The sequence below is a fragment of the Mirounga angustirostris genome, unplaced genomic scaffold (genome assembly GCF_029215605.1).
Source record: "Mirounga angustirostris isolate CCGP_5_RB_7025 unplaced genomic scaffold, mMirAng1.0.hap1 SCAF_11, whole genome shotgun sequence".
Taxonomy (NCBI): domain Eukaryota; kingdom Metazoa; phylum Chordata; class Mammalia; order Carnivora; family Phocidae; genus Mirounga; species Mirounga angustirostris.
Window position 1 is genome coordinate 21,847,926 of NW_026991719.1, and position 72,089 is coordinate 21,920,014.

General features: G+C 43.7%; 3 protein-coding genes, 1 non-coding gene and 1 pseudogene across 4 annotated transcripts; all 5 read left to right on the plus strand.

Moving 5' to 3' along the window:
- The first annotated feature begins 5,470 nt into the window (after window positions 1-5,470).
- On the plus strand, window positions 5,471-6,508 carry LOC123842460 (melanoma-associated antigen B4-like). Its single transcript, XM_045871777.2, has one exon. It carries the CDS (start codon window positions 5,471-5,473, stop codon window positions 6,506-6,508), a length of 1,038 nt encoding a protein of 345 aa, XP_045727733.2.
- A 30,557-nt stretch (window positions 6,509-37,065) lies between these two features.
- LOC135361990 (melanoma-associated antigen B4-like) lies at window positions 37,066-38,079 on the plus strand. Its single transcript, XM_064574805.1, has one exon. The coding sequence runs from the start codon at window positions 37,066-37,068 to the stop codon at window positions 38,077-38,079; it is 1,014 nt and encodes a 337-aa protein (XP_064430875.1).
- Window positions 38,080-61,425: 23,346 nt separating this feature from the next.
- On the plus strand, window positions 61,426-61,508 carry LOC123851243 (U4 spliceosomal RNA; annotated as a pseudogene).
- Window positions 61,509-65,823: 4,315 nt separating this feature from the next.
- On the plus strand, window positions 65,824-65,930 carry LOC123851464 (U6 spliceosomal RNA). Its single transcript, XR_006792610.1, has one exon. It is a non-coding gene; the product is annotated as a U6 spliceosomal RNA (small nuclear RNA).
- A 4,345-nt stretch (window positions 65,931-70,275) lies between these two features.
- LOC135361991 (melanoma-associated antigen B4-like) lies at window positions 70,276-71,289 on the plus strand. Its single transcript, XM_064574806.1, has one exon. It carries the CDS (start codon window positions 70,276-70,278, stop codon window positions 71,287-71,289), a length of 1,014 nt encoding a protein of 337 aa, XP_064430876.1.
- Window positions 71,290-72,089: the final 800 nt, after the last annotated feature.

The window sequence follows — 72,089 nt, forward strand, 5'->3', positions numbered from 1 at the left end:
GCTTGTCAAATTTCAGTATATGTGCTGCCGAAGCGAGCACAGCTTGTCAAATTTCATATACAAAAGCTATGTAGTTTCTTTTGGGGAGACTGGGTATTTATCTACACTGTAGATTACATTTGGGCAGAATTAACATGTTTACAATATTGAGTACTCCTTTCCATGAATAGGATAATCCTCTAGTTACTCAGTAGCTATATATGTTTCATTTTTATTGTCTTTTATATCTAAATACATATATTAAATGCCCGGTATTCATTATGGTACTTTAGAAGTTATAGTTTCTTAATATCATGGTCAAACTGCTTGTTGCTGCAGAAATAAAGTGTATGTTTTTATACTGATCTCTTAAGAACTCTTACAAATACTCCTATTGATTTAATAGTTTATCTATTATGTGATTTTTGTAGGTATCCTTTACTTGTAACATATGTGCTTTTATCATGAATGAGTGATAAATTTCCTAAAACACTATGATTGATTTTTTCCTGTGCAATCCTCCTTTCATTCCTAGGAAAAACTTAGATCTATCACATATGTGTGTATATACACACACACACTACAAAATTCCAGGAGTATAATGGAGAGACTTATTCGACTTTAAAAAATTTTCAAGCACTACACAGAAAGGTCTACAGTATTACCTGTGGGAAATAGTCCAAGTGCTACTCGGATATGATAGCACTAAACAGATTTATCAGAAAAATATTTAAAGCATCCCAATGATTCAAGAGTTACCGAAACAGCAGCATATTACACCCAGATAATTAGAAGGTAGAAATAATGAAGACAAATGCAGAAATGATGAATTAGATGACAGCAGAGCCAACTAATGAAAGTCAGTTCTTTACAAATATTTCTGTAACACCTTCTGTAGGTCTTACCAGTTACAAAAGAAAGAAGCAGAAACAAGTGATATTAAATAAAATTCTACAAAGTGTACATGTAGAAGAGATTTACAGGCTGTAATTAACACTATAAATACTTTCACCATTCTGTCGGTAACAAATGGTAGATAAAGAAAAGGGTCTACCTAGAGAATTATTTTAGCTAATAGAAACAAAGGAATGAAAGAATTACCATTCGGCAGCCCCTAATGGATTAATGGATGAGGGTGATGATCCTTAGTGATTGCTAACATCACCACAAAGGGGATCCCAAACATTATGTATCTGCTAATGTAAGTGCACAGTGGCCCCTCTGGAGTAGTGTTACCAATAAACAAACAAAGTGTGATCCGATTAAGCTTCTTCCTGTTACTGCTGAGTATTGTTGATGCTGAGTGCCAGGGACACGGGGTTCAATATTCTGTTCTCTGTACAGTGTTGTACATGTTCGAGAATTTCAAAGATAATGTGATTTTATTTTAAATAGCATGCCTTTAAATTTAAAAATCCAAGAGAAATGGACTATTTTTCAGCAAAATAGAAATGATTAAATAGGTTCATACAGAAATAGAAAACTTATTTTAACCATAAAAACTAAAATTGTAGGTAAAACACAAGGTGCCCTCAAAATGTTCCCAAACCAGCCAAATTTGGTCTCCTTACACCAAATGGTGAAGGAGAAACGAATAAAACTTCTACATAAACTCTTTCGAACCATACAAAAAGAAGGGAAATGACTCACCCACTCTGATGCCTTAGCTCTCCTTGATACAAAGACCAAATAAAGATACCCTGAAAAAAAGAGCACTTCACCTGGGCTCACTCCTACTCAGACAAATAACATAAACAACTTCACAGCATATACAATACAGGGGCCAATAAAGACATAAGTTGCATCAGAGGAATGCAAAGATGGTATCATGTTAGAAAATATGAATCAGAATTCACTACACTAAGGGGAGGAAAAGCATCTGACAACATGTAGGGGTAAAGAAAAAGCTTTTGATAGACATTCCACACCATTTCATGGTAATAACTTTCAGTAAACTTCTAAGAATGGAATTTCCATATCGTAAACTCATCAGCAAATACACATAAATGTGAAATATTAGAAGCATTCCCAATAAAGTTTGGGAAAACACAGAATTATGGTCCCACAAACTTGGATGTGAATGTACAGCAGGGCACAGCCCTGCTCATACAAGAATAAGAAGAGAAGAGGTATGGATAATACAGAGAAACATAGTAACAGGACTAATCTCATAACTAAAATATCTAAAGTAATAAGCAAACACAACATTCAAATATATAAGGAACGTCAAATTGCTAGTATATAGAAAGTCCCCGTAGTAAAATCAGATGCCTGGTCACACAAAATCAATACCGAATTAGAACACGTATGGACGATGTACCATTTACAACAGCAACAGTATCTAAAATGTACCTAAAATGAAACCTCACACAACTGCAGATCTTTATTGAGGCAACTAAAAAAATTTACTGACAGAGAAAGAAAATGTCCCAGATGGAGCTGTAAAATATGTTTATTCAGGGGAAGAGAATATTGTAAAGATATAAACTGTTAAATTATTAAAAGTTTCAGAGCCTTACTTGTAGCTTCCAAGATGAACACTGATCGCAGGCTGCTGTTTCCTGTGCCCAGAATCAACGCTCGGAAAAACTAAAGCTAAAACAGTATCAACAACAACGATACTGCGAAACACCTGAGGGGCACTAAGTGTGCACTGAACTAGGACTTGTGTGCGGGCAGGCCCTGAAGTTGAGACAGGTCTGTAGAAGACAGCATTGGTGGTTGGAAAGGTTTTAGGTTTAGCCTTGATTTTTCCAGCATGCCGTGGAGTAGTCTATTTCTGCTACTTCACTGAAGGCAGCTCCTCAGGGCCCATGTGCCAGGACTACAGGGTAATATCAGGGCGGGACCAAAGTCTGGGTTGCTTGAGGTGGGTCTGAGTCAATGAGTCCAGATAATGGTCCTAATAACTAGCTGAAATTTTTTTCGTTGGTGAGGACTGGGCTGTTATTTTTTATAGTAATCTTAATAGATTGTAAGGCATGAATGAAAACAGAATAGAAAGAACACATGAGATCTAGTGTCTTAGCAAATTTCAGGTAAATAATATATTATTATTAACTATAGTCAATGTGCTGTACAGGTTTCCAGAACTTACTCATACCTGAAAGACTGTACCCTTTCATCAGTATCTCCCCCCTCTTCTGTCACCCCCCAGCCTCTGGTAACCACCATTTATATGTCAAAAACATAAATATTGAAATAGAATAGCAAGTATCATAGTAGTTATGCATAGGACAGAAAACTTATCCCAGAAACTTTCAGAAATGACAGTGATGTCAGCCAGGAGAGGCTATAGGGTAAGCAATTAGAATAAGAAGTACCCCGTTTCTCCATAGGGTTCTTGAGGACCATGGTGGGGCGGGGGGGGGGGGGGGTTGGAGAGGCTGCATTTACAAAAGGGAGGAACTCTAGGACTGTAAAGAACTCAGTGCAAGATCCCTACCCCAGAACACCGGACCCCAGAGGATTCTCATTTTCCTGCAGCCATCTCTGGAAGACCTTAGGCAGCAGTAGCCCAAAAAAGTATACCTTCAGGTCACATCGGGAGTCACAAGGAGCTGATGGCATTTATCTGAGGCGTTGACCTCAAATCAGCAGAGTGACGTTGCCCAGCACCCACACGGGATCAAAGAAAGACCCTAAGAGATGATTGAGGGAGTTGAGTCCCCGCCAAAGTGCACAGGTCCCCCCAAAAGCTACCACCGGGTGACTGTCAGATTGGGGAAGCCCCAGCGATGGCAGCTAAGCTCACACCCCCAAATACTTCCTACTGGAGGCTGGAACGAAATGAGACCCTTGGTCTGCGGCCAGCACACTCAGCACGGCAGAGGGAGAATTCACACCACCTGCTAAGAGTCAGTGACAACACCCTTGCTAACCCTGCGGGACTCACCCTACAACCCAGCACACCACACACTATCCCCCCACTCCCCGCCCCGCCCACAGAGCCCGCCCCCACCCTCCACGGTCCTCCTGGGGGCCCAGACCCACATGACCGGAAGTGGCCCTCGTGGCCCTCGAGAACTTCCTCCTAACCACGCCGTGGCCGGCGAGGCCTTGTCGGACAGCTCCTGCCTAGGGTGAGCGCGGACAGGGGTCCCACGGGCTGTTAGGGGTCGACGTCCCAGGAGTCCCGGGTTACAACCGTGGGGGCACGTCCCCGACAGCCCCCCCGCCCCATCTCCCCTGGAAAGAGGGGTCCAACAGACCCTGTCCCGCTCCGCCCCTGCACTCGGGGCTCGGAGGCCCCAATATGGCTGTTAAGCCCCAAGTCCCTTGGCTTACCCCGCGGGGTCTCGGGGATTGCAGGCCTTGGCCCGGGGCGGCTGGACTCTGGCTCGGCTCAGCACAGGCAGAGATCCCAGGCCGACTGGCGGGAAGGAGAGGTCCTTCGTGAGGACTGGGGGGACTCCCTCCCCCAGGACAGGGGCCACGCAGAGTCCCCGCTCCTGGCCTTGGCCTGCGAGGGTCCGGGCCGGTCTAAGGACGAAGGTGCTCCATCCCTTTGTGCTGCAGAGACTCGGAGAGGTAGGGGCCTTGGTCTAAGGGGCTGGCAGCAGGTCAGCTGAGGGAGGATTTCCAGGTCCTGCCGGGACTCAGGGTGAGGGCTGTCCGCCTCCTAATGAGTCTCCAGCCCCTGCTGCCATTAGCGGGAGTGGCCAGCCGCAGGGCGAGAGGGAGCAGCTCTGGGCTCTACCAGCAGTCAGGGGAGGACCCTGAGTGAGGACTGGGGGAACCACCCCCTTGAAGGGAGGGGACCAGAGAGAATATGGCCCGTCCCCTCCTGTCGACCCTTAAGAGCCCAAGAAAGGAATGTCAGGCTGAGACTTCCCACCATTTCTCCTCTCAGGTCTCAGGCCGGTTAGAGCTCTGATCTGCAGGTGCAGCCCCAGTCAGAGGGAGGGGGGGTCCCAGGTCCTACACGGAGTCCAAGTGGGGATTCTGCGTCATTCCGAGGACCCCACGAACTGCGGGCAGGGAAGCCCTCCCATAAGTGCTCGGCACTAGGTGCCCCCTGACTCGAGTGGTGGGCTGAAGTGCTCCCTGCTTTCCTCCTCCAGGGTACCCTGGAAGATCACAGGGTCTCTCCTTCAGAGCAGGGGAGGGGGGTGGGGGCCCGGGTCTTGCCAACAATTACTAACAGGACGATCTTGAATGTGAACTGCGAGGACCCCCCGTCCTCCCCCCCAACCCGGACACCGCGGTCTTCCCTGTCAAGAACACTGCCGTCACCCCAGTAAACCCCGGGCAGGGCTGCGTGCCTGGGGACCCAGGGCTCACACCCCCTTCCTCCACAGGGTGCTCAGGGCCCAGGCTGACCAGGGTCAAGGGAGGCCTGTGGGGTCCTACAGCAGTGCCCTGGGGGACCCTGCAGGGGCGGCCGTGGTCAAAGCCAAGGTGGGATCTCTCCGCTGAAGGGGCTCACCCCACCCCACCGTCCCCCCTCTCCAGGTGCCCTCACCACCTACCAGCCTTGCGCAGCGTCGCCATGCCTCGGGGCCAGAAGAGCAAGGTCCGTGCCCGGGAGAAACGCCACCAGGGCCGCGGTGAGGCTCAGAGTCTCGGGGGTGCTCCTGCTGCGGCGGCGGTAGCAGCCGCCGCCGCCGCCGCAGCAGAGGAGCCCCCCCGCTCCCCCCCGCCCGGCGTGGGGGCGATGCCCCCGGGCTCCCCCGAGGCGGGTCCGCCCCCGCAGCCCCAGGGCGCCCCGGCCCCTGGGTCTCCTGGCGCCCGGGCCCCTGGGTCTCCTGGCGCCCCGGCCCCTGGGTCTCCTGGCGCCCCGGCCCCTGGGTCTCCTGGCGCGGACCCTCCAGGCCCGCCACGTGACCAGGGCGCCCAGAACGCGGCGGCCGCCGCCGCCCCGGCCCCCCGGGCCGCCCGCAAGGACCCCCTCACCCGCAAGGCCAGCGTGCTGGTGCAGTTCCTGCTGGAGAAGCACGGCACCGGGGAGCCCGTCACGCGGGCCGCGCTGCTGAAGATGGTCAGCAGGAAGTACCGCGAGCACTTCCCCGAGATCTTCAGGCTCACCTCGGAGCGCATGGAGCTGGTCTTCGGGCTCGAGCTCAGGGAGGTCGATTCCCGCAGCCAGTCCTACACCCTGGTCAGCAAGCTGTCCCTCCCGGGCGACGGCAACAAGGGGCTGCCCAAGACCGGCCTCCTGATGGCGCTCCTGGGCGTGATCTTCATGAAGGGCAACCGCGCCACCGAGGAGGAGGTCTGGGAGTTCCTCAACGTGCTGGGCGTCCAGGACGGCAGGAGCCACCTGATCTTCGGCGAGCCCCGGAAGCTCATCACCCAAGACCTGGTGCACCAGGGCTACCTGGAGTACCGCGCGGTGCCCGCCAGCGACCCTCCGCGCCACGAGTTCCTGTGGGGCCCGCGCGCCCGCGCGGAGACCAGCAAGATGCAGGTGCTGCAGGTCCTGGCCAAGATCAACGACACCGTGCCCAGCTGCTTCCCCGAGCTGTACGAGGAGGCGCTGCAAGAGCAGAAGGAGCGCGCGGCGGCCCGTGGCTGGCGCCGCGTCTAGTCAGTCAGCGGGGGCGGCTGCTTTTCCTTGCGGTGGGTGGGAGAGGGCAGTCGACCTTCCAGGTAGTGCAGAGTCCTAGGGGTTGGAGGGAACAAAGCACAGATCTTCTTCCTATTTGTTCGAAACGGTTAGCTTCTATAAACGCATACGCAGTTATATTTATTTAGGTGTTTTCAAACGTTTTTTCTCCTAATAGCGCATTTAGTTCTAGAATATAAACTTAAGAATGACGGGGCTCTCATTTATCGCTGTTTCACAAAGGAGAGTTACAGTTTTGGTACATGAAGAAGAAAGTCACAGACCATCTATATTGTATTCGTGATCCAACAGCAGGTAACATGGCACTGCAATAGGGATTTTCATGGAAATGTGGAAGAACCACACAGTAAAATAGGAACACAAAATGGAGAAAAAAAAGTTAAAAAAATAAATAAAAGGTGTTTAATTCATGGTTTGCCTTTTCCTTTTAGTCTTAGTAAAAAGATAAGATACTTTAATTTTTTTTAGCTTAAGAACGTTTGTTTTTGTCCCTGTGCACGTATATTCTCTGCTATCTACTGGATTAAAAATAAACTTAAATGGGAGGGTGGTATTTTGGGGGGTTCATAATAATAACTGCCATTCATTCAGACCCAATATATCTTAATGAGTATGCCAAGTGCTTTACACAGTACATAAATGCCAACATTCCTATAGGATAGAGCTTAGCGAACTTCGCTTACAGATAAACGACTTGTGAATATCTCAAGTTCACAGGAGTGGTAAGTGACCTCACTGGGACTGGATCCCTGGTCTGGATTGGTCCGGATCAGTCTAGAGACCCATGCTCTTCCTTTCCTCCCAGCCTGAGCCAGACCTTGTATCTTTTATTTCGTTTTTCTTCTCATTACTCCAAAATACATCTCATGGGATAAACAAAACCCTGACCCAAAGCAGTGTTTTGGAATACATAGCCACAGTAATAGGAATGCTGAGTAAATGTGTGAAGAAAGAAAAGAAAAAAATTATATTCAGCGACAATATGATCATCTATATAGGCAGTATCAGATAACCTGAAAAGATCGGGGGCTCTCCAAATTATCCTGCTCTGCCCTTTCCGTGTAGGAAGCAAATCTGTCAGGAGTGAAACTGCATAAGATGCTGTCTAGCTGGCGCAGAGAAGGAAGAGATCAGGGTGATTCTTCTCTGACAGCTTAACACCTGGGCAGCCCCCTGCCTTGTGCCACAGCTTCCCCATCTCACATCTTCCTAGGGACGGTGTCCCAGTGTCTGCAAGGTTGGCAGTCAGGAACCTGCTCAAGTGTTTGCAGGGATGAGGATTTGCCAGCAGCCTTTAATCAAAGAGACAGAAGACAAAATGAGAACCCTGTATGAATGGGGGGCTAGACACCAACAGCACAGAATATAGGGAGTGCTGAGAACCATGCCTTAGCTACTCTCAGACCTAGAGGGCCTCAGGTAGAGCTACAGCCTGAGCATCCCCTAACTCATTCTTCAAGGTTCTCAGGGATGTAAGAGCCATGGTTTAAGGGTTGTGTCCTCAGGTCAGTGGGGGGTGGGGGGGGTGGGGGGGTGGGGGTGGGAGGGTCCCAGCCTAACAGGTATCATGGTGAGGACCCTGAATGAGGAATGAGGAACTCCCCATCCCAGAACGGTCGGGGCTCCACAACACATACCCTACTTTCTGCCTTGTGTGGCTACGGTCACCCCCTCATTTCCTCTGGTGGGGAGCAGAGGAAGTGAATTCACAGGGAGGTGAGGTCCTTGGGCCTGTGCAGCAGCTCTGATTCTGCCCAAGTAGGAGATCCTCAGGGGCCTTAATTGTATTTAAGGTGAGGACAATGAGTGCTGGTGAGTGGACCCCCATGACAGAGCGGGACCAGCAGAGGCCTCAGGCAGGGGTAAGCCAGGGAATAGCAGCCTGACTTCTCCCTCTAGTGTCTCCGGAAGGTGACAACCTTGGTGTAAGGCTGGCTGACTTAGTAGAGGAAGCAGCCCCATATGCTACCCAGAGTCAAGGTCAAAAACCTGAGCAAGGACTGAGGGGCTACTAACTGCATTAGAGTGGGATGTCATAAAATTCTGCCCCCACTACCATCTTTCAGAAGATCGCAACAGCCCTGGACAGATAGGACTCATCGGACTTCCAATTTGGAGCTTCCAGGCAAGTAATGGCCTTAGTCTGACGAGTATAGGTTTTTTAGGTGACTGGAGGGTAGATTCCCAGGTCTGGTCATGAGTCAAGATGAGGACCGTGAATGAGGAGCAAGGGGACCACTCACCCCAGAATCGAGGAGAATGCCCAGAGTCCCACCCTTGCTGTCAGCCCTAGGAGGCCCAGGGCAAAGCTCTCCAGCTGAGGTGTCCCTCTTTCCACAGGAAGTGGTCTCCCGGAGGAGAGGGCCTTTGTCTAATTGGAGCAGCCTCCCTCAGTAGAGGGAGGAAACCTACTTCCTAACTGGTGTCAAGCTGATCACTCTAAAGGAGGATAAGGGGACCCCAACCAGAACAGAAGGGGCCACACACAGCCCTGCCACTGATGTCTTCCCTCAGTAAACCCAGGAATGAGGGCATGATGAGTCCCACTCATTTCCTTCTAGGGCCATCTCAGGGAGGTGAGGCACTTGGTCTAAAGAGTAAGCGTCAGGTTAGCAGAGGGGGAAATTCCAGGTCATGCCAAGAATCAAGCACAGGGCCCTAAGTACGGAGGGAACCACCCAGATCATAAAAGTGGAGACACCACAGAATACCTCTCCTACTGTCAGCCATGTGACCACAGGAAGTTTTGCCACGTAAGGCAATCCTAGGTGGTCAGAGGGAATTAAAGGAGTTCGTGGGAGAGAACAGGCCTCCAGGTCATAGAAAGGACCAGAGTGAAAACTCTGAGTGAGGACTAAGGGAAACACCCAACGAAAAAGTGAGAGGAAGGCTCACCATCCTCTCAGAACTGAGGAGCTCTAGGAAGGAGTATTCAAATGTGTCACCCACTGGCTTCCAGCCCCGGGGGACTTAGGTCAGTAGAAGGCGGCATCGTAGATCCTTAACAGAGAGGACTATAGGTGTCACCAACCTCAGAATAGTAGGGTCCCATAGAGTTTTGTCCCCTGCCATTAGCTCTCAAAATCTCCAAACAGCTGTGACTAGATGCAACTTACCTGGCTTCCACTTCTGGGGACTCAGGGCGGTGAGGCCCTTGGTCTGAAGCTAGCACAGAGACAATTTCTAGGTTGTGCCAGAGTGAAGGGTAAGGACCCTGAAAATGGAGCAGCACATGAAAACCGTAACAATGGGGGCAGTGCATAATATCTCCCCTGCTGCCAGTCCTGGGAGACATTTGGATAGCTGTCAGGCAGAGCAAAGGCAACCCTCAATTCCTGTCGGGATGACAGAGAAATGAGAACAGTAATAGGTCAAGAGACGAAGGAATGAGGCCATCTCAGAGTCAAACTGAGGAACCTGAGTGAGGACCAGTGAGGTGAACCATCACAAGGTCCAGATTTGCCTACCACAGGCTGGTGTGGCCAAATATGGCTAGCCTCACTCTTTCTAGTGGGTCTCAGAGGGTTGTGGCCTCATTATGAGGAGATGTCTTCAGGTAAAGGTAGAGAGGAGCCACCAGCCTTCCCAAGATTCAATTTGAGAACCCTGACTGAAGACTGAGGGGGCGACATCCCACCCCCTGAATAAAGGAGACAACAAAGAGTCCAGCTTTGGCCCTGCTTTCAGCACTTCAAGACTCAGGGCAGGGGTGACAGGCAGAGGATCCCCTATTCCTCCTTTATATCACGTCTAAGGGAGGTAAAATCCTTAGTCTGAAGGTGAAGCCACTAGAGGACAGAAGGGTGGGCCCCAGACCCTAGGTGGCACACTGAGTAGACTCCCCACGGCTAGAACACAGGAGGCCCCACTGCCGGCCCCTGCCGTCACCCCAGTAACCCCCGGGCAGGGCTGTCTGGCTGGGGCCCAAGGCTCACACCCCCTTGCTCCACAGGGTGCTCAGGGCCCAGGCTAACCAGCGTAAGAGAAGCCCTGGGGGGGTCCTACAGCAGTGCCCTGGGGGACCCTGCAGGGGCGGCCGTGGTCAATGCCAAGGTGGGATCTCTCCGCTGAAGGGGCTCACCCCACCTCACCGTCCCCCTTCTCCAGGTGACCTCGCCACCTGCCAGCCCTGCCCAGTGTCGCCATGCCTTGGGGCCAGAAGAGCAAGCTTTGCCTCCATGAGAAATGCCCCTAGTGTCTTGAGGGTGCTCGGTCTACTGCAGCAGCAGCAAAAGAGTCCCCCATCCTCCTCCTCTCTTGTTTTGGGGGTACTCCCCAGAGGTCCCCTGTTGCTGGCACTCCCCAGGAGCCACAGAGAGCCCCATCCACCAGTATGGCTACTGTGGCGGTTTCATGCCCAAGACCAGGTGAGAGTGCCAAGAACCAAGTTGAGGATAGGAAGAGCATGTCACTGAGAACACCGCCCCCACCCCCGGGAGCTAACACACAACTCCTCTAACCAGGTAGGTGAACATATTGGTACAATTTCTGCTGCACATCTATAAAATGAAGACCCATTACAAAAACAGTCATGCTCAAAGCGCAAGAATCACTTCCCTGAGATCCTGAGGAGAACCTCTGAGTGGCTGGAACTGGTTTTCAGCCTTGAATTAAAGGACGTGAATCCCCACCATCACTTTGATGCTTGTTGTGTACTAGACCTCCTAACAGTGGAAGTTTGAGTGATAAGGGCCTGTCCAAGACCCATCTCCTGGTGACACTCCTGAGCATGACCTTCATGAAGGGCGACTGTGCCACAGAAGAGAAGACCTGAGAAGTTCTGAGTAAGATTTGGGTTTATGTTGGGAGAACAACTTCATTTATGAAGAGTCCAGGAAGCTCACCACCAAAGATTTGGTGAGGGTCAAGGACCTGGAGTACTGGCAGGAGCCGAACAGTGATCCTCCACACTATGAATTCATGTAGGATCCTCCAACGCTATGAATTCCTGTGGGGTCCAAGAGGCCACGCTGAAACCAGCAAGAGAAAACTGGTATTTTTTGGCCAAAGTCAATGTCACCATCCTCAGTGCCTTCCCATCCAATTATGAAAAGGCTTTGAGAGATGAGGAAGAGGGACTATGGAATAGATGCAGCCAGGCTGAACACCAAGACCAGCACGCAGTCCTGGGCCATTACCAATAACTACTCCTGCATCAGGTAAAGTCTGAGGGAGATTCTTTATCTTTTCCCTGAAGAATGTAGTTAGTGTTTTGTTTGTTTGTTTGTTTGTTTTTTAAGATTTTATTTATTTATTTGACAGAGAGAGACACAGCGAGAGAGGGAACACAAGCAGGGGGAGTGGGAGAGGGAGAAGCAGGCTTCCCACTGAGCAGGGAGCCCGATGTGGGGCTCGATCCCAGGACCCTGGGATCCTGACCTGAGCCGAAGGCAGACGCTTAACGACTGAGCCACCCAGGCGCCCCTGTAGTTAGTGTTTTAAGCAGTGGAAGACCCAGGTGGGACTGGAAGAAACACAGTGCATGTTTTCTTTGTGTTCCTATTCTACCAAATGTTTGGTTTGTTTTACTCTGTTAGTACTTTCTGTAAAACTAAAAGATATGTATCTAGAATTTCTTGGATTGTTCAAGATTGTGGGAGGAATGAAAACAATAATAAAGTAGACATTCTGCTCACTCTCTCTCTTTCTCCCCAACCATTAACTGAGCATCTCTTCTTCGGGAGGCCTCATGCTAGTACTGGGGATGGTAAGAAAAAGAAGACCAGGCCACTGTCCAGAGAATTCTAGTCTAGGGGCTGCTGCCATGTAAGGAAGACCGTGAACTCCACTCTATGACCCCCATAAAAGACAAATTAAAAGAAGGGGTAAGGGAGACAGGAGGTTCCTGATGAGAGGAGCCACGAGCAAATGCTCTGAAGCAAGGCACTTGGGAGCTTTGCGACACTGCACTTGCCTTAGCGGAGGTCATTTTACGTTAAGCAGGATAGAGGACTAGATGAAGTTGTGAGAATTGTGAGCAAGGAACTGACCCTCAGATGGTGGGTCTCAGAGTTGAGAGACTAAAGACTAGAATGAAAAACTGCCCTTAATAGTTACTTTGGGACAGTGGGTAAACCAGAGAGCATCTCCACCTGGGGCAGGAATAGAAGGGGTCCTCGTGCTCTGGTCCCAGTACATTTTATGGACCTGATCACTAGGAAAATTCTAAGAAACAAAGGTGACACTCCTCTGAAGTGAGATGTCACTTCGCTGTCTTTACACTGGGCTGGGAGGGCCAGAGGCTGCTCCATTAAAGAGGCATTCTATTAATTAAATTATTTTGGGGTGCCTGGGTGGCTCAGTTGGTTAAGCGACTGCCTTCGGCTCAGGTCATGATCCTGGAGTCCCTGGATCGAGTCCCGCATCGGGCTCCCTGCTCGGCAGGGAGCCTGCTTCTCCCTCTGACCCTCCCCCCTCTCATGTGCTCTCTGTGTCTCTCATTCTCTCTGTCTCAAATAAATAAATAAAATCTTTAAAAAAAAATTATTTTGAGTGTAATCTGGCAACCTCTAAATGAAGGCATGATTTCTAGTGGTGGTGAAATGAATAAAATTAGGGGTAGTTTGGATGTAAAGGCATGTGGGAGGGAAACTGTTGGTCCCTGACACAAATGCTAGGACCTCTGAATTACATCTAGTGGGGGGAGACTCTTTCACACTCAAATTAAATAACATATTTTCAAATGGGGAAAATTTACATAGTTTTACTGGCTAAGCAGTATTTCATTCCCTCCAAAGGGGGTGCATATTTTCTGACCTCTCATAAAATAAAATTAAAAAAAATCCCAAAGGAGTTGGTATTATTGCCTGGGGTCATAATCATCATAGCAATAAATGCCATTCTTTCAAGATCATTGTATCGGGTGCTTTGCAAACATCACATCTATTCCAACAGTCCTACCAGATAAGACACATCAGACTCACTTTGCAGATGATCAACTTGCAATTTTCTCAAGTTCACCTGGCTTGTAAGTGACAGAGCTGGGACTAGAGCCTTGGTCTGAACGTGTCCAGAGGCCACACTGTGCCACTCCTCCCAGCTGAAGACACATGTAGTGTCCCTTAATTCACTTTTCTTCCCACTACTCCAAAACAGAGCTCAGGCAGTAAGAAAGGAACTTGTAGCCAAAATGTTAAAAGCAGGCTTAGTAAAGGAGCATGGTTAATACGAGAAGAAACCACAATTTGGGGATCCTCTATGGGCTGCATTTACCAAAGAGCCAGCTACCACTAGCCCTGTGGATCCCGCAGAGCAGACTCTGCCCTGGCTCCCAACACATGTGTCCAGTTCCAACGATTTCCTGCATTACAGCATCTTTGCCCTAGGCCTTCCCTACTGTGCCCTCATGTCCAACTCTGGAATCTGTTAACGGTGTGGTATTTGAGACTAGCCTCTGAACAAATACACTGATGAGTGAGCTTAACTAAGTGGTCAGTAACCAAAGCCTTCCTTGCAATTTGGGGATGAGCAACGACCAGGGATTTCACTATGTAGCAAACACCTAGCGAGGCTGAATTCCTCAGAACCCCAGCGTACTTCTATGAGAGGAAAATGGTTCCTTGGTAGACATGCTATCTTTGAACGGCAAAGATTAAAATAGTTCACCATCCTTGCCCCAGGGGAATACCTTGTTTTTTTTTTCGTTGGGCCTAGTGGCACTTGTAAAGTGTCCTGCACATTCAGTCATGCTGAGGGTTGCCCGGACTCACGAGCAAAGCTTTTGACCATGCTTCAGGAGGAGAACTTTCTCATCATCCTATTGAGACTCTAGACTCTATTTAAGAGGTGAGTGCAGAAAGGGTGAGAATGTTCTTTTATAGATTCCATGTCTATATTTAACATGTTTCATCTTTCCTCTTGTGTTTTGAACAAATGGAATAGAGTAATCATAAATCTTGTGATGCCTCATCACTCTAGCATGTTTCACTTCTAGATCAGTTTTGATCAATTAATTTTTGTCCACACTGCTGGACATATTTTCTGCTTCTTTGCATGCCTACTGACTTTCAATTGGATGCTGAAGCCTGTGACTTTTGCCTTGTTCACACTTATCCAGCATAAAAGACCTCAACAGTTTTTTTCAATACATCCATCTTCTTGAGCTTTGTTCTGGTACTCAACTAAGTTACCCGGAAACACTATGATCTTTTTGGTTCTTAGTCTTAAGCTCTGTTAGGTGAGACCAGGAAGCAAAAATCTAGGGCTAATTTTTTATCACTAGAGACACAAAACCCTTCTATGGGCTCTCTGTGAAGCTCTGAGCATGATATGGGTTGACACTTTGACTAAAGGGAAGAAGAAGTATTCTGAGCTGTGTATGGACTCCAAAATTTTCTATAGAATTCTCTCCTCTCTGCTACTTTGTCCTGTGGACGCTTGCCCCATGGTCCTCCTCGGACCCTTAGCCTCTTGTCCTCAACTCCAGAAGAGCACCAGGTTTCACCTGAACTACTCAAGGTGACAAGCCGGGCCAATTCTAGACTCGCTTCATTTCTTTTCAATCTCTTAGGAGTCACTGTCTTTCCTTGCCTGGTGCCCAATATATTGAAAATGGCTTTCATATGTATTTTATCATCTGGTCCTTTTTTTTTTTTTTTTGGTAGATGTTTCAGGCAAGTGGTTAGATCTGCTCCCTGTTATTCAATCTTTGCCAGAAGTAGTAAGACTACAAATATAAAACCCAAGTTACTACGGCATGCAAATATCCCAAGGTGAAAGCTAACGTTTCAAACACATTCAAATTAAAACGAGGATCAAAAGACTGTGGGACACCCACACACTAATATATATATGTCCATATGGGCATATTCACACATAAGTAGGAGAGTATAAACCTGTAAAACAAAATATAAGCAGGGTTCCTATCTTGATGGTAAAGATTATAGGATTTTAAAAATCTCATTTATATTCAATATTTCCGAACACTGCTGAAACACCTAGGAATTACACTTAAATTATAAAATAATATAAATATCAAAATGTGATTCAGAGACCAAAAATAAACATATGTCCTCTAGATTTTTTTTGGTCAATACTGATTAACCTCTTGCCTGATTCTATTCAGCATCTAATTTACTTACCCCTTTCTTAACTAGGGAAAAAAATGAATCACCAGTAGTAGAATATGTATACTCAACCAACTGAAGAGCCTCCCTCCAGAGAAAGTATTTTCAAAGCAGAAATTATATTTATATCTAAAACACAGTCTCCGTGAGATGACTGTATCCTTCAGTTACATGAAGGACCGTACGCAGGCGAAGTAGGCAGCAATAAGTAACACTAATTACTTTCAGTGTTGTAAATTTTAAGTTTATATATTTGTTGGAAAAGCTTAGCATTCATAAATGGTGTTATCTAAAAATATGCTGTTTCCTCATAGCTGCCATTGATTCTACATAGGGAGACTGCAAATGCACCTTTATTTTAACATTCCTTAATTTTCCTAACAACAATGCAAAGGAAATCAGCATTTTCTTTCATAGGCTATTATTCCACAAAGTGTTTCTTAAGGTAACATGTGACAGTATTTCACAATGTATCGTGTAAACAGAACTGGAATTCATGACTTTCTTAATTTGTTCTTCTCTCCCATAAATGTTGTTACCTTCCAAGTTAGCCACATCCCACATACTTTTTTTCTGCACTCAAAATTCCTCTTTATAAAAGTTTTCTATCACAAACTGCTAACAAAGTCATCAATGATTTCCCTCTTACTAATATAAATCTCTAGTTCTTTGTGCCTCAGACATTTTATCCTCACAGTATTATCTACTGCATGTTCTTTTCTTTTCCTTTTGAAAAGCAGTATATTCTCTCTGCTCCAGTGAGCATTTTTCTCTCTTTAGTTTTTAGAAACCATGCCCTCCTTCCAAGATTCATTAATCCCTGAGCTTTCCTCAGATGTTTTTGATCCAAAGGTGATGCTGCACACTTTCCATTATAGAAGGTATGTACAGTTACTTGTTTACAGTGCAATGTCTTCTAACAGCTTTATCTTTCCTTTTCAAAATAGAGGTTGACGTACTCCAAAAAGGGTAAAAAGAAAGGAATAAACACCAGTATTTATCCCAATACTGTTTTATACCTCAACCCGTACTTCAGCCTTACAAATAAAACACGTTTCTTATTTTGACACTTTATCATCTTGCTTCTTGAATATGCCCTTGCTGAAGGTCTAAATGATTGGCTGGAGCTTATATATGTTTAAACAGTTATACAATACTACTGGATCACCAGGCAGTTATCGTTATTTTGCTCTATCATGTATTCTGTCATGTTTGCCCTCTCTGCAAATCCTGTATTATATATTCCTTGCTGAACAGTTTCCTATACATAGAGCTTGCGTGCAAAGCGACTGCTGCTCAACATTCCTTTTTTTTTTTTTTTTAATTTCTCAGACTGACATCATATATTCAGCTTCTGTGTCCCTGAACATCCGTCTCTCAACAGGAAAATTCCTTAACTCTTCTGCATTTTATTGTGATTTGAACTTCAAGGTTTGGCACCACTCGCACCACCTAGAATTACATCTTCCTCCAAGTCCTCTGTATCCTATATTTTTGAAAAATGTTTCTGTACTTTTTCACATCCCCCTTTACCTATTTCTTCCCTTTGTAGTACTGCTGGAGTTATTCATTGATGTGGCTGGGCCCCATTAGTCCCAGAAACACTTCAAGGGGATTTACATAACAACATACTGTATAGTGATACACCTTTTTCAAAATACGATTCATTAAAAACAGGATAAAAAAACGAGAGGAGAAATAGCAAGTAACTCAAGGAGGTAGCATGAAAAATGATTTAAGTGTAGTCCCCTTCGTTTGGGCCTATCCCTTCTAACACCCAAGCCAAAAAGGAAATACAAATAAGTAATTTATAATGTCCATAGGATAGAAACTGAGGGCACCGTCTTTTACCTACTACAAGGAGAGAGAGCACCAGAGAAAGAGACAGCTATATATAGAAATAAATAATATATAGAAATAATTATATACCTAAATTACTAAATATATATCTATTTCCCTTCTGTCCGTCAACGTGTGAGGAGGAAACAGGGTAGGCGGCATGCATTGCCCTTACCTCCTCCTTCCCGTGAAGGCGGTGCGTGTCACAGCCCTCCCAGATGCTCAGCTTGTGGCCACACTGGCGGCTTTGGTGGCTCAGAGGGACGCATGCACTGTGCACCTTTCCAGCCAGTCTCTCTCCCAAGTTACAGTTCTCCCGTGCTGCCGAGCTTCTGAGGAGACTCTCCTCATCTCCGAGGCTCCCCTTGGCTTCACTTTTCTTCTTCCTGTCCCCTCCTGCGTCGGCCCCATTCTTCCTCCTCGTGGGAGAGCTCCTCCTGACGTGTCGCCTGACGGGACAGAAGCCTTCCCGCCCTGCATTTTCAGCAATGTTCTCAGAATCTAACGGGACCTAGGCTAGCTTCCTCTTCCTTCTTATTGTCCAGATGGGCGAAATGCATCCCCAAGAAACATTACATGGCTGTGGAAAAAGTAGACATAAACCCCATCTTCATTACTGAAACGACGCTGACTTTATGCATTTGATAATTAGGAAAACCTATTATGAAGCAGGCATCCCCACAGCGTTCAGAGGATCTACTGTAAGACGTAAATCATCTTTCCCTGTTTGACATGTTACTGCTGAATGAAGAGTTCTCTTGAGGGACTAACAATGTGGCATCCGTGGCTGGCGCATGCCAACAGAGTAAGACCGCTGAACCACAAAAGGCACAAGTGATAGGCTTCTCTCTGTTGTTGTTTTAAGTTGGTATATTCTCCCTTTAGCAGATACTCTATCCTTTTTTTTTTAACCTTTCCCACCACTTGTAACTCAGAGGTTATTCCTTACCTCTCTTTCTACATTTACACACACAATTTTCTCATAACCCACTGTCTGTGTGGCTCTGCATTTCGTTGTAGATCACTGCCTCTGCCAGAAGCATATTCTTATCAGGTGGCCAGGTAACTGCAATGGGCCCCAGAAATGCTGTCCTATGAGGGCAGAACTGAACCCTGGTGGACACTGGTCATTAGACCATGAGTGGTAGCCTCCTTATTCATTTTATTTTATTTATTTATTTTTAAAGATTTTATTTATTTATTTGACAGAGAGAGAGAGATAGCGAGAGCAGGAACACAAGCAGGGGGAGTGGGAGAGGGAGAAGCAGGCTCCAGGCCGAGCAGAGAGCCCGATGCGGGGCTTGATCCCAGGACCCTGGGATCATGACCCGAGCTGAAGGCAGACGCTCAATGACTGAGCCACCCAGGCGCCCCGTCCTTATTCATTTTAAACTCTTGTGTATAAAATAGGTGTCCTGCCAGTCCCATCCCTGCCGGAGGATCTGTGCTGGCTGCTGGGGCTCGTGCACAGACCCATTTTCATTGCCTTCAAGGGACCCATGTGCAATCCCACACACCCTGCACTCCACCTGCTATACCAGCACTGCCACCCGGCGACCCTGCTGCTCTGGAGGCCCGGCCCCATAGAGCCTTTTTTGGATTTTCGAAAAGAGCTCCAGCTGGCATTGCCATGGAAGGTGTGGTACAGAGTGATGGAGGGCAACCCCCAGGCTTGGCTGCAGGGTGACAAGGACCCCATGCCGATTATGCCGAGGCCAGATCCCAGAGGGTCAGACCCTACAAGGTGAGCTGGACCCCGACCCTGACAGAGACCTGGGTGTTCATGGTCCTATCTTACCTAGATAACGGCCACGTTGGTGCACCTAACCCAGAAAACAACCTGAAGACTGGCAGAACAGACTTTCCACAGTCAATCACAGAAAGGGGGCCACATCGGAAAGGGTACGAGGGGCAGAGGCACAGTTGGGGACCAAACTCCCTGCAAGATTAACCACAAATGGGAAGGACGCCACAGGTATGGAGAAGGGAGAGGAACAGACCCCATACCAGGCATCCCAAACATGGGGCCCCTGCAGTGGGAAGATGAGTCCCCATAACATTTGGCTTTGAAAACACTGGGGCTTAATTTGGGGTTTTACAACCAGTGGGGCTTCACCCGGGCACTTTAAAAATCAATGGGTTTAGCTCTGGGAAACCCAAAGGGCCAGAGAAAACTGAGTCCCTGCCCTTGAAGCGAGAGCTTAACAAACACCACCACTGAGATAAAAGCACAGAGGCAGCAGTTTGAAAAACACCTAGGATATCCGTGAAGAAGAGTTATTTACAAATCCCAGAGCTGCACGGGAGGGGTAGGGGTCTGTAGAAGACTTCTCCAAGAAAGAAAGAGTTGGTGGGTGTCACTTCTCTCCTTGCCCCCTGCCTGGCCGGCTGGACATTTGTAAGAACCAGCATGAACACTCTTCACCTACCTTGCTAACAATGCCAGCCCCCACGTTCTTCTGTGGATTAGCTCCACCAAAAAAGCTCTCGCCACAACACATCCTGCAAGCAGCCCCAGCAGGGACAAGCGCTCCAAAGTTCTCAGGTCCAAAGGAGAGAAGGTAACGACACACAACAGTGTGACTGCAGCCCCAGCAGATGGACAGGGGGCAGGCGTCTGGTTTGACTGCAGGCTCACCCACCAACAAAAGCCTCTCAGGGGACAATGCAGGGAGAGTGCCCTGCAGTTTGGTGCAACCAGAACCCCAGTGGACAGGCTGGTCTGACTCTGACCACCCAACTACAAGGCTACGGCAGCCACAGACTGGCTCCTGAACAACAAAGGGACCAAATCCTGCCCAGTGCATGCACAATAGGCAAAGTGGGCCACCGCAGCAGACTGTGCTGAAGGCAAATGTGGCTCACCCCCAACAGCAGGGTGCTTGCAACCTACACAGGAGACAACCCTGAGGCACCTCATTCTGGTTAACAGGGGACACTGTGTTATAGGCAATCACAGGACCACTTATCCATAATGCCACTACTTTCAAAATCAGGACATGTAGCTGACTTTCCTAATATTTAGAAACACAGAGAGTTAGACAAAACGAGGAGTCAGAGGAATACATCTCAAATCAAAGAACAGGATAAAATCACAACAAAACAGCTAATGAAACAGAAATATGCAATATACCTGATAAAGAATTCAAAGTAATGCTCCAAAAGATACTCACTGGACTTGAGAAAAGAGTGGAGGATCTCAGTGAGACCTTCAGCAGAAAGAAAGAAAATGTAAAAAAGAACCAGTCAGAGATGAATAATTTGTTAACTGAAATTTAAAATACACTAGAGGTAGTAAACAGCAGATTAAACCAAAGAACAAATCAGCAACATGGAAAAAAGAGTAATGGAAAAGAACCAAGCTGAACAGCTTAAATAAATAAATAAATAAATAAATAAATAAATAAATAAATAAAATAAATAAAATAAAAGAATTAAAAGTGAGAATAGGTTAAGGGAATTCAGTGACATCATTGAGCATAACAACATTTGCATTACAGGGATCCCAGAAGAAGAAGACAGAGGACAGGGGGCAGAAAATTTATTTCAAGAAATAATAGCTGAAACTTCCCGAATCTATGGAAGGAAATAGACGTCCACAACCAATAAGCACAGAGAGCCCCCAGCAAAGTCAACCCAAGGAGGTATAAATCAAGACACATAATAATTAAAATGGCAAAATCAGCAAGAGGTAACAGTTATATGCAAGGGAAACCCAATATGGCTATCAGCTGATTTTTCAGCAGAGACCTTACAAGCCATAAGAGAGTGGCATGGTATATTCAAAGCACTGAAAGGAGAAAACCTGCAACCAAGAACACTCTTCCTAGCAAGATTATCATTCAGAATAGAAGGAAAGATGGAGTTTCCAGGGCAAACAAAAGTTAAAGGAGTTCATCACCGCTAAGCCAGCTTTACAAGAAACATTAAAGGAAATTCTTTGAGTGGAAAGAAAAGGCCATAATCAAGAGTAAGAAAATTAAAGAAGGCCAAGAAACAGACTCTTAAGAACTGACGGTTACCAGAGGGGCGTGGGGTGGGGGTGGATGGGTGAAACAGGTGATGGGGATTAAGAAGTGCCCTTGCGATGAGCACCAGGTGTTGTGTGGAAGTGTTGAATCACTATACAGTACACCTGAAACTAATATAACTCTGTGTTAACTAACTGGAATTCAAATGAAAACTTAAAAAAGAAAATTACTGAAGGAAAAAATTTCACAGGTAAATGTAAAATAAAAGTAGTAGATTAATCACTTATAAAACCAGTATGGAGAATAAAGCACAAAAGCAGAAAAATAAAAAAAAAAATGTATAAAAATCAGTCAAGGGATTCACAAATAAAAGGATATAAAGTATTGCATCATATGCACAAAATATGAAAGGGAGTAAAAATTCAGTGGTTTAGGATGGGTTCAAACTTAACCTAATATAGACAGCTATGTGCATAAGATCTCCAAATGGACCTACTGGCAACCACAAATCAAAAGGAATCCAAGTATATCACTAACGGAAGCCATCAAACCACAAGGGAAGAGAGCAAGAGAAGAAAACAGGACAGAAAAGAACTAAAAAAACAACTGTAAAACAACAAAATGGCAAGAAGTACATATCTATCAGTAATTGCTTTCAATGTAAATGGACTAAATGCTCCAATTACAAGACCTAGGGTGACAGAATGGGTAAAAAAGCAAGATGCCTCTCTGTGCTGCCTACAAGAGGCTCACTGCAGACCTAAAGGCACATCAGACTGAAAGTGAAGGGATGAAAAAACATTTATCATGCAAATGGAAGTGAAAAGAATGCTGGGGTAGCAATTCTTACATCATACAAAATAGATTTTAAAACGGACTATAACAAACAAAGAAGGACACTACATAATGATAAAGGGAACAATTCAATAAGAGTATCTAACAACTGTATATATTCATGCAACCAACACCGGGGCACCTAAATACATAAAGCAACTATTAACAAACATAAAGGAAGAAACTGACAGTAATACAATAAAAGTAGGGAACTTTAGCACCCCCTTACATCAATGGATAGATAATCCAGACAGAAAATCAATAAGGAAACAGTGGCTTTAAATGACATACTGAACCAGATGGCTCTAACAGCTATATTTAGAACATTTCTTCTGGAAACTGCAGAACATTCTTTTCAAGAGCACATGGAACATTCTCTAGAATAGATCACATGTTAGGCCATAAAACAAGTCTCCACAAATTCAAAAAGATTATCATATCATGTATATTTTCTGACCACAACTTTATCAAACTAGAAATCAATCACAAGAAAAACCTGGAAAGAACACGATACATGGAAAGCTAAATAACATACTACTAAACAATGAATGGGTCAACCAAGAACTCAAAGAGGAAATTTAAAAAAATACACAAAGACAAATGAAAAATGAAACCACAAATCTTTGGGATGCAGCAAAAAACTGTTCTAAGAGGGAAGATTATAGCAATGCAGGCCTACCTGAAGAAACAAACAAAAATCTCCAATGAACAAACTAACCTCACACCTAAAGGAGCTAGAAAAAGAAGAACAAACAAAGCCCCAAACTAACAGAAAGAAGGAAATAATGAAGGTTAGAGCAGAAATAAATGAAAAAAGGACTTAAAAAACAATAGAACAGATCCATGAAACCTGGAACTGGTTCTTTGAAAAGATCAGTAAAAATGACATGCCTTTAGCCACACTCATCATCAAAAAGAGAGAGAGGGGACTCAAATAAAATTAGAAATGGAGGAGGAGAAATAACAACCATCACCGAAGAAATACAAAGGATTATAAAACAATATTATGAAAAATTACATGCTACCAGATTGGACAAACTAGAAAAAAATACATTCCCAGACACATATAACCTTCTAAAAATGAATCAGGAAGAAATAGAGAATTTGAACAGACTGATCAGTAGCATTGCAACTCAATCAGTAATCAAACAATTAACAAACAAAAATCCCAGAACAGATTGCATCACAGGTGAGTTCTACCAAACATTTAAAGAAGAGTTAATACCTATTCTTCTGAAACTATTCCAAAAAAATAGAAGAGGAAGGAAAGCTTTCAAAATCATTCTATGAGGCCAGCATTATCCTGATACTAAAACCAGATAAAGACACTGCAACAAAAAACTTACAAGCTGGTATCTCTGATGAATATACAGGCAAAAATTCTCAACAAAATGCTAGTAAACCAAGTTCAACAATACATTAAAAATATCATTCATCAGGATCAAGTGGGATTTATTCCTGGGATGCCAGGGTGGTTCAATATTGGCAAATGAATTAAAGTGATACATCATATCAACAAGAGTAAAGGATAAAAACCATACGATCATTTCAAGAGATGAAAAAGCATTTGACAAAGTACAACATGCATTTGTGATAAAAGGTCTCAACAAAGTAGTCTTAACGGGAACATACCTCAACTTAAAAAACCTATCTATGAAAAACCCACAGCTATCATTGTACTCAATGGTGAAAAACTTGAGAGCTATTCATTTAAGATCGGGAACAAGACAAGGATGTCCACTCTCACCACTTTTATTCAACATAATACTGGAAGTCCTAGCCATAGCGATTGGACAACAAAAAGAAATCAAAGGCATTCAAATTGGTAAGGAAAAAGTAAAACTTACATTATTTGCAGATGACATGACATTATATACAGAAAACCCAAAAGACTCCACCAAAAACCTGCTAACTGATGAATTCAGTAAAGTCGCAGGATACAAAATAAATTTATAGAAATCTGTTGATTTCTATAAACCAATAATGAATTAGTAGAAAGAGAAATTAAGAAAACAATCCTATTTAAAATTGCACCAAGAGGAATGAAATACCTAGGAATAAACTTAACCAAGGAGATGAAAGACCTGTACTCTGAAAACTAAAAGACAATGATGAAAGAAATGGAAGACAACACAAACAAATGGAAAGATACTCCATGTGCATGGATTGGAGGAACCAATGTTGTTAAAATATCCATACTACATAAAGCAATATGTAGATTCAATGCAATCCCTATCAAGGTATCAATGGCATTTTTCACAGAACTACAAAAAAGAATACCAAAATTTTTATGGAATCACAGAAAACCCCAAACAGGCAGAGCAATCTTGAGAAAGAATAACAAAACTAGAGGTATCACAATCCCAGATTTCAAGATATACTACAAAGCTGTAGCAGTCCAAACAGTATGGTATGGGCACAAAAGCAGACAGATCAATAGAACAGAAAAGAGAGCCCAGAAATAAACCCACACTTATATGGCCAATCAATCTATGACAAAGAAGGCAAGAATATACCATGGGGAAAAGACAACCTCTTCAACAAATGGTGCTGGGAAAACTGGACAGCTACGTGCAAAAGAATGAAACTGGACCACTTTCTTACATCATATACAAAAATAAACTCAAAATGTGAGACCTGAAACCATAAAATTCCCAGAAGAAAACATCAGCAGTAATTTCTTTGATGTTCGCCATGAAAACATCTTTCTAGACTTGCCTCCTTGGGCAAGGGAAACAAAAGCAAAATTAAACTGTTGGGACTACATCAAAATAAGCTTTTGCATAGTACAGGAAACCATCAACAAAACAAAAAGGCAACCAACTGAAAGGGAGAAGATATCTGCAAATAATATATCCGATAAGGGGTTAATACTGAAAATATGCAAGGAATTTAACAACACACACAAAAAACAAATAATCTGGTTAAAAAATGGGCAGAGGATCTGAATACACATTTTCTCAAAAATGACATACAGATGGCCAACACATGAAAAGATGCTCAACATCACTCATCAGCAGAGAAATGCAAATTAAAATCACAATGAGCTATCACTTTACACCTGTCAGAATGGCGGAAATAAAAAACACAAGAAAAAAGTGTTGACGAGGATGTAGAGGAAAAGGAACCCTCGTGCACTATTGGTGGGAATGCAAATTCCCACATCCAATGTGGAAAAAGGGTCCTCCAAAAATTAAAAATATAGGGGGCACCTGGATGGCTCAATCGGCTGAGCGTCAGACTCTTGATTTTGGCTCAGGTCATGATTTCAGGGTCACGGGATCGAGCCCCATGTCAGGCTCCAGGCTCAGTGGGGAGTCTGCTTGAGGATTCTCTCTCTCCTCTGTCCCCCTCTCCCCTACCTCTCTCTCTCAAATAAATAAATAAATCTTTAAAAAAAAACCAAAAACAGAAATACCATAGGATCCAGTAATCCCACTACTGCATATTTACCCAAAGAAAATGAAAACACTAATTTGAAAAGATATATTCACCCCTATGTTTACTGCAGCATTATTTACAATAGCCAAGCTATGGAAGCAACTCAAGTGTCTACTGAAAGATGAATGGATAAAGATGTGGCACGCATATATATATGCATACACACACACACACATAAAATAAATTACTCAGCCACAAAAAAGAATGATATCTTGCCTCTGCGACAACATGGATGGACCTAGAGGGTGTAATGCTAAGTGAAATAACTCAAAGAAAAACACCATATGATTTCACTCATATGTAGAATTTAAGAAACAAAACAAAGAAAGAGACAAAAAATAGACTCATCTAAAGAGAACTGGTGGTTGCCAGAGGGTAGATGGGTGGGGGGATGGGTGAAATAGATAAAAGGGATTAAGAGGACACTTTTCTTAATGAACACTGAGAAATGTACAGAATTGTTGAATCATTATATTGTCTATCTGAAAATAGAACAGTGTATTAATTATATATCAATAAAAATTTTTTAAATGTTAAAAAAAGAATAGAAGCTATGCTGTTTTGTAAATCAACCTAAGAATTCTTACATCTTATTTTATGATTAGTAATGTGATAATGTGGAGTGCCTGGGTGGCTCAGTCGTTAAGCGTCTGCCTTCGGCTCAGGTCGTGATCCCAGGGTCCTGGGATTGAGCCCCAAGTGGAATCGGGCTCCCTGCTTCTCCCTCTCCAGCTCGCCCTGCTTGTGTTCCCTCTCTCGCTGTCTCTCTCTCTGTCAAATAAATAAATAAAATCTTTAAAAAAAAAAAAAAAAAAGGAATGTGATAATGTGGCCTCCTAATAGGCCTTTCTTTGGAAATACTAAACTCAGCAGTAAAACTGTTGCACTCATAAAATAGAGAAAAATAAAATCAAAGATTGTCAACTCACAGATTCCCTAATACTTTGACATTCTGTAAAATTTAAAAATGCATACTTGGGTTTGTTTAACTTATCCAAGAATGTAGGCTACAGTAAATCTTAATAAATGACATACCATATTCACTGGTTCATTTATTCCCTTAACATTAATTGAGTATCTATTTGGAAAACACCACGGTATTGCTGGAGATGTTAGGATTTAGGATAGGAGCAATTTTCAGTTGGTGGGATATCATGGTAGCCCAGAGGGACAATGAACAAAAAGGAGTGAGGAAGTGGATTTCTAGTGTAAACACCCTGAGACAAGTCTATTTGGGCGTTTGGAAAACTCTATTTCTTTAGTGGTACCAAAGTTTAAGAGTAGCTACACAGTGGTTGGTAAGGTTGTGGGAGAGGTAAACAGGTGAAAGAACCTTAGATGATGGCGCTTGCGTATTTGAGAGACTGGAGCGTGGAATATAAAAGTGAATTTTAGGGACGCCTGGGTGGCTCAGTCGGTTAAGCGTCTGCCTTCGGCTCAGGTCATGATCCCAGGGTCCTGGGATCGAGTCCCGCATCGGGCTCCCTGCTCCACGGGGAGCCTGCTTCTCCCTCTGCCTCTGTCTCTCTCTCTCTCTCTGTCTCTCATGAATAAATAAATAAAATCTTTAAAAAAAAAAAGAAAAAAAAAAAGCTTAAAAAAAAAAAAGTGAATTTTAGCAGTTACTAAGGAATTCCAGATAAACCAGAAAGAAAGTTTCCATTGGAGAAGGCAAGGGAGGTGTTTTGAGTACTAATCCCAGTGCATTTGATCACTATCTGCAGAGTAATTGCTTTACAATGAACACGTTACTTTCCATTACAAAAGAAGGATAACACAGAAGTTGAAACTAGGAACCCACAGAATGAAGCTGATAGCCAGAATTATTCTCGAGCTTCAAATCTTATCAAGAAATTGACAACTTTTGCCTAGTCGAATCTCAAAACAGCTATTTGACTCTTCCGTACCTCCCAAGACACCTGTTTTACACAGGAATTTCTGTAGCTGTTATCCCATTCCTGTCCTAGCATTGTACACTGACTATGTGAGAACACGTGACTTTTTGTTTAACAGGTTCACAAATAGAGATATGGTGTTGAGCTGGTGAGTAGATATACTTAAACTACATAGCAAAAGCTTCATCATCTGCAGCTGGACTTTATTTAGATGATGAGGTTTGAATATTGAATTCATGTTGTAATGGGATCAGGCTTTTTGGGGTCTTGGGATGGTGTGGAATAATTCTGTATAAGGCAGGGATATGAAATAATGGGGCCTAGGAGACAGAACGCGGCAGACACAACTGTACTGGGCCCTCATCAAGCACATCTCCTAAAGTCATAGCTTTGTGTACTTCCATGCTGAAGCGGGGGTAGGGCCTGGTGGCTTGTTTCTAATCAACAGATGATGTCGAGGTGATGGGTGTCACTCCACTTACCACAGTATATGCCAAAGGTACGACATCACTCCTTTAATTACAGACATTACATAAGATACTGTTTTGCTAGCAAATAAATTCTTGCTTCCCTACCGGCCTTGAATAAAGAAACCTGCCAGGGCGCCTGGGTGGCTCAGTCGTTAAGCATCTGCCTTCGGCTCAGGTCATGATCCAGGGTCCTGGGATCGAGCCCCGCGTCGGGCTCCCTGCTCAGCGGGGAGCCTGCTTCTCCCTCTCCCACTCCCCCTGCTTGTGCTCCCTCTCTCGCTGTGTCTCTCTCTGTCAAATAAATAAATAAAAAATCTGAAAAAAAAAAAAAAAAAGAAACCTGCCAAGTCTTAAGCTGCTTATGGACAGGCTTATGTGCCATGGAGTTGGAGAGTTTGGGAACCAAGTACTGCAAAAACTGCTGGCATGAATGACTCTGTCTAAACCCCTGCACTAAGAAACTTGACTGAACTAAAGCATGGCTTTTAGCAGCCTAAGGCTACATCTTAGGACAACACAGCTGCCCTCGAGTTCCTATTTGGGAAATATCAAGTCTACCAAAAGAATTACCATTGGTTCCAGCCAGCATCTGATGACAGGCCTCCGATCTTCCCTTAGAGAATCTATTTAAAAAACAAAGCAACAACAACAATAAAACTTTTAATTATAAATCCGTCCTTCATCCCCTTGAGGTGCTCAAACAACCCAGGAGTGTCTTTCTCAAAGATCTGAAAGCCTTTCCATTGAAATGCAAAAAACAAAACAAACAAAAACTAATGATGTAATGTATGGTGATTAACATAACATAATAAAATAAAATTTAAAAAAAAAAAAAAGAAGAAATGTAGTCATCAGGAAGGATAGGGCCTGTCTCTCAGTCACTGTGGGAGGAAAAAAGCCAAAAAACAAAAAGACCAACAACTCAGCTAAAAAAAGAAAAAGCAAAGAAATCGAAACCACATTTCTCCAAAGAAGATCTACAAATGGCTAACATGAAAAGATGCTCAATACCATTAGTCACTGGGAAAATGTGAAACAAAGACACAAGGGGATAGCATTTTACTGGGGTGGTTACAAAAATGGAAAGAAAAAAAAAAACAAGTGCTCGCAAAAATGTGGAGAAATTGGGACCCACATACAATGCTGGCAGGAATATAGAATGGTTCAGGCTCTTTGCCAAACAGTTTGGCAGTCCCTCAAATTTAAACAAAGAATTACCATATGACTTAGTAATTCTTCTTTAAGAGTATTCAAAGAAATATTTGTGTACAAATATTCATAGAAGCATTGTTATTCATAAAGCCCCCAAATGCAGACAACCCAAAATTTCCATCAAAAGATGAATAAACAAAACAGAGTATATCCTTGCAATATAATATTATTTGGGCATAAAAAGGAATGAAATACCAATACATGATAGACCATGGATGAACCTTGAAAATATTAGGATGGGTGAAAGACGCCAGACACAAAAGGTCACATACTGTATGACAACACATATAGGAATTACCCAGTCTAAGCAAATTTACAGAGAGGGAAAACAGAATGATGACTGCCAGGGGCTAGGGAGAGCAGTGAACAGGAAGTAACTTTTTGAAGGGTAAGAAGTTACTTTTTGCAATGATGAATGTGTTTGGAACTAGATAGAGGGGGTGGTTGCACAATGTTATAAATGTACTAAAGTCACTGTATTGTTCACTTTAAATGTTTTATATATATATATAAATACACACACACACACACACACACAAAATCAGTGGAATGATAGAGGATACCATTCTGCATCCCCTAATGGATTTATAGAAAAGGGTGAAGATCTCAACAACTGTCAACATCACCACAAAGCAAAAAACAGACATTAGGTATCTTTGAATGGTATAGCTTTGTCTCAGAAATGGACGTGGCAATAAACTGATAAATAAATCAATCTTAATTTGAACAATATTTGTCCTGTAACTATTGAGGGTTACTGATGTTAAGTTTCAGGTACATTGAGTTCATTATTCTCTGTAATGTTGTGCATGATTGCTTTAATTATAAGTATCATGCCTTTAAATTTGATAATCGGCATAAAACGGAACAAATTCTACAATACATAAATCACTATACTGAAGATAGAGTCAAAACCTATAGCACCTCGAAATTTTCCAGGACAAGTCAGGTTTGGAGGCTGATTATACCAAATGGTTAGGGAAAAACTAATCATCATCTTATTTAAATTCTTCCAAATTGTACAAAATGATGGGAAATGGATCAACCATTTTAACAGAGTAGCTCTCCTTGATACAAATGCCAGGTAAGAATGCCCAATAAAAGAATACTTGAGCAAAGATCACTCACATGGAGACAAATAATCTTTAAAGTAAATTTACAGATATTCAATATAAGCATGAATTAAATGAATAAACAGGGTGGCTAAGAAACACAATGATTATATCATAGAAGAAAATACCGACAAATGGAAATCACTACATTCACAGAAAAAGAAAATGCATTTGTAAAAGTAAAGAATATTTTTCTCTACACTTCTACTTTCAGTATTGCTGACACCAAACTTATGGGTTTTTGGGGTTTTATCCCCCACACCAGCTAGGTAATCTATGATTCAATTCCATTCTGACAATATTTACCTGAAATTAGCATCAAATCTCACAAGTTAAGGGCTCATTCCCATAAGACTATCCTATACTTAATCACAAATCTGGGCCTCCCATACTTCTGACTGGCTGTAAGTCAGGGGTTCCCACAAACCCCTCCTTGGGTTCGAAAATTTTCTAAAATGGCTCATAGAACTCAGGAAAACTATTTACTTACTAAGTTATTAACTTATTATAAAGATGGAATGACCCAGTCACACTCAAACGTAAGAAATTCATAAAGCATGGTGTGGGGAAGGGGCACAGAGCTTCCCTGCCCTCTTTACAGCGGCACCACCCTCCCAAACCTCCATGAGTTCAGCAAACTGGAAGCTCTCCAAAACACTTTGGTTAGGTTGTTTTTTTTTTTTTTTTTGATTTGTTTTGTTTTAAAGAGAGAGAGAGAGAGAGAGAGAGAGAGAGCATGTGGGGCGGGGGGTGGGGGGGAGGCAGAGGGAGAGAGGGAATCTTAAACTGGCTCCAAGCCCAGCACGGAGCCCAGTGCCGGCTTGATCTCACGACTCCGAGATCACAACCTCAGCAGAAATCAAGAGTCTGAGGCTTAACCGACTGAGCCACCCAGGTGCCCCTGGTTAGGATTTTTATTGAGATTTCATTACATAAGCACAATTAATTAAATCACTGGCCACTAGTGATTAAGTCAATCTCCAGCCTTTCTCCCCTCCCTGGAGGTCAGGAGGTGGGGCTGAAGCTTCCAACCCTTTAAATATGCAGCTCGTTCCCCTGGCAGCCAATGCCGATATTTAGTGGCTTTCCAAAGTTACCTCATTAACATAAACTCAGGTATGGTTGAAAGGCACTTGTTTTGAATTATACAAAAACACTCCTGTCACCTTTATTGCTCTTATCACTTAGGAAATTTCAAGAATTTAGGTGCTCTGTGTCAGGAAAGGGGACAAAGACACAACACGTATTTCCTATAATAAATCACAATGTCACAATTTAATTATATGCAGGAGTAAGGAAAAGGCCTTTGATAAAAACTCAGCACCACCTGGGCGCCTGGGTGGCTCAGTTGGTTGGGCGACTGCCTTCGGCTCAGGTCATGATCCTGGAGTCCCGGGATCGAGTCCCGCATCGGACTCTCTGCTCAGCGGGGAGTCTGCTTCTCCCTCTGATCCTCCCCCTCTCATGCTCTCTGTCTCCCATTCTCTCTCTCAGATAAATAAATAAATCTTTAAAAACAAAACAAAACAAAAAACTCAGCACCAGTTCAGGTTAAGGAATTTTAGCAAACTTACATTAGAAGGGAATTTCCACTTTGTATAATCTATAGTAAGCATACGTAAATGTGGCATGCTATAAAAATTTCCAATAAAGAATCAAGATATGGATGTTTGGTACCAACTCTACTATTTGAAATTAAACAATTTTCCTGCTCTGACATGTAAAGATGTTAGAAGTCATCACTACCATCCTCACAAGAAAAAAAAGCTGAACTGAAAAGTCAGTAATTTTCCTTAGACCTAATAAGAGAATTGAAGTTACAGGGCAAACTCATGCCCCCCAAACTAAAGAGACGGGCAAATACACGGAATCACAGCTTCCAGGGAGCAGAAGCCCCTGGATTCAGGAAGGGGTAGGAAAACTTAAACTGTAAACATCACCTGGCATCAGGGAAATACAAATCAAAACCACAATGAGATACCACCTCACGCCTGTCAGAATGACTAAAATGAACAAGTCAGGAAATGACAGGTGTTGGTGAGGATGCGGAGAAAGGGGAACCCTCTTACACTGTTGGTGGGAATGCAAGCTGGTGCAGCCACTCTGGAAAACAGTATGGAGGTGCCTCAAAAAGTTGAAAATAGAGCTACCCTATGACCCAGCAACTGTACTACTAGGTATCTATCCAAAGGATACAAAAACAGTGATTCGAAGGGGCACATGCACCCCAATGTTTATAGCAGCAATGTCCCCAATAGCCAAAATATGGAAAGAGCCCAGATGTCCGCTGACAGATGAATGGATAAAGACAATGTGGTGTATATATATACAATGGAACTCAGCCACCAAAAAGAATGAAATCTTGCCATTTGCAATGATGTGGATGGAGCTAGAGGGTATTATGCTAAGTGAAATAGTCAGAGAAAGACAATTATCATATGATCTCACTCATATGTGGAATTTAAGAAACAAAACACAGAAGCACAGGGGAAGGGAGGGAAAAACAAAATAAGACGAAATCAGAGAGGAAGACAAACCATAAGAGACTCTTAAGTATAGGAAACAAACTGAGGGTCGCTGGAGGGGCGGGGAGGGGGGGATGGGGTAACTGGGTGATGGGCATTAAGGAGGGCACGTGATGTAATGAGCACCAGGTGTTATATGCAACTGATGAATCACTAAATTCTACTCCTCAAACTAATAATACACTATATGTTAATGAAATTGAATTTAAAGAAAAAAAATTGAAATTAAGAAAAAAAACCTTAAACTGTAATTGAGGCAATACTAGAAGGAAGCTGTACATGGCAAGCTTCAGAACTAAAAACTCCTAGGTACCTAATCATAGGGGATCCCCCACACTTTTCTAAGTTTTACCTTCTAGAGCTACACCAAGTTCTCATAGTAAAGATCCATGAAAAATTTCCTCATGTTTCTGACAGGAAGAGGGGGAAAACCCTTTTGAAATATACCTAGGAAAAAGTTACCATTTTCAAAGACAGGCCCAGACAGTTTTTTCTACTTTCTGAAAGCAACAAATCTGGGTGAAGTAAAAATCCTGAGTCCAGCCCCCTCTTGCCACCCTGTCTCTTATAAGAGGGGGGTGGAGGGAGAGCTGAGAAGCATTTGTGAAGCTAACAACCCAGGGGCACAGAATCAATAAAATATGACGAACTAATAATAGGATTACAGAACACTTCTCCCCGCACAGCTTAGCACCACATCAACAAGGTTCCAATATAATACTAGAGAATTATGGCTAAAAACTGCAAGGCTCAGACTATTTACAAAGGAGTTTCTAGAGAGAACCAAAAGCAACACTCATGGAAATGGAAACCTCAGATACCAACAGTAACAGCAAACAGTAAACACAGTATTCAGATAGACATATACTCTCACACTAAGGACCAATTTCACTCAGTTCCTATTATCTAATAAATCATGTCTAGTTTCAACAAAAAATTACAAGGTATGCTAAGTGGCAGGAAAAAAAGTCTGATGAGACAAAGCAAGCAAATTAACCACACTGAGATATGGAAGATAATTTGGAATTATCAGACTAGAATTTTAGAATAGCTATAATTGAGATGCTAGGTCTCTAATGGTAAAAATGAGCGACATTCAGTTAACAGTGGGTAATGTAAGTAGAGAGATGGAAACTCTAGGAAAGCATCAAGAGGAAAGGTAAGAAACCAAAACCACTGTAACAGAAATGAAGAATGCCTATGATAGGCTCACCAGTAGACTAGACATGACCAAGGAAAGTACCAGGAAAACTAAAGATATGTCAAGGTAAACTCCCGAAAGAGTCAAAGAGAAAATAGGGGGAAAAAAGAAAAGCAGAAGAAAATAATCAAGAATAGTGGGACGATTATAAAAGACATAACCTTTGCATAGCAGTCATAAGACAAGGAGAAGAAACAGTATTTAAACAAATAATGAATGAGAATTTTCCAAAATTAATGAGAGAAAATAAGCCACAGAACTAAGAAGATCAGAGAAAACCACGAAGGATAAATACCAACCAACCAACCAACCAACCAACCAACAAACAAAAAACAGAAAACTACACCCAGATATATCAAACACTGCAGAAAATCAGAGAGAAAGAATTCGTGGGAGAAGCTGGCCACAGGGGGGACTTAAAGACACAAAGATAACAGTTACATCCTATTTCTCTTCACAAACCATGCAAGCAAAAAGAGAGTAAGTTTTTAAAACATCGAAACAAAACAAAAAACCTAATACTACCTACCACCCAACTAGAATTCTGTAGCCAGTGAAAAAACCTTAGAAGTTAATGAGAAACAAAGACCCTTTCAGCCAAACAAAAACCAAGGGAATTTGTCACTAGTAGCTGTACTTTATAAGAAATGTTAAAAGAGGTTCTCAGAGAAAAAAATGATAGAGATCAGAAGTTTGGAAGGAGTTGGAGAAGGAAAAAACGAAGATAATAAAAAGCCTTTATTTTTCTTATTTTTTTCATTTGTTAAAAAAGATATCTATGAGTTCAAAATAACATTAAAACAACAATGCAAGCAGTGACTATGCCTTACGGATAAGCAAAATAAATGGCATCAATGGCATGACATATAGGAAGGGAGGAATTGGGAATACTCTGCTATAAGACACATGTACTAACAATGACAGTATGGTGTTATTGGAACAGGACTTGAATAAGGTGTAAATGTCTAATGAAGGAGTGGCCAGATGAGGGGTACCTGCACTATTTATCAGGAGGAGTCTCAGAGAGTTTAAGTCATTGGTGTGAGGCCTTAAGTCAGCACAGGGGAGGTATCACAACTCCTACAAAGAGTCAAGGAAAGACCCTGAGAGACGATTGAGGGAGTTGAGTCCCCGCCAAAGTGCACAGGTCCCCCCAAAAGCTACCACCGGGTGACTGTCAGATTGGGGAAGCCCCAGCGATGGCAGCTAAGCTCACACCCCCAAATACTTCCTACTGGAGGCTGGAACGAAATGAGACCCTTGGTCTGCGGCCAGCACACTCAGCACGGCAGAGGGAGAATTCACACCACCTGCTAAGAGTCAGTGACAACACCCTTGCTAACCCTGCGGGACTCACCCTACAACCCAGCACACCACACACTATCCCCCCACTCCCCGCCCCGCCCACAGAGCCCGCCCCCACCCTCCACGGTCCTCCTGGGGGCCCAGACCCACATGACCGGAAGTGGCCCTCGTGGCCCTCGAGAACTTCCTCCTAACCACGCCGTGGCCGGCGAGGCCTTGTCGGACAGCTCCTGCCTAGGGTGAGCGCGGACAGGGGTCCCACGGGCTGTTAGGGGTCGACGTCCCAGGAGTCCCGGGTTACAACCGTGGGGGCACGTCCCCGACAGCCCCCCCGCCCCATCTCCCCTGGAAAGAGGGGTCCAACAGACCCTGTCCCGCTCCGCCCCTGCACTCGGGGCTCGGAGGCCCCAATATGGCTGTTAAGCCCCAAGTCCCTTGGCTTACCCCGCGGGGTCTCGGGGATTGCAGGCCTTGGCCCGGGGCGGCTGGACTCTGGCTCGGCTCAGCACAGGCAGAGATCCCAGGCCGACTGGCGGGAAGGAGAGGTCCTTCGTGAGGACTGGGGGGACTCCCTCCCCCAGGACAGGGGCCACGCAGAGTCCCCGCTCCTGGCCTTGGCCTGCGAGGGTCCGGGCCGGTCTAAGGACGAAGGTGCTCCATCCCTTTGTGCTGCAGAGACTCGGAGAGGTAGGGGCCTTGGTCTAAGGGGCTGGCAGCAGGTCAGCTGAGGGAGGATTTCCAGGTCCTGCCGGGACTCAGGGTGAGGGCTGTCCGCCTCCTAATGAGTCTCCAGCCCCTGCTGCCATTAGCGGGAGTGGCCAGCCGCAGGGCGAGAGGGAGCAGCTCTGGGCTCTACCAGCAGTCAGGGGAGGACCCTGAGTGAGGACTGGGGGAACCACCCCCTTGAAGGGAGGGGACCAGAGAGAATATGGCCCGTCCCCTCCTGTCGACCCTTAAGAGCCCAAGAAAGGAATGTCAGGCTGAGACTTCCCACCATTTCTCCTCTCAGGTCTCAGGCCGGTTAGAGCTCTGATCTGCAGGTGCAGCCCCAGTCAGAGGGAGGGGGGGTCCCAGGTCCTACACGGAGTCCAAGTGGGGATTCTGCGTCATTCCGAGGACCCCACGAACTGCGGGCAGGGAAGCCCTCCCATAAGTGCTCGGCACTAGGTGCCCCCTGACTCGAGTGGTGGGCTGAAGTGCTCCCTGCTTTCCTCCTCCAGGGTACCCTGGAAGATCACAGGGTCTCTCCTTCAGAGCAGGGGAGGGGGGTGGGGGCCCGGGTCTTGCCAACAATTACTAACAGGACGATCTTGAATGTGAACTGCGAGGACCCCCCGTCCTCCCCCCCAACCCGGACACCGCGGTCTTCCCTGTCAAGAACACTGCCGTCACCCCAGTAAACCCCGGGCAGGGCTGCGTGCCTGGGGACCCAGGGCTCACACCCCCTTCCTCCACAGGGTGCTCAGGGCCCAGGCTGACCAGGGTCAAGGGAGGCCTGTGGGGTCCTACAGCAGTGCCCTGGGGGACCCTGCAGGGGCGGCCGTGGTCAAAGCCAAGGTGGGATCTCTCCGCTGAAGGGGCTCACCCCACCCCACCGTCCCCCCTCTCCAGGTGCCCTCACCACCTACCAGCCTTGCGCAGCGTCGCCATGCCTCGGGGCCAGAAGAGCAAGGTCCGTGCCCGGGAGAAACGCCACCAGGGCCGCGGTGAGGCTCAGAGTCTCGGGGGTGCTCCTGCTGCGGCGGCGGTAGCAGCCGCCGCCGCCGCCGCAGCAGAGGAGCCCCCCCGCTCCCCCCCGCCCGGCGTGGGGGCGATGCCCCCGGGCTCCCCCGAGGCGGGTCCGCCCCCGCAGCCCCAGGGCGCCCCGGCCCCTGGGTCTCCTGGCGCCCGGGCCCCTGGGTCTCCTGGCGCCCCGGCCCCTGGGTCTCCTGGCGCGGACCCTCCAGGCCCGCCACGTGACCAGGGCGCCCAGAACGCGGCGGCCGCCGCCGCCCCGGCCCCCCGGGCCGCCCGCAAGGACCCCCTCACCCGCAAGGCCAGCGTGCTGGTGCAGTTCCTGCTGGAGAAGCACGGCACCGGGGAGCCCGTCACGCGGGCCGCGCTGCTGAAGATGGTCAGCAGGAAGTACCGCGAGCACTTCCCCGAGATCTTCAGGCTCACCTCGGAGCGCATGGAGCTGGTCTTCGGGCTCGAGCTCAGGGAGGTCGATTCCCGCAGCCAGTCCTACACCCTGGTCAGCAAGCTGTCCCTCCCGGGCGACGGCAACAAGGGGCTGCCCAAGACCGGCCTCCTGATGGCGCTCCTGGGCGTGATCTTCATGAAGGGCAACCGCGCCACCGAGGAGGAGGTCTGGGAGTTCCTCAACGTGCTGGGCGTCCAGGACGGCAGGAGCCACCTGATCTTCGGCGAGCCCCGGAAGCTCATCACCCAAGACCTGGTGCACCAGGGCTACCTGGAGTACCGCGCGGTGCCCGCCAGCGACCCTCCGCGCCACGAGTTCCTGTGGGGCCCGCGCGCCCGCGCGGAGACCAGCAAGATGCAGGTGCTGCAGGTCCTGGCCAAGATCAACGACACCGTGCCCAGCTGCTTCCCCGAGCTGTACGAGGAGGCGCTGCAAGAGCAGAAGGAGCGCGCGGCGGCCCGTGGCTGGCGCCGCGTCTAGTCAGTCAGCGGGGGCGGCTGCTTTTCCTTGCGGTGGGTGGGAGAGGGCAGTCGACCTTCCAGGTAGTGCAGAGTCCTAGGGGTTGGAGGGAACAAAGCACAGATCTTCTTCCTATTTGTTCGAAACGGTTAGCTTCTATAAACGCATACGCAGTTATATTTATTTAGGTGTTTTCAAACGTTTTTTCTCCTAATAGCGCATTTAGTTCTAGAATATAAACTTAAGAATGACGGGGCTCTCATTTATCGCTGTTTCACAAAGGAGAGTTACAGTTTTGGTACATGAAGAAGAAAGTCACAGACCATCTATATTGTATTCGTGATCCAACAGCAGGTAACATGGCACTGCAATAGGGATTTTCATGGAAATGTGGAAGAACCACACAGTAAAATAGGAACACAAAATGGAGAAAAAAAAGTTAAAAAAATAAATAAAAGGTGTTTAATTCATGGTTTGCCTTTTCCTTTTAGTCTTAGTAAAAAGATAAGATACTTTAATTTTTTTTAGCTTAAGAACGTTTGTTTTTGTCCCTGTGCACGTATATTCTCTGCTATCTACTGGATTAAAAATAAACTTAAATGGGAGGGTGGTATTTTGGGGGGTTCATAATAATAACTGCCATTCATTCAGACCCAATATATCTTAATGAGTATGCCAAGTGCTTTACACAGTACATAAATGCCAACATTCCTATAGGATAGAGCTTAGCGAACTTCGCTTACAGATAAACGACTTGTGAATATCTCAAGTTCACAGGAGTGGTAAGTGACCTCACTGGGACTGGATCCCTGGTCTGGATTGGTCCGGATCAGTCTAGAGACCCATGCTCTTCCTTTCCTCCCAGCCTGAGCCAGACCTTGTATCTTTTATTTCGTTTTTCTTCTCATTACTCCAAAATACATCTCATGGGATAAACAAAACCCTGACCCAAAGCAGTGTTTTGGAATACATAGCCACAGTAATAGGAATGCTGAGTAAATGTGTGAAGAAAGAAAAGAAAAAAATTATATTCAGCGACAATATGATCATCTATATAGGCAGTATCAGATAACCTGAAAAGATCGGGGGCTCTCCAAATTATCCTGCTCTGCCCTTTCCGTGTAGGAAGCAAATCTGTCAGGAGTGAAACTGCATAAGATGCTGTCTAGCTGGCGCAGAGAAGGAAGAGATCAGGGTGATTCTTCTCTGACAGCTTAACACCTGGGCAGCCCCCTGCCTTGTGCCACAGCTTCCCCATCTCACATCTTCCTAGGGACGGTGTCCCAGTGTCTGCAAGGTTGGCAGTCAGGAACCTGCTCAAGTGTTTGCAGGGATGAGGATTTGCCAGCAGCCTTTAATCAAAGAGACAGAAGACAAAATGAGAACCCTGTATGAATGGGGGGCTAGACACCAACAGCACAGAATATAGGGAGTGCTGAGAACCATGCCTTAGCTACTCTCAGACCTAGAGGGCCTCAGGTAGAGCTACAGCCTGAGCATCCCCTAACTCATTCTTCAAGGTTCTCAGGGATGTAAGAGCCATGGTTTAAGGGTTGTGTCCTCAGGTCAGTGGGGGGTGGGGGGGGTGGGGGGGTGGGAGGGTCCCAGCCTAACAGGTATCATGGTGAGGACCCTGAATGAGGAATGAGGAACTCCCCATCCCAGAACGGTCGGGGCTCCACAACACATACCCTACTTTCTGCCTTGTGTGGCTATGGTCACCCCCTCATTTCCTCTGGTGGGGAGCAGAGGAAGTGAATTCACAGGGAGGTGAGGTCCTTGGGCCTGTGCAGCAGCTCTGATTCTACCCAAGTAGGAGATCCTCAGGGGCCTTAATTGTATTTAAGATGAGGACAATGAGTGCTGGTGAGTGGACCCCCATGACAGAGCGGGACCAGCAGCGGCCTCAGGCAGGGGTAAGCCAGGGAATAGCAGCCTGACTTCTCCCTCTAGTGTCTCCGGAAGGTGACAACCTTGGTGTAAGGCTGGCTGACTTAGTAGAGGAAGCAGCCCCATATGCTACCCAGAGTCAAGGTCAAAAACCTGAGCAAGGACTGAGGGGCTACTAACTGCAGAAGAGTGGGATGTCATAAAATTCTGCCCCCACTACCATCTTTCAGAAGATCGCAACAGCCCTGGACAGATAGGACTCATCGGACTTCCAATTTGGAGCTTCCAGGCAAGTAATGGCCTTAGTCTGACGAGTATAGGTTTTTTAGGTGACTGGAGGGTAGATTCCCAGGTCTGGTCATGAGTCAAGATGAGGACCGTGAATGAGGAGCAAGGGGACCACTCACCCCAGAATCGAGGAGAATGCCCAGAGTCCCACCCTTGCTGTCAGCCCTAGGAGGCCCAGGGCAAAGCTCTCCAGCTGAGGTGTCCCTCTTTCCACAGGAAGTGGTCTCCCGGAGGAGAGGGCCTTTGTCTAATGGGAGCAGCCTCCCTCAGTAGAGGGAGGAAACCTACTTCCTAACTGGTGTCAAGCTGATCACTCTAAAGGAGGATAAGGGGACCCCAACCAGAACAGAAGGGGCCACACAGAGCTCTGCCACTGATGTCTTCCCTCAATAAACCCAGGAATGGGGGCATGATGAGTCCCACTCATTTCCTTCTAGGGCCATCTCAGGGAGGTGAGGCACTTGGTCTAAAGAGTAAGCGTCAGGTTAGCAGAGGGGGAAATTCCAGGTCATGCCAAGAATCAAGCACAGGGCCCTAAGTACGGAGGGAACCACCCAGATCATAAAAGTGGAGACACCACAGAATACCTCTCCTACTGTCAGCCATGTGACCACAGGAAGTTTTGCCACGTAAGGCAACCCTAGGTGGTCAGAGGGAATTAAAGGAGTTCGTGCGAGAGAACAGGACTCCAAGTCATAGAAAGGACCAGAGTGAAGACTCTGAGGACTAAGGGAAACACCCAACCGAAAAGAGAGAGGAATAAACAGTCTCACCATCCTCTCAGACCTGAGAGACGCAGGTGTGGTAACATGATGATTCATACTCACTTCCTCCCATGGTATCTCATGGAGGTGTGGGACCTCATCAAAGGGGGTGACCTCAAGTATGCAGAGGGAGAATTTCTAGATTGTAGTAGGAGTCAGGGTGAGGACCCTGAAGACTGAGGAAACCACCAACCCCTTAACAGTGGGGGCTGAGGCAACAGTCCAGATCCTGACCAAGTGAGATCTGAGGGGGCCACCAACCTCAGAACAGTGCAGTTCCATAGGGCCTCACCCCTTCTACCAGTCCGGAGAGAATATGTTTGGGGGGGGGGCAGATGTGGCTCATGGTTGCTTTAGCTTCTGAAGTCTGGCGTGTAAGCATCTTAATCTGATGTGAAGTATCTCAGGAGTAGCATTAGCAAGTTGTACAAGGAGTCCAGTTTTTTTTTTTTAACCTTCTATATTTTCTATTAACCAGAACAAGATAACAGGTTATTGGCATAGGGACTGTCGGAAATATGTAATAACACCACGGGAAAATTACTTGGGAATCATGAAAAAGAGAAATAGGACAGTAAATGGTTAAATTCTCAGCTAGGCTTATTCTTTTAGTCTTTAATATGTATCTGTATCTATGTATCTGTCTATATATCTATATAAAAGATGTATATGTAGATATTATATGTATATATATCTGGATTTTTCTCTGCTTATTCAGGAATGTGGGAGAAATGAAATCATAATACATTAGAAATCCTGCTTACTGTCTAATTCCCAAGCACTAATTCAGCATCTGCTCTTTGGAAGACTCCATGGTAGTATGGGGGAATAGTAAGAAAAGGAAGACTGAGCCACTGCCCATAGAATTACAAGTCTAGGAGCAGCTATCATAAAAGGAAGATGGTGAGATACACTCTAAGACCTAAAGGTCAACAAAAAAGGAGTGAGGAAGAGGAGTTTCCAGATGAGAGCAGTCAAGTGTAAATTACCTGAGACCAGGCGGTTCGGTGATGGGACTGTGCAATCCTTCAGAGGCAGAATGCTGGGTAAGTGAGGCTAAGCAAATCATAAAAAAAGGGCAGACATCAGATTGTGTGTCTGGGAGTGGACAGACTGAAGCCTGGAATGAAACCTGCTCTAAACAGCTACCTTGGGAGTGTGGGAAAACCAGAGACCTCTCCACCTGAAGCAGGAATGGATGGGGTCCTACACTCCTATCCTGCTGCAGGTGAGCACAGGGTACAAACTAGGCATTTCATGTACATCATATCTAAGAAACTTCTAAGAAACAGGGTGATAACTCCCTTGAAGTGTGGTCAAGAAGCCACCATGGTCACACTCTGCTTTGGATGAGGACAGCCAGAGCCCACTCCATTGAAATGGCATTGTAATTAGGTTTTCTTGAGTACAATTCTGAAAATTCTAAGCTGGGGACCACTGAGTTGCCTCTAACTGGTTAAGACTCATAGTGAAATTAAAGAACATATGCTCAAATAGGGACAATTTTCTTGCCAGGCAACATATTGGCTATTTTGGTGTTCTCTGTCCTGCAGTGCATATTCTCTGACATATGCTGGATCAAAGGAAACAAACAAAAATACTACAAAGGTGTGGGTGGTATCATCTGGGACCAAAATGATCAGAGTAATAACTGTCATTCATAAGAGACCCAATGTTTGCTAATCACTGTACTAGGCGCTTTATATATATTTCATACAGTTCCAAAAGTCCTGCAGGCTGGGGTTTATCCAATGCATTTAACAGAGGAAGAACTTGAAATATTCTCAAGTTCAGATGGCTAATGAAGTGACCAAACCAGGAATAGAGCCTGGTCTGACCTCTCTGGAGCCCACACTGTGCCGCTTCTCCCAGCCTGAGATTGATCTTGTGTCTCTTAATTCATTTCTCTTCTCACTGTTCCACAATGGCTCCTAGGTGGTAAGAGGACCCTGAAGCCAAAACATTACAAGCAGGGCCTAGGGAAGGAAGGTGAGTGTGATAATAAACTGCAATTGGGGGATAATCTGTGGGATTCTTCTACTTAGGATCCTGCTGTCCCTCACCCTAGGGTTTCTTGAGAGCCCAGTGCTGGCTTTTGCTCAATTCCAGCATTTTCCCACATTACAGTATCCTTCTCCTAGGCCATTCCTACTGTGACCTACTATCCAACTCTGGAAGCTCACCTGCTGGCCAATTCTCCACCGCCTTTTTCTCTGAAGGACATTCCTTGTTGCCAATGTAAAGACAGTCCAGAATCACCTGCCTTCCTCCTGACTTAGAACATTCCAACTCCCTGGCAGTCATTTTCTTCATGTGGAATGTCTATGACAGCAACAGACCCTGGGATATAAAAGGTGGTTAAAGACAGGTTTGACACATCCATGTAAAAGATCACTTCAGAAACAGAAGTTTAGAACCCATGTGTGTTTTCACTACATTCTCAAAATATGTCCCAAGTGGGCTCATAAGTAGAGTTTGCTTTGGCACAGCTACTAGTTTGGGGATATGATCCCGCAAGTAGAGAAGGTTTTGGAAATCATCCTGAGGTATGCAGTATAATTTTAACGGTGTGGTATTTGAGACTGGCCTCTGAACAAATACACTGATGAGTGAGCTCAACTCAGTGGTCAATAACCAAAGCCTCCCTCGCAATTTGGGGATGAGGAATGACCAGGGATTTCACTGTGAAGCAAACATCTAGTGAGGCTGAAATCCTCAGAACCCAAAGTACTTCTATGAGAGGAAAATGGTTCCTTGGTAGACATGCTATCTTTGAACGGCAAAGATTAAAATAGTTCCCCATCTTTCTGCTTCCTCTTACCTCAGTCCAAGCCACAGAAGAATACCTTGGTTTTTCCTTGGGCTTAATGGCACTTGTAAACTGTCCTGCACATTCAGTCATGCTGAGGGTTGCCTGGACTCACAAGTTAAGGTTTTGACCATGCTTCAATAGAAAGAGAACATTCTTTTCCTATTGAGATTCTGGAATCTACTGCAATGGTTAGTCCAGAAAGAAGCTTTTATGAGAAGAAAATGATCCCTCCCTGCTGAAGTTTTATAGAATCCTTTGGATAAACCTGATGTGATCTTGTATTGTGAAGCACACCTATCAGAGTAGGCTCTCAAAAATGTTGTAGAATTTCAAGGCAGACTTAGCCTTTCCAGAAACTCCACCAGGAATAGAGGAGATTGTTTTCATAACAGATTCTTTTTTTCTTTTTAGATTTATTTATTTGAGAGAGAGAGAGACGGTGAGCAAGGGAAGGGGCAGAGGGAGAGGGAGAGAGACTTAAGCAGACTCCCAGCTGAGTGTGGAGCCAACGTGGGGCTCAATCTCACAACCCTGAGATCGTGACCTGAGCTGAAATCAGGAGTCCTGTGTTTAATCGACTGAGCCCCCCAGGCGGCCTGTGTTTTCATAACAAATTCTAATAATAGCTCTTCTCCTGAGTATCTACTATGTAAGTTTATGGGAGAGACTAGAGCTACTCATCCACAGCTGCCTTGCCCTCCTCTTTGGCACACCGGTAGACTCTGCTGCCCAGTTCGCTTGTAGTTAGAAAGGGTCATGTGACTACCCTTGCCACTGAAATATAAGTGGAAGCATTTTTTTCTCATTTCTGAGCCTACTGACAGACAGTATTCTACCTCCACACTTTCTTCTTCTACTCTATAGCAAACACTGAAACCCGTGTTTAGACGATGGATGGAGCCTGAATCTCTGTCCCACGTGACAACACAGACCCCCTTCCAACCCACATCCAGAAATGAGCCTTCATTCTGTGAAGCTGTTCAGATCTCACATTGGGTCTATTGCATCAGCTAGTAGTTACTTTAATACACAGCTGCTATTTCTGTTGTTAGACTTATTTAAATATTTTAATTACCAAGATAATGGTGCATATATTCTTGCAGCAAAATAATTCAAACAATACAGAGAAATCACAACTGTCCGCTTAAATCATGCCTAGTAAATTCAGTAACATCCTCTGTGGTGAATAAAATTAGCCCATGACAGGTATTATTTTAAAACTGATTCTGGAATTTTTTTTTCTACCAGGACTTATTTTATAACTGGGAGTTTGTACCTTTCGACCACATTCACCCATTTCACCCACCCCACTTTCTACCTCTGGCAACAACCAATCTGTTCTCTGTATTTATTCACTGGGGATTTTTTTTTTGGTGGGGGTGGTGTTTTTTAAAGATTTTCACATATTAGTGAGATCATATGATATTTGTCTCTCTCTGAATTATTTCATGTAGCATAATGCCCTCAAGGTCCATCCATGTTGTTGCAAATGGCAGGATTTCCTTCTTTTTATGAGTGTATAATACTTTATAGGTATTACATTTTATTTATCCATTCATCCATCAATGGAAACTTAGGTTGCCTTCCATGTCTTGGTTACTGAAAGAACGCTGCAATGATCATGGAAGTACAGATATATTTTTGGCTTAGTGTTTTCATTTCCTTTGGATACACAGGTGTACTATAAAAATTTATTGTGACTTCAACATACACTAATCTTTTCTTCTGTCATATCTAATCTGTCATTAGTCCAAAAGAGTGTGTATTTTTATCTCAGACATTGCACTTAGTACAACAAAGTTCATTTGTGTTTCTTTATATCTTAGGTGTCTCTATTTAACATCTTTTATTTTTATTCTTGTTTTTTGAAAAAAATCGAATATAGTTATAACTCTTTTGATGTCATTGTTTACTCATCCTATTATCTGTATCATTTCTAGATAAATTTTGATCAGTTAATTTTTATTCCTGCTAGTGGACATATTTTCCCGCTTCTTTGCATGCTTGGCAATTTTTTAAAATTAATTTTATTTTACTATGTTATGTTAGTCACCATACATTACATCATTAGTTTTTGATGTAGTGTTCCATGATTCATTGTTTGCATATAACACCCAGTGCTCCATTCAGTATGTGCCCTGTTTAATACCCATCACCGGGCTAACCCATCCCCCTCCCCCCCTCCCCTCTAAAACCCTCAGTTTGTTTCTCAGAGTCCATAGTCTCTCATGGTTCGTGTCCCCCTCCGATTCCCCCCACCTCATTTTTCCCTTCCTATTATCTTTTTTTTTTTTTTTTAACATATAATGTATTATTTGTTTCAGAGGTACAGGTCTGTGATTCATCAGTCTTACACAATTCACAGCGCTCACCATAGCACATACCCTCCCCAATGTCCATCACCCAGCCCCCCCATCCCTCCCACCCCCCACCACTCCAACAAACCTCAGTTTGTTTCCTGAGATTAGGAGTCTCTTATGGTTTGTCTCCCTCTCTGGTTTCATCCTGTTTCATTTTTTCCTCCCTTCCCCTATGATCCTCTGTCTTGTTTCTCAAATTCCTCATATCAGTGAGATCATATGATACTTGTCTTTCTCTGATTGACTTATTTGGCTTAGCATGATACCCTCTAGTTCCAACCATGTCATTGAAAATGGCAAGATTTTGGTTTTTTTTGATGTGCATGCCTGGCAATTTTTGATTGGATGCCAAACATTGTGAATTTGGCCTTGTTCACACTTATCAAGCCCAAGGGTGTCAGATACTATTTTTTTTCTCTATATATACATATATATATATTTAATATATTTAATATATTTAATACCTATATGTTCTTGGGCTTTATTGTGTAACTCAGGTAAGATTCTTAGAAACACTGTGTTTTTTCAATTTTTGCTTTAAAGGTTTGTTGGGTGTTGCCAAAGCCGGATAAATGTAGGACTAAGCCTGCATCATGACAGAAACAACTCTGAGTACTCTCTCTGATGCCCTGGGCATGATATGGTTTTCCACTCTGACTTGTGCAAGTAGGAAATACACCATGTGGAGTCTGAAATTCTCTCCCTGTGCAACTCTCTCACTTTGGTACTTTGTCCTGTGAACTCTTAACTTCCTGGTCCTCCTCCGACCCTCAGTTTTATCTTCTCAACTCCTGAGCTGAGGGTTTTATGTTAACTACCAGTCTCTGCACTATGGACTCAAAGCAACAAGCTGGTGCAATTCGAGGCTTACTTTTTTTCTTTTCAATCCCTTGGGAGTCACTGTCTTTCCTTGCTTGATGACCAATATATTGAAAATGGTTGTCATATATATTTTGGCACTTTTCCAGGTTTTCTTAGTTGTTTCTGGCAGGTGGCTAGATCCATTTCCTATTATTCCATCTTCTCCAGAAGTATAAGTAGTATAATCCAAATTTAAAACCCAAATTTTTATGACAAATAAATGCCTTCAAACTGCAAGCCATCCAACATTTGAAACACATTAGAATAAAAACTTGGATGGAAAGACTATGGAACACACACAAGTATGTTTGTGCATGTGTATATATATATATGTATGTGTATACATATGTATATATATATTCATAGACACACATTTACAAATGAGTATTAGAGTATAAACATGCAGGGCAAAATATCAAAAATGTTCCTCTCCTCCTTGTGGAAAGGTATATGATTACTTAATTATTTATGGTTTCTATATTTTCCAACACTGATAAAACACATATGCATTTCTTTTATGTTTATAAAATTCTATAAATATTTAAAATATGATTTACATACCCTGCAGAGAAACTGAACCAAAAGGATGTTTGTGTGTGTGTGTGTGTGTATGTGTGTATACATCTTCATGTATCTATGTATTTATTGATCGATCTAGAGAGATTTATTGTAAGAATTGACTCACATGATTATGGAGGCTGACAACTGCCAAGATCTGCAGGATGAGTTGACAAGCTGGAGACCCAGGACAGCTGAAGGTTTAGTTCCGGTATGAAGGCCAGCAGACTTGAAACCCCAGAAGAGATAATACTTCAAGTCTAAAGATAGGGAAAAAGAATGTCCCATCTCAAAGGCAATTAGGTGGGAGGAATTCTCTCTTAGACCTTGTTCTTTTTTATTTTTATTTTTATTTCTTTTTTATTTTATTTTTTTTAATTTATTCATGAGAGTCAGAGAGAGAGAGAGAGAGGCAGAGGGAGAAGCAGGCTCCCCGCCTAGCAGGGAGCCCAATGCGGGGCTCGATCCCAGAACCCTGGGATCACAACCTGAGCCAAAGGCAGACGCTTAACCATCTGAGCCACCCAGGCATCCCTCTTAGACCTTGTTCTATTCAGGCCTTCAAGTGATTATAAGAGGAGTACCCACATTAGGGAGGACAATCTATGAATTTAAATGTTAATCTCATACAAAAACACCCTCACAGAAGCACCCAGAATCATGTTTGACCATGGCACCCATGGCCCAGTTAGACTGACACATAAATCTAACCATCCTGACACTGAAAAGAAACACACATTCTCTAACTTAACCCTTTAATAATTAGGAAAAATATTTAAAATCTAAGTATTAGGCTATGTGCACTCAACCAGCTTAAAGGACTCCCTCCAGAAAGTTTTAAGTTATATTTTAAAAGCAGAAATATATATATATATATATATACATATATATATATATATATATATACACACACACACATACACACACACACAATCCTCTCTGACATGATTGGATTCATTCACTATTTTCAATATTTATATGAAGTGCTCTTATGCAACTAATAGTGGCAACAACAAAAAACAGTGACTGCTTTCAGTAATTACAAGTTGTATTTCTGTTTGTTACCCAAGCTCATATAAAGAAACTGTGCTATTTAAAATACGTAGTATTTTCACTGCTGCCATTAATTCTGAGTAGTAACTGAAAATGTACTTCTTTTTTTACTTATTGATTTTCATGAGAACAATGTCCGATAAAGCAGATTTTCCCTCACAGACTATTATTTAACACATTTCCTAAATTAACATGTGAGTATCTTTCACAAAGTAAAAACCATGTAAACAGAACTGGGATTCATGACTTACTTAATTCCTCTCCCCTACTGTCAATGTTGCTAACTTCCCAGTTGTTAGTTACACATCACATACTTATTTTCCGGTAAAGACATTCTTCTATTACAAAGTTTGCATTCATAAATTGTCCTGATAACAAAGGCACTAATGATTTTGTTCACATTGATATAAATTTGTATTATTTCACGCCTAAGTAATTTTCTCCCCATGGTATTACCTGCTCCATGTTATTTTCTTTTCCTTTATTAAAGAATTATATTCTCTCTTCTCCAGTGAGCATGTTTTATTTCTTTCCTTTTGAACCATGGCCCTCTTTCCAGAGCTCATCAATTCCCAAGTTTTCCCACATGCTTTTGATCTGAAGGTGATTCTGCAGATTTTCCATTACACAGGGCATATACATATTAGTTGGCAGTGCAATTCTCATACTACTTTACTTTTTCTTTTTAAAAAATCTGCCCGTATTCTCCAAAAAAGGTAAAAAAGAATGAATAGACACCAGTATTTTCCCTAATACCATTTTATAGTCAGAGCAGCACCTCAACATTGCATATCGAAATTCTTCCTTCTTTTTCCACTTTATCATCTTGTTTCTTTAGTATGCCTATGCTGCGGATCTAAATGATTTGCTGTCCCATTCTTGCTTTTAAGTAGTTACACATTCCCACTGGATCATAAAGTAGTTGCTATTATTTTTAAAAAAGATTTATTTATTATTTGAGGGGGAGGAGAGAAGACAGAGGGAGTCAGGCTGAGCGTGGAGCCCGACCTGAGGCTCAATCTCACGACCCTGAGATCACAACCTGAGCCAAAACCAAGAGTTGGACACTTAACTGTCTGTGCCTCCCAGGCGTCCCAGCAGTTGCTATTATTTTACATGATTATAACATATGCTCTGTCCTTTTTACTCTCTCTGCAACTCTGGTGTTCTATATTCCTTGCTGAACATGGACAGTTTCCTATACTTTCGCTGTACTGAAAACCACTTCTGCTCAATAATCTGCTTTGTCGGGGCACCTAGGTGGCTCAGTCGGTTGAGCACCTGCCTTCGGCTCAGATCATGATCCCAGGGTCCTGGGATCGAGCCCCGCCCATGTTGGGGTCCCTGCTCAGCGGGGAGTCTGCTTCTTCCTCTCCCTCTGCCTGCCATTCTGCCTACTTGTGCTCTCTTTCTGTCATATAAATAAATAAAATCTTTAAAAAATATATTGTTTTGTCAAACTGGCATTACATATTCTGATTCCATGTCCCTGAACACCCATCTCTCAACAAGCAAATTTCCTAAATCCTCTGTATTTTACTCTGATTGGAACATCAAGGTATGACAATCCTATTATTTAAAACTGCATCTTTTATATCTATATTCTTTGAAAAATATTTCTATGTCATTTTCTTATACATTTTCATTTTCCTTCATAACAATGCTTGATTTATTCATCAATATAATTCAGTCCCATGAGTCCCAGTAACAATTTAAGGATATTTACGTAAAAAAGACTTTACAATAAAATAATATAATTTAAAATTTGAATGATTAAAGCTAGATTTTTTTTTTAATAAGAGTAAAAATGCCAAGTTGAATTCAACAAGGACCTAGTACACAACATGTTTGTTGTATATCCCTGTTTGGGAACAAAGTTTGGTCCTGTCCTGTCCTTTCTAATATCCAATGTGAAAAGGAGATCAAAATACAATAAGTAATTGATAAGGCCCATAAAATGAAAACCAAAGCCATTATCTGACACAGCTCTTTTTAAACTACCAAAAGTGAAGGAGAGAGAAATAGAAAAAGAGAGCAATCCATTTCCCTTCTGTCCTTCAATGTCTGAGGAGGAAACAGTGTAGGTAGCACGTGCTGCGCTTACCTCCTCCTCCCCGTGAATGCGGCACATGTCATGGCAAGAACATTGTCGTACAAGATTATAAAATAAACTGCAATCTAATTCAGATTGTAAAGTTTTAACATGCACTTCTTTGACGGGGGATAGAGTTCCTTAAGTTTTTTTTTTTTTAGCCCCACATGTATTGATTCATGTAATGACGACCATAATCAGGATACAGAACTGTTCTCTCACCATATAAAATGTCTCCAACACTCCCCATCTGAAGTCTCACCTTTCTGCAAACCTTAAATCTTGACAACCATAGATCTATTTTCCATTACTATAATTTTGTCATTTTGAGAATGTTATAAAAATGGAAACTTACTGTATGTAAGATTTCACATTCAGGTCAGCTTTTTCTCTCAGCATCCACCGAGGATGTTTCATGTATCATTAATTGGTTCTCTTTTTTTAATGCTGAGGAGTACTCCATTGCATTGATGTGCCTGAGTCTTTTGTACGTTGACCAGCTGAAGTACAGTTGGGTCATCTTAAATTCTGGGCTGCTACAAATAAAGCTGCTATGTACATTTGTTCGTGATGTTTTAGCATTTCTTTTCTCTAAATTCCTAGGAAAAGGCTGCTTGATCATACGGTAGGTGTGTGTTTAACTACATAAACCTGACGAACTGATTTCCAGAGATCCCAGATCATCTTACTTTCTCACCATCCACGTATGAGCAACCCAACTGCTTGAAATCTTCACTAATACTTGGTATTTTCAGTAATTTCTATTTTAGCGATTATAGTAGGTGTACAGTTGCATCTCATCACTGCATGAATTCACAGTTCCTTAATGGACCTTCATGTGGAACATATTTGCATCTGCCTATTTTCCATTCATAGATCCTCTTTTGTGAAAGGTGTTCAAGTTCTATGCATATTTTCTAATTGTACTCTTTTTTTCTTATTGTTTGTTCAGCATATTCTTTCTTATTTCATTTGGGTACAAGTCTTTTGTCACATAGGTAAATTGCAAACATACGCAAATCTTCCTGTCTGTGGTTTTTATTATCTGTCTTTAACAGTGTCCCTTGTAAAGCGAAAGGTTTTAGTTTTGATGAAGTACAACTGATCAATACTTTCTTTACAGATCTAAAGGCAGACCTTCACGGTGGAGGGGAGGCACATGCCGTACAGTTGTATTGGCTCTGTAGCCTGCAATAAAAGGTAGATGATAAGATCAGAGAAGGAAAAGGTTTTAAAGTTCTGCCCCTTTTTCTTCCTGGTGAGTCTTGGAACCCTGACTTTCTACTGCTATACTATAGGAAGCAGATAAAGTACCTCAGCCTATACATAACAGGGGTTTAGGTAATTGTGGCACTGTGACTCCAGAGAATATAAAAACACGTGAAAAGTCTTTATAGATAAGTACTAGCATTTTTAATTATCATTTTAATAAACTATAAAGAATGGATGAAAAATAGAATAGTTATTATCACAGCAAATCACATGGTAAGACAAAATAATTCATGGGTTGAGATTATGTCTATGTATATATGAACACAAAATCACTAACACACACAGTTGATAGGTGTTCTTACTATTCCATATACATCTTACTATAATTGAGGGTCAAAGTCACTGTGCCGGACATTGCAATGTTATGCAATGTCAAAAGATTGAGAGCTCACAAAAACATCTGGTTCAGCACCTTACCTTTAGAAAGTAAATATTTTTCGGACAGAGGACACATAAAATCTGGTTGGTGAAGAAAAAGAACAGTTAGGTCTGTTTATTACCTGACAGCCTGCTATGGCCTGAATGTTTGTCTCCCCTCCACAATTCGTATGTTGAAGCCTATGTCATTAGGTCATGAGGGAGGAGCTCTCGTGAAAAGGCACCCAAGGGACCCCTCACCCCTTCTACCATGTGAGGACAGAGTGAGAAGTCAGGAGTGTGCAACCCAGAAGAGAGCCTTCACCAAACTAACCATACTGGCATCCTGATCTGAGACTCCCAGCCTCTAGATCGGAGAGCAATTTCTGTTGTTTATCAGCTACCCAGTCTGGTAGGTTGTTATAGCAGCCCGAATGGACTAAGACACAGCATATCACCTGTCCTGGGCACTATGCCTTTTGCTGCAGGTTCTTCAGCCTGCATCTAGCCTAGGATCCTCACCTATTATTTATGAGGGATCTAGCTGGGCAAAATCTCAGAGCTTGTAGGGAGGTGATATTACTAGAGAGTCTTGGACAAGGAGCAATAATCACATATAAGGATCTGCCTGAGGGAGGACTAAAGTGACCACAAACATCAGAACATAAGCATCACTACATCCTCGCCTCTGCTTTCAGACCTGAGAGGTCCCAGGCAGCTGTATTGAGCTTTGGCTGAGTGGTACCCAGGATCTAGAAGGACGTCAGGTCACTGCAGCAAGAGAAGAAGCGTCCTTCATCTCCTCCTCTCCTCTTTTCTGGGTATTACCCAGATGGCTGCCTGCCATTAGGACACAAAGCATTCTCCAGGCCTCTCAGATTCCCCTATCTCACCACCCAGAGTCCTGCAGACTTTTCATGGAGCAGAACTGAGGAAGATGCCAACAGCCAGGAGGATGAAAATCTAAGCACTTCGCAAGCCCCACCTGCCACAGAGAACTAAGGCAGAGGCCCTTTAACGAAGAAGGCGGCTTAGTTGATGCACTTCCTTTTGCTCATATATAAAATTAAAGAGCCCATCACAAAAGCACAGATGCTGAAAAAGGTCACAAAATGTATAAGGGCCATTTTCCTGTGATCCTGTGGAAAGCCTCGAACATGTGGAGCTGGTCTTTGCCCTTGACTTGAAGGCTTTTGACACAACTAAACATTGTCTTTGTTAGCAAGATGGATTTCACCCATCATGGGCATTAGAGTGCTGCTGGTGGTTGTGAAAGACTGGTCTCCTGAGGACCTTCCTGGGCATGGCCTTTGTGAAGGGCAATTGCACCACTGAGGAGAATATCTGAGAATTCCCGAATGTGATGTAGATACATGCTCGGAGAAAGCTCTTCATCTGTGGAGAGGCCAGAAAGCTCATTACTGGAGATTTGGTATGGGCAAAGTATTTGGAGTATCAAGCAGGCTCCTGATGGTGATTCTACATGCTATATAAACTCCTGTGGGGTCCAAGAGCTCAAAAGAACCAACAAGATGAAAGTCCGGAGATTTCTGACCAAGGTCAATGATATAGCCCCATTTCTGCCTATGCCAATATGGAGTCTTTGTGAGATGAGGAAGGCAGAGCCTGAGCCAGAGTTTGACGCCACTGCCAGCTTGGCCATGGTCCAGGGTAACATCCAGCAGCTTCATTACCCCTAGTAAGGTCTTAGGCAGGTTCTTCACTTTCTGGTTGAAAAGGCCCATCAACCTGATAAGTAGTGAGGGTGAGGGGCTGCTGCTGGGCAGGAGGGAATACATTACATATCATCGTCATAGTCCTGTTTTACCGGGTAACTTGGAGATTTTCCTTCCTTCACTTCTTTCTTTCCTCCTTTCTTTCCAATTAGTTTCTAAATGTTGTTCCTTTAAATAGAAAATTTAAACAGCTTCGGAATGTAAGCTTATGAATCACCAGTTTGATTATACATTTATTGTTTTGCATCAAGTTTAGGAGTAGAAGCTATGCTGTTTTGTAAAACCAACTGGGAAAATTTCCGTCTTATTTTGTGATCTAAAACAGAATAATCTGGCAATTGAGTAATTGCTTCTTTGGCAATATGAACGGATTCAACAGTAAAATTGTTGTGCTCAAGAAATAGCAATGAAGTGAAAAACAAAAGCTCAACTCTTGAATTCCCTAAACATTCAGTTTGTTGCTCTGAAAAATCTAAACACACACAGATTTACTTAGCTTATTCAAGAATGTAGGAGAAATTAAATTTTAATAAATTAGATACTATGTTATGTTCATTGGCTCATTCATTCCCTAAGCATTAACTGAATATCTGCTTTTTGGAAAACACCATGTTATTTCTGGGGATGTTAGGATTTCTATCATAGGAGCAGTTGGAAGTTGGTGGGGTATTACAGTGGTACACAGAGATAATTTAAAAGAAGAAAATAGGAGGTGGGAATCTAAGCAAGAGCAATTAAGTGTAAAAATCCTGAGACAAGCCTGTTCAGGATTTCGGTAACTGCAGTTCTTCAGAGGTACTGGAGTTCAAGTTTCGCCCTGTGGTCTGAGAGGTAAGGCTGTGGGACTGGTGAACTGGCGCCAAAACCTCAAACGATGTGTCTCAGAGTTGAGAGACTAAAGCCTGCAATGTAAAGTAGCTCTTAGCAGTAATACATGAATCCTAGATAAACTAGGGAGAATGTTTCTTTGGAGCAGGCAATATACATATAATGGGTACTTGTCCCACTGCATTTGATAACCATTTGCAAAGTATTTATCTATATTCTCAACTACAAACACAGTCTGCCTTTCATTTAAAAAGTAAGGATAACACGTTTCATAGATCCACACATAAAGATGTGATGTGTCCAGCTGGTATACTTAACAACTACACCTAGGAATCTAAACGTTGGTAGGTGGACCTGATTTAAATGGTAAGATTTGAAATCTGAGGTGATGTACTTGGATGAGGCTTTTTTGAGGGTCTCAGATGGGGGAAATGTATTTTGTATCAGGTAGGGACATGAAACAAGGGGGCCTAGAGGATAGAGTGGGGCATACAGAACTGTATGGGGGCCCACGATTCCCTAGCTCCCAGTGATCATACCTTTGCATACTTCTACCCTCAAGTGTAGGGCCTATGGCTGAATTCTAAGGAAGAGATTATGACAAAGGTGTTGGGATGTCACTCCAATTATTATATTACATTACACGTTAAAGGTAAGACAACACTCCTCTGATAACAGATGCTATATAAGACACCATATTGCTATCAGATATGCTCTTGCTATCTTGCTTGTTTTTGAAGAGGAAATCTGCCATGTTTGGAATGGCCTATGGGTCGGGCCAAGTGGCATGAAACTGCAGGCTAGGTTTAGGTACTGAGGTTAGTCTCTAAATCACAGTCAGCAAGAAAAAAACCCTCTAAGCCCTAGAGACAAAAGAAAATTAATTCTGGCAAACAAAATGAGCTTGAGAGTGGATTTTTCTTGTCACTTCCAGTTTTCAGTCTAACATGAAAGGAACTTACTTTGTCATCCCCATCCTCACAACAAGAAAACATCTGAACCGACTGCAAATTGGCATTTCTTCTTATATCCATCAGAGGTCACAAGGCTAACTGCTGCCCCCCAAATGGAGAGAGAAACTGGTTGAAATGGAGAATTACAGCTCGCTGGATCATAAGTCCGGGAGCAGAAACGAGGACTGGAAAACTTATAAAGTGTATTTCGCAAATTACTGGAGACTCACTGCAGAGTAGCTTCGAGTTCAAAACTCTAGGCAGGCCCAGTCTAATAGGGGCCCCTAAACTTTTCTAAGTTTTACTTCCAGGAGCCCTACTAGGTTCTTATAGTGACAATAAAGGTCAGACAACAATGCCATTGTACTTCTAGCAGGGGAAAGGAAAAAGTAGCCAGCTTGAAAAATGCCCAACGTGATCTGTTCTTCATAACAAGGCTTGCCTACAGAGAAACTATTTCCCAGAGCCTAACTGAGTAGGATTTTATTAGAGCCTAAGCCATCTGGGGGAGGGGAAATGGCAGCTCTAGCCCCTTCTAGCCTTCCAAGAGGAGGAAGAAGGGAAATACCCCCAAATAGGCCCTCTTTACTTCCTGGTTTACCTGAGGCGTGAAAAAAAAAAAAAAAAACTGAGACCTAATCATTAGATTACGGAACACTCCCCCATGCCCCACACCTCACTACCACATCAACAGGGCTCCTGTCTAATAACAAAAGATTGCAACTGAAAGAGCTGTAGGTCTCAGACCTTTTTTAAGAAAAACAGAGAAGATGAAAAGGACACCAGAGAAAATGTAGTCTCTGAAAACTGCAGCTACAGCAAACAATAAACACTGCCTGACTCCAGGCCCGAAAATCATAAAATCTTTCACCCAATACATTATATCTAGCTTTCAACAACAACAACAAAAATTATAAGGCATACATACTAAAAGACAAAAACATAGTTTGAAGCATCAGATCCAGAATCAGACATGGCAGATATTTTGGCATTATCATAGCAGGAATTTACAATAACTATGATTAATATGCTGTGGGCTATAATGGAAAAAGGGAAACTGTGCAAGAATAAATAAGGGGTAATGTGAGCAGAGAGATGTAAGCTCTAAGAAAGAATCATAAGGCAATGCTAGAAATCAAAAAGATTGCAAAAGAAATGAAGAAAGCCTTTGATGGGTTCATCAAAAGGCTGGGCATGGCTGAGGAATGAAATCAATAAATTTGAAAACATGTCAACAGAAACTTCCAGATGAAATGCAAAGAGAAAAAAAAGAATGAAAAAGATGAAAGAGAAGAGTCAAAAACTGTGGGATGACAAAAGATGTAACATTAGTGTAATGGGAATACTGGAAGGAGAAAGAGAGCAAGAAACAGAGCAAACATATGAAGTAAAAATGGCTGAGAATTTTCCAAAATTAACACCAGATGCTAAACCACCAATCCAAGAGGCTCCAAGAATGCCAAGCAGTATGAATAACAAAAACTACACCTAGGCAGAGCATATGCAAACTGCAGAAAACCAACCCAAAGGAGAAACTCTTGAGAAAAAGGTACCTTGTGTAGAGACACAAGGGTAAGAATTACATTGGCCTTCTCTTCACAGACATGCAAGCAAGAAGAGAGTTGAATTAAAGCTTGAAAGATTGAAAAACAAAACCCTACCAACCTAGAATTCTATATTGAGTAAAATTCTCCTCTGAGGTGAAGGAGAATAAAAGACGCTCACAAACACAAACTGAGGAAATCTGGTACCAGGAGACCTCCCTTGTAAAAAATGTTCAAAGAAGTTTTTCGAGGAGAAGAAAACTAATATAGGTCAGAAACTCCCACCTACATAAAGACAAGAAGAATGGCAGAGAAGGAATAAATGAAGGCAAAATAATTTTTTCTTTATTTGAGCAAACAGATAACAGTCCAAAATAATAACAGAGACAATCTATTCCATAATTATACCTTATGAGGAAGTAGGATGAATGACAGCAAGGTTATAAGAAACAGGAGGGAGGAACTGGCACTACCCGTGAGTCTGTAGTGCATTATGCAAACGTGGACTTGGGTTAGTTCTAAATGTGTATTCCAAAAGTTAGAGCATCCACTAGAAACAAGTACAAATAATTGCTGTGCTAACGAGGGGAGAAAAAGGAATCATAAGATGCTAAATTAAAGCCAGAGAAGGTAGCAAAAGGGTGAGAGACAAAAAAGAAACAAAGAACAAGAACAGCAAATAAACAACAGGGACAAAATATTATGGTAAGTGTAAATCCAACTATAGCAATAATTACTTTAAAAGTCAGCGGTCTAAATACACTACTTAAAAGAATACAATTCTCAGAGGGGATAAAAAAAACCAAGACCATATTATACACTGTCTACAAGAAATCCACCTTAAATGTAAAGACACTGATAGATTAAAGAAACTAAAGAGATGGAAAAAGACATACCATTCTAATATAAATGAAAGGAAAGCTGGACTAACCAGTTTTCTTTCAGACAAAGCAGAATTCAGTTCAAGGAAAATTACCAGAGAAAAAGAGAGGTATTACATAATCACAAAGGGGTCAATTTTCCAAGATATATTACCATCCTTAATGTGCACACCCCCAAAAAACACAGTGTCAACAGACATGAGGGAAACACTGAGACAAATACACAGTTCTAATGAAGAGACTTCAGCACACCTCTCTAAGTAACTGACAAATGTAGCAGTCAGAAAATTATTAATGGTATAATTAAACTGGATAGCACCATCAGTGAAAAAGGTCTACATGACATTTTTAGAAAACATAACGACAGGAGAAAACACACTTTTTTTTTCCAAGTTCACATGGAACATACATCAAGATAGACCACATTCTGTGCCTAAAACACCATCCAATTTAAAGAACAGAAATCATACAAGCATACTCTAGGACCACAGTGGAATTCAACTAGGAATAAATAACAGAAAAATAGCATAAAAATCTCAAATAGGTGGAGATTAAACCACATACTTTTACATAAAAAGATGTTTACCACTATATTGCATTTGGAAATTGCAAATTAAAACAAAGAGATACCACTACACACCTGTTAGAATGGCTAAAATCTAAAACATAGACAAACCCAAACACTGGAAAGGATGCAGAGCAATAGGAATTCTCATTCAGTGCTGGTGGGAATGCAAAATGGTACAGCCACATGGAAAACCATTTTAAAAGAATCCTACAAAAGTAAACATACTCTTGTCATACCATCCCCAGCAAATGCACTCCTTCACGTTTACCTACCTGAGTTGAAAAATTATGTTCATACAAAAAGCTGCACATAAAAGTTTACAGCAACATTATTCATAAATGCCAAAGAATGAAAGCGACCGAGATGTCCTTCAACAGGTGAATGGATAAACAAATTGTGGTACATCCAGACAATAGAATACTGTTCAATAATATAAAGAAATGAACTTTCAAGCTATGAAAAGACATGGAGGAACACTAAATGCATACTGCTAATTTCAAGTAGCATATATGAAAAGATTACATACCCTCTTATTTTAAATACGTGCCATTCTGGAAAAGGTAGAACTATGGAGACAGTAGAAAAGATTAGGGATTCAAGGGGATGGAGGGAGGGTGCCTCAGTGGAGCACAGGGGATTTTTAGCACAGTGGAACTACTCTCTGTAATACCATAATGATGGATACATGTCATTATATGCTAGTCAAAACCCATAGAACACACAACGCAAAGAGTGAACCCTAATGTATGCTACCTATTTTAGTTACTAATATATCAATATTGGCTTATTAATTTTAACAAACACACTAAACTAATGCAAGATCACATGTAAATAATAGCAGAAACTGTGTGTAAGGGGCTGAGAGGGTATATGGGAACTTGCCGTACTTTCTGCTCAATTTTTCATGTAATAGCATGAAAAAAGAGTTTCTGAATAAATAAACATTCCCTCAGAGTTATATACTTCGAGTAGTTTTTGTTTTCCTGGATAATCTGAATGTTGCAGTTGGCCAATTATTTTTATTGATTTTCTCACGTGAAACCTTACTTTCTCTTCTGGGGGAAAAAAAAGCAACTCTTACTAGCGGTTAAGTTTGCTCAAATTTCTTCTATCATCAATAAGTAAAATGTAACAAAGCCAAATACTCCCAGGACCTCTGAAACTTCCTCTAAATAATTCTGTTTTGGTCCTAGTGCTTCTATGCATCAACACACACACACACACACACACATACACATATTCAAAAAATCATAAAAGCATTGAGAGATACATTCAACTTGTAAAAAAAAAAAGTGAGCACTACACATAAAGCTCTATAGCATTCTACTGCTCAAAACGGCCCAAGGAGGTACTTACAGGGATATTTATTACATTAATTAGATTTATTATAAACATGTTTAAAACATCCAAACAATTTAAGAAGCTAGAGAAAGAACAGCATATTAAACACAAAGAAGCAAAAGTAGGAAACAATACAGATGAATGAATGCAAAAGTGATCAATTAGAAGACAGTAGAGCCTGCTAATGAAAGCTAGTTCTTTGAAAGGATTTATATAACAATTTTTATAAGTATTATAATCATAAATGAAAGAAACAGTTATACATGATATTAGGTAAATAAAACTGGGCAAAATTTAGGTGGAGAAGAGATACGGCAGTGATAAAATAACACTGTATTGCCAATATCTCAAGATAAGTGATGGGCAACGAAGTTCTACCTAAAGAAGAATTTCAGATACAAAACTCAGGAAGTTTGGAATTAGAAATTGATCATCCTGCTGCCTCTAATGGATTTCATGGATAAAGAAGATGACTGCCAACATTACCATAAAGGAGACAATGGACATTATGTACATCCTGATGGAAGTGCACATTTTTACCCCTGGAGAGCACTTCCTAAGAAACAAACACCTAAACTTTAATATGAACAGGATTCTACCTATAAAAATTGAGGATTGCTATTGATTAATGTTAGGTAACTGGGTTCATTATTCTAGTCTCCATACTGTTGTATATGTTTGAGAATTTCTTAAAAAAGAAAAAAAAAAGAGAATTTCTATAATACAAGGGCTCTTTCTAAACATCCTGCCTTTAATATGAAATGTGATGTGGGGCACCTGGGAGGCTCAGTCAGCTCAGGTCATTATCTCAGTGTCCTGAGATTGAGCCCCGCATTGGCCTGCATGCTCAGCGCAGAGTCTGCTTGAGATTCTCTTTCCCTCTCCCTCTTGCCCCTCCTGCTCATGCTCTCTCCCTCTCTCAAAATATATAAATAATTCTTAAAAAAAAAAAGAGAGAGAAGTGATGTACAGGCAGTTCTCATTTTATGGCAATTCTCAGATCATCGTGTTTTCTGCCAAATGAAGGTTTGTGGCAACTCTGTGTAAAGCAAGACTATCAGTGATATTTTTTCAACACAATTCCCTTACTTCATATTTCTGTGTTATGTTTTGGTAATTCTCTCAATATTTCAAACTTTTTCATTATTCTTATATGTGTTATGGTGATATATGAACAATGGTCTTTGATGTAACTACTGTAATTGTTTTAGCTTTGCGCAGTGGCAATATCATAGCCAATGAGGTTTATCCGAGGTGCGATTATTGCTAATTGAAAACTACTGTAATTGTTCTGAGGCACCAAGAATCACACCCATAAGATGGCAAACTTAATCAGTGCTGTGTGTGTTCTCACTCTCCCACTGACCAATTGTTCCTGCCATCTCTCCCTCTCCTCCAGCCTGCCTATTCTGACGCACAACAATATTGAAATTAGGCCAATTAGTAACCCCACAATGGCTTCTTAATGTTTAAGTGAAGGGAAGATTTCCACGTCCTTCACTTTAAATTGAAAGCTAGCAATTATTAAGCTTAGCGAGGAAGGCATGTCAAAAGCCAAGATAGACTGAAAGCTAAGGTTCTTGCACCAGTTAGTCAAATAGTAAATGCAAAGGAAAAGTCCTTGAAGAAAATTAAAAGTACTACTACAATGAGCACATGAAAGTGAAACATGAATAAAGTTTCAGTGGTCTGGATAGGAGATCAAACCTGTCACAGAATATATCCCCTTAAGCCAAAGCCTAATCTGGAGCAAGACCCTAACTCTCTCCAGTTCTTTGAAGGCTGAGAGAGGTGAGGAGGCTGCACGAGAGAAAATCTGAAGCTATCAGAAGTTGGTTCATGAGGTTTAAGGAAAGAAGCCATCTCCACAATATAACAGTACAAGGAAAAGCACCAAGTGCTAACGTAGAAGCTGCAGTAAATTCCGTAGATCTAGCTAACATAATTCATGAAGGTGGCTACACTACACATAGATTTTCAGTGTAGATGAAACAGCCTTCTATTGGAAGAAGATGCCATCTAGGACTTTCATAGCTAGAGAGGAGAACTCAAAGCCTGGCTTCAAAACTTCAAAGGACAGGCAAACTCTCTTCTTAGGGACTAATGCAGCTGGTTGAAACGAAAGCCCAGTCCCATTCCAAAAATCCTAGGACCCTTAAGAATTATGCTAAATGTATTCTGCCTGTGCTCTGTAAATGGAAAAACAAAGCCTGGATGACAGCACATCTGTTTACAACATTATTTACTGAACATTTTAAGGCCACTGTTGAGACCTAGTGCTCAGAAAAAAAGATTCCTTTCAAAATATGACTGCTCATTGACAGGGCACCTGGTCACTTGAGAGCTTTGATGGGGATGTGTAAGGAGATGAATGTTGTTTTCATGCCTGCTGACACAACATCCATCCTGCAGTCTGTGGATAAAGGAGTTAATTTAAACTTTTAAGTCTTATGATTTAAGAACTACATTTCATAAGGCTATAGCTACCATAGCTAGTGGATCCTCTGATGGATCTGGGCAATGTCAATTGAAAACCTTCTGGAAGGGATTCACCATTCTAGATGCCATTAGGGACATTAAAGATTCATGAAAAGAAGTAGAAATATCAATATTAATGGGGGTCTGGAAAAAGTTATTCCAATCCTTATGGATGACTTTGAGGGTTTCAAGACTTCAGGTGGAGGAAGCAATTGCAGATGTGGTGAAAATAGAAGGGGACTAGAATTAATTGGAGCCTAAAGATATGACTGAATTGCTGCGATCTCATGATAAAACTTGAATGGATGAGGATGTGCTTCCTACAGCTGAGCAAAGAAAGTGGTTTCATGAGATGAAATCTACTCCTGGTGAAGAGGCTATCAAACAGCATCACATGCTACAGAGAAACTGTGTGTGAAAGGAAGAGTCAATCGACGTGGCAAACTTCATTGTTGCCTTATTTTAAGACATTGCCACAGCCACCCCAACCTTTAGAAACCACAAGCCTGATCAGTTATCAACAGAGAGGCAAGAACTTCCGTCAACAAAAAGGTTATGACTTGTTGAAAGCCCAGATGATGGCTAGCAATTATTAGTAATAAAGTACTTCTTTATTACAATATGTACTTTTTATTTTTTTAAGACTTATTATTTGAGAGTTAGAGCATGTGCGTGCAGGGGAAAGGGGCAGAGAGAGTCTTAAGTAGGCTCCACACCCAGCACAGACGCTGATGTGGGGCTCAATATCACATCCCTGAGATCACGATCTGAGCAGAAACCAAGAGTTGGGTGCCCAACAGACTGCGCCACCCAGGTGCCCCATATTATGACACGTACTTTTTAAAGACAAGGTATTGCATACTGAAAAGACAGTGTAAACATAACTTTTATATGAACTGGGAAAACAAGAAATTCAATGGACTCTCTTTGTCACAATATTTGCTCTATTCTAGTAGTCTGGAACCAAATCTGCAATATCTCCAAGGTATGCCTCTATACCACATCTTATCACATTTATCTCAGCTCAGTGTCTCACCATATAAAACATCCAGTCAATTAATCTATCTAATATGTATTCATTGAGCAATCAAGCTCTAGTTTTCTCCAGAAATTATTAAAAACCAATTTCCTCATTTTCCTCACTTCTAGTATAACTGGTATTCTTTGAAAAGTTTTTTTTTTTTTTTGCCTAAAAGTCACCATCTTTGATGACTATTTAAAATGCACTCACCTTTGAATATTTAGTACAACTTCTTAAGTCCTAGCAAGTTACATTATAATTTCAATATGGAAACTACCATCTTCTCACTTTAAATATTTTTAAATGTACTTAAAGTACCCTTCATTCAAATTACATAAAAATAACACATATTTTATACATCATGAATAAAAACCAGTTTAATGCATTTATAGCTGAAAGGCATTTAGAAATTTCACTTAATCTGTCCCACATAAACAGAACTGTATGAGCTTGGAGTTTTCATTAAGCTATTTTAATTTTTATTTATTTTTAAAGATTTTATTTATTTATTTATTTAACAGAGAGAGAGACACAGCAAGAGAGGGAACACAAGCAGGGGGAGTGGGAGAAGCAGGCTTCTGGCTGAGCAGGGAGCCTGATGTGGGGCTCCCTCCCAGGACCCTGGGATCATGGCCTGAGCTAAAGGCAGACGCTTAACGACTGAGCCACCCCGGCGCCCCTCATTAAGCTATTTTTAAATTAAGATGTGCATACTTTTTTTTTTTTTTTAGACATAATGCTTTTGTACAAGTAATAGACTACAGTACAGTGTGAATATAACTTTTAGATGCATCGGGAACCAAAACATTCATGTGACTTGCTTTAATGCAATATGTACTAGCTTTATTATGGTAGTATGGAACTGAACCTGCAATACCTTTGAGATATGCCTGTAGAATGGAGCATTTTATCAAAATACTGTGAAATTAAATAAAGGAAAACTCATCTAAAATGGAGTCAGGAGGCCAGAAAGGGGAGCTCTCATAACTTACCACTTGTCTTCAATTGCAGACAAGTAGAAATATATTCCCAGTAGGAAGAAGCTCATACATACTTCACTACAAGAGCAGGAGGAAAAAAAAAAGATTTTTTCCTTGCCCAGTAACAGCCCAGCCAATGAGAGACTGTCACAACTTAGCCAGTGAAAAGTCATTTCAAACTCCCAGTTTACTCCAATGGACTTTATAAGAGCTCCCCCAACTCCTCCTTCCATCTATAAAAGAGTATTCCCCTCCTTTGTTCTTGGACTTGCCTATGGTTGTGCCTGGCCTCCAAGTCCCAAACTGAAATTCTCTGCTACTTCCAGATAAACCCAACTTCCTGGTAAAATAACTGGATGTTTACTTTTAAGGTTAACATAATATAAATAAGTAAATAGGTCCATAGAGAGACAGATATCTTCAATCAACAAAATAAGAAATGAAACAGCAGTCCAACCCAAGGCAACATCAAAAGACTCCAGGGCCATCCAGGCTTTAGGGCTTGTTACACAAAATGATAACGGTAAAAGTAATCACCACCTCATGTAAACTTTTTTAATCACACAAAAACTAGGGAGTTATTCAACCATTAAAATAGGCTACCTCTTCTTGATACAAAAACCAGGTGAGAATCCCTCAATTAAACAACACTTAAGGCAAGCTCACTTGCATAGAGACAAATACCCTAAATAAATTCATAGTATTTCCAATATAGCAGTGAATTAACATTAGAAAATGCTGCCTAGGGCGCCTGGGTGGCTCAGTTGGTTAAGCGACTGCCTTCGGCTCAGGTCATGGTCCCGGAGTCCTGGGATCGAGTCCCACGTCGGGCTCCCGGCTCAGCGGGGAGCCTGCTTCTCCCTCTGACCCTCTCCCCTCTCATGCTGTTTCTCTCTCTCAAATAAATAAATAAATAAATAAAATCTTTAAAAAAAAAAAAAATGCTGCCTAATGGAAATCACTATCTTAGCAAAAAAAGAGGGGAAAAGGACTGAGACTATGTGCAAGGGTAAAGAAAAAGCCTTTGACAAAATAAATAAATAAATGAATGAATGAATGAATAAATAAATAAATAACACTTGCCAATGATAATAAGTTTTCGCAAGCTTCCATTACAAAAGAATTTCCATGCTCCATTTGGCACCAAATACACAAAAATTGGAACAATACAGAGAAGACTAGCATGGCCCCTATGCAAGGATGATATGCAAATTTGAGGAGTGTTCCATCTTGAAAGAAAGAAAGAAAAGAGGGAGAGAGGAGGAAGGGAGGGAGGGAGGGAGGGAGGGAGGGAGGGAGGGAGGAAGGAAGGAAGGGAGGAAGGAAGGAAGGAAGGAAGGAAGGAAGGAAAGAAGGAAGGAAGGAAAGAAAGAAAGAAAGAAAGAAAGAAAGAAAGAAAGAAAGAAAGAAAGAAAGAAAGAAAGAATTTCCATTTTCTAAAATCTATAATAAATATACTAAGTGGGAACTATTGCAAACATACCCAATAGTTTTGACAAGAAAACAAAGACGTATGATATCAAATCCACTGTCTACAACTGGATGAAAATACATACCCAGTACACAACTATTATACAAGAATATGAATACCAAAGTAAATAAAAGGAAAGAATAATGAAAAGAAAGAGGAAACAATGGTAACAATATGATCTATTAATTAAAAAGTTCCAAGTAATTGGTACAGAAATTATTAAGACATATAAGCAACTTCAGAAAGATGTGGTATAAAAGATCAACATAGCAAATTAAGGAATATGATAAAACAAAATAACTAACAAATTACAACATATAATGGAAAACATATCACTGAAAACAACAATAATATCCAAGATATACCTAATACAAAACCAAACAGACACCTACAAGTTCTTTAGGAGATAACTATAAAAACGTACTGATAGACTAACACAAATCAGAACTACAATGAGATACCACCTTACACCAATCAGAATGGCTAAAATTAATAACACAGGAAACAACAGATGTTGGTGAGGATGAAGAGAAAGGGGAACACTCTTACACTGTTCATGGGAATGCAAACTGATGCAAACACTCTGGAAATCAGTATGAAGATTCTTCAAAAAGTTAAAAACAGAACTACCCTACGACCTGATATTTATCCAAAGGATACAGAAATAGTGATTTGAAGGGGCAGCAATGTCCACAATAGCCAAAATATGGAAAGAGCCCAGACGTCCCTCAACAGATGAATGGATAAAGAAGAGGTGGTATGTGTATGTGTACACACACACACACACATACACACTGGAATATTACTCAGGCATCAAAATGAAATCTTGCCACTTGCAATGACGTGGATGGAGCTAGAGTGCATTATGCTAAGTGAAATACGTCAGAGAAAGACAAATGCCATATGATTTCACTCATATGTGGAATTTAAGAAACAAAACAGACAAACACAGGGAAAGGGAAGGAGAAATAAAATAAGATGAAAACAGAGAGGAAGACAAACCATAAGAGGCTCTTCACTATAGGAAACAAACAGGGTTCCTGGAAGGGAGGTGGGTGGGAGAATGGGCATTAAGGAGGGCACTTGATGGAATGAGCACTGGGTGTTATGTGCAACTGATGAATCATTAAATTCTACCTCTGAAACTAATAATATCCTGTATGTTAAATTGAATTTAAATAAAAAATTTTTAAAAATTATTGAAAGACTTATGAACAAGAATTTTCGAAAAACGCAATTTACTATGTTTATTCATATACAAGAGAATATTGTAAAGATGTCAATTCTCTTTAACATATTTACAGAATCACTGCCTTACCTATAGCTACAAATATGTCACCAACTCAGGCTGCTTTGCCCGTAATCAAAATGAACCCTAAAAAATTTAAAGAGAAATAAAAAACTGATATCAACAAGAGCAAAACAACAAAAACGATAAGCTCCTGAGGAATACTAACTCTGTGTTGAACTAGAGCCTCTGTGAGGGCAGGTGGAGCCCTGCTCTGTGATTGAGAATGGTACTAGCCTGCAAGAGAGGCCAATGACAGGACTGACTAGAGGGAAGGTTTCAAGGTCAGCCCTTGGTTCTTCCAGTATTCACTGGGACAGTGAATTTCTACAGCTTCAATAAAGGTACCTGAGGAGCTCCTCAGAGCCTAAGTGCAAGAACCAAAGGATACTATTAGGACTATATTAAAGAATGGGTTGGTTGTAGCAGTGTGAGTCCACAGGCTGTGCTGATAACCACTTGAAAATTTGCCATTGAATGTGGACTGGCCTACATTAACATCTTAATAGAACAAAAGGTACAAGGCACGAAGTAAAACAGAGACTAGCAAGTATCACAGTAATTGCACATAAGGATGGAAATTCATTCAAGAAACTCTGAGTGATGAGAATGCTGTCAACTAAAAGAAGCCCCAGGAAGGCGGTCAGGCTAAGGAGCACCCCATTTTCCCACGGGACTCCTAAGGGCCTTGATGGGGCTGTGGGGAGGTATGACGTGAGAAAAGGAAGGAATTCTAGACCTTCTAACTCACTGCAAGTTCCCTGAATGAAACCCGATGGGCTCCTCCACCCAGAAAAGGGACCCCACAGGATTTTCACCCTATGACAGCCATGTCTGGGAAGCCTCAGGCAGGCGCAGCCTGATGAGGTGTACCTGGAATTCAAACCAGGAGGCTCACAGATCTGAACTCTTTGGTGTGAAGAGTCGGCCTTAGGTCAGCTGATTGGAGGTAGCCAAGGACCTACTAGAGGTGAAGTGAGACACTGAGAGAGTAATGAGGGGTACACCGACCACATAAGCGGGGCTCAAAAGAGTACCTGTGGTATCATGTGTGGAGGGCTCCAGGCATGGCAGCTAAGCTCACACCCCCAAATACTTCCTACTGGAGGCTGGAACGAAATGAGACCCTTGGTCTGCGGCCAGCACACTCAGCACGGCAGAGGGAGAATTCACACCACCTGCTAAGAGTCAGTGACAACACCCTTGCTAACCCTGCGGGACTCACCCTACAACCCAGCACACCACACACTATCCCCCCACTCCCCGCCCCGCCCACAGAGCCCGCCCCCACCCTCCACGGTCCTCCTGGGGGCCCAGACCCACATGACCGGAAGTGGCCCTCGTGGCCCTCGAGAACTTCCTCCTAACCACGCCGTGGCCGGCGAGGCCTTGTCGGACAGCTCCTGCCTAGGGTGAGCGCGGACAGGGGTCCCACGGGCTGTTAGGGGTCGACGTCCCAGGAGTCCCGGGTTACAACCGTGGGGGCACGTCCCCGACAGCCCCCCCGCCCCATCTCCCCTGGAAAGAGGGGTCCAACAGACCCTGTCCCGCTCCGCCCCTGCACTCGGGGCTCGGAGGCCCCAATATGGCTGTTAAGCCCCAAGTCCCTTGGCTTACCCCGCGGGGTCTCGGGGATTGCAGGCCTTGGCCCGGGGCGGCTGGACTCTGGCTCGGCTCAGCACAGGCAGAGATCCCAGGCCGACTGGCGGGAAGGAGAGGTCCTTCGTGAGGACTGGGGGGACTCCCTCCCCCAGGACAGGGGCCACGCAGAGTCCCCGCTCCTGGCCTTGGCCTGCGAGGGTCCGGGCCGGTCTAAGGACGAAGGTGCTCCATCCCTTTGTGCTGCAGAGACTCGGAGAGGTAGGGGCCTTGGTCTAAGGGGCTGGCAGCAGGTCAGCTGAGGGAGGATTTCCAGGTCCTGCCGGGACTCAGGGTGAGGGCTGTCCGCCTCCTAATGAGTCTCCAGCCCCTGCTGCCATTAGCGGGAGTGGCCAGCCGCAGGGCGAGAGGGAGCAGCTCTGGGCTCTACCAGCAGTCAGGGGAGGACCCTGAGTGAGGACTGGGGGAACCACCCCCTTGAAGGGAGGGGACCAGAGAGAATATGGCCCGTCCCCTCCTGTCGACCCTTAAGAGCCCAAGAAAGGAATGTCAGGCTGAGACTTCCCACCATTTCTCCTCTCAGGTCTCAGGCCGGTTAGAGCTCTGATCTGCAGGTGCAGCCCCAGTCAGAGGGAGGGGGGGTCCCAGGTCCTACACGGAGTCCAAGTGGGGATTCTGCGTCATTCCGAGGACCCCACGAACTGCGGGCAGGGAAGCCCTCCCATAAGTGCTCGGCACTAGGTGCCCCCTGACTCGAGTGGTGGGCTGAAGTGCTCCCTGCTTTCCTCCTCCAGGGTACCCTGGAAGATCACAGGGTCTCTCCTTCAGAGCAGGGGAGGGGGGTGGGGGCCCGGGTCTTGCCAACAATTACTAACAGGACGATCTTGAATGTGAACTGCGAGGACCCCCCGTCCTCCCCCCCAACCCGGACACCGCGGTCTTCCCTGTCAAGAACACTGCCGTCACCCCAGTAAACCCCGGGCAGGGCTGCGTGCCTGGGGACCCAGGGCTCACACCCCCTTCCTCCACAGGGTGCTCAGGGCCCAGGCTGACCAGGGTCAAGGGAGGCCTGTGGGGTCCTACAGCAGTGCCCTGGGGGACCCTGCAGGGGCGGCCGTGGTCAAAGCCAAGGTGGGATCTCTCCGCTGAAGGGGCTCACCCCACCCCACCGTCCCCCCTCTCCAGGTGCCCTCACCACCTACCAGCCTTGCGCAGCGTCGCCATGCCTCGGGGCCAGAAGAGCAAGGTCCGTGCCCGGGAGAAACGCCACCAGGGCCGCGGTGAGGCTCAGAGTCTCGGGGGTGCTCCTGCTGCGGCGGCGGTAGCAGCCGCCGCCGCCGCCGCAGCAGAGGAGCCCCCCCGCTCCCCCCCGCCCGGCGTGGGGGCGATGCCCCCGGGCTCCCCCGAGGCGGGTCCGCCCCCGCAGCCCCAGGGCGCCCCGGCCCCTGGGTCTCCTGGCGCCCGGGCCCCTGGGTCTCCTGGCGCCCCGGCCCCTGGGTCTCCTGGCGCGGACCCTCCAGGCCCGCCACGTGACCAGGGCGCCCAGAACGCGGCGGCCGCCGCCGCCCCGGCCCCCCGGGCCGCCCGCAAGGACCCCCTCACCCGCAAGGCCAGCGTGCTGGTGCAGTTCCTGCTGGAGAAGCACGGCACCGGGGAGCCCGTCACGCGGGCCGCGCTGCTGAAGATGGTCAGCAGGAAGTACCGCGAGCACTTCCCCGAGATCTTCAGGCTCACCTCGGAGCGCATGGAGCTGGTCTTCGGGCTCGAGCTCAGGGAGGTCGATTCCCGCAGCCAGTCCTACACCCTGGTCAGCAAGCTGTCCCTCCCGGGCGACGGCAACAAGGGGCTGCCCAAGACCGGCCTCCTGATGGCGCTCCTGGGCGTGATCTTCATGAAGGGCAACCGCGCCACCGAGGAGGAGGTCTGGGAGTTCCTCAACGTGCTGGGCGTCCAGGACGGCAGGAGCCACCTGATCTTCGGCGAGCCCCGGAAGCTCATCACCCAAGACCTGGTGCACCAGGGCTACCTGGAGTACCGCGCGGTGCCCGCCAGCGACCCTCCGCGCCACGAGTTCCTGTGGGGCCCGCGCGCCCGCGCGGAGACCAGCAAGATGCAGGTGCTGCAGGTCCTGGCCAAGATCAACGACACCGTGCCCAGCTGCTTCCCCGAGCTGTACGAGGAGGCGCTGCAAGAGCAGAAGGAGCGCGCGGCGGCCCGTGGCTGGCGCCGCGTCTAGTCAGTCAGCGGGGGCGGCTGCTTTTCCTTGCGGTGGGTGGGAGAGGGCAGTCGACCTTCCAGGTAGTGCAGAGTCCTAGGGGTTGGAGGGAACAAAGCACAGATCTTCTTCCTATTTGTTCGAAACGGTTAGCTTCTATAAACGCATACGCAGTTATATTTATTTAGGTGTTTTCAAACGTTTTTTCTCCTAATAGCGCATTTAGTTCTAGAATATAAACTTAAGAATGACGGGGCTCTCATTTATCGCTGTTTCACAAAGGAGAGTTACAGTTTTGGTACATGAAAAAGAAAGTCACAGACCATCTATATTGTATTCGTGATCCAACAGCAGATAACATGGCACTGTGCGTTTTTTTCCCTGTTGCACATAAGTAATTTGTAGGTCTATTTTTTTCTTTAAGTTTTCGGATGTTGTTCATTTTAATTGAAGATTTTGCTTCTGAATCTAAGTTTATTAATGCTATGGATAACACATATATTACTATTCAGGTTTAAGATTAAGAGTTTTGTTTTTTGTAAACAAGCTGAAAAACCTTTAATATTTTCTTTTTGCTACAGAGCAAAGTAACATGGCACTAGAATAGGGTTTTTCATGGGAATGTGAAAGAACCTCATAGGAAGATGTTTGGGATCAGAAAGAGTGACACAAAAGTAAAGGGTAGTTAACTCATTGCCTTATTCTCTGTCTTTGCTTTTAAAATCAAACAATATATACCTGGATATTCGTGGCTAATTCAAAATGTATGAGAAAATAAATAAATTAAACTTCTTGCTCATTCCCTCTTTTCCTCTAGCATT

What these genes read in the sequence shown, in the direction of transcription:
- LOC123842460 (XM_045871777.2), top strand. Translation starts at nt 5,471, where the DNA reads ATGCCTCGGGGCCAGAAGAGCAAGGTCCGTGCCCGGGAGAAACGCCAC.
- LOC135361990 (XM_064574805.1), top strand. Translation starts at nt 37,066, where the DNA reads ATGCCTCGGGGCCAGAAGAGCAAGGTCCGTGCCCGGGAGAAACGCCAC.
- LOC135361991 (XM_064574806.1), top strand. Translation starts at nt 70,276, where the DNA reads ATGCCTCGGGGCCAGAAGAGCAAGGTCCGTGCCCGGGAGAAACGCCAC.